Source organism: Aquarana catesbeiana, linkage group LG02 (genome assembly GCF_042186555.1).
Source record: "Aquarana catesbeiana isolate 2022-GZ linkage group LG02, ASM4218655v1, whole genome shotgun sequence".
Lineage (NCBI taxonomy): Eukaryota > Metazoa > Chordata > Amphibia > Anura > Ranidae > Aquarana > Aquarana catesbeiana.
Genome location: NC_133325.1, coordinates 579,562,602 through 579,634,690, shown reverse-complemented (window position 1 = coordinate 579,634,690; position 72,089 = coordinate 579,562,602). Strand labels below are relative to the sequence as shown.

The window sequence follows — 72,089 nt, the reverse complement described above, 5'->3', positions numbered from 1 at the left end:
CAGATGTCAGATTTGGAAACTGAACTCCGCGCACCTGAAGAAACCAGACTGCTGTCGACTATTTATAATAAACTTGCACGCCTGGACACGTCTAGAGTCTCACAATTAATGTCTACCTGGCAGCGTGACATTCCTGACCTGACTGATGAGGACTGGGAAGAGGGGGTGCAGCGATACCTAACTCTGACCATCTCCTCCAGGGATAGGTTTACCCAATTAAAATTTCTGCATCGGGCTTATTACACCCCATCGCGCCTTGCTAAAATTTACACAAATAGAACAGCCACCTGTCCTAGGTGTGGTGCGGATGATGCTGATTTCTTCCATACGGTGTGGACATGTCCAAGGATAGTGGGTTTTTGGAAGACAGTTGTGGATGATATTAACTCGGTGGGCAAAATCAGGGTCCCCTACAGTCCTATCCCCCTCTTGTTGGGCATATGTGACTCTCTTGAGGCCCCCAAAAGGAAAAAAATATTAGTTTTTTACACAGCAATGTTTGCCAGAAAGACTATTCCCCTTAACTGGAATCAGCCTCAACCACCCACTAAACAACTATGGCTTTCTCTCATCAATGCAGCCCTGCCCCTATATAAGCTAACATATATGGGGAGAAATTGTCCGAAGAAATTCGATAGGATCTGGGCGGGTTGGGTGGAGGCCAAACACCTGACCATTCCATAGACAAATTAAGTACCCTACCTTATTCTATTGGCTACCCATTCATCCCTACTCTCTGTAATTTTGCTCCAGACATGACCTGCCCAGTATACAGCTAGTATATACCTAGGGTTGGGGGACCCCTGTCGGGCTCTAAATTCCCCCCGGGCCCCCCCCTCGCACCCCCCCCTCAAGGGTCTTATAAGGTGACTATGATTTGGAGATTTAATAGTCTACTTTCGCCACTAAGTGTCAGATTGAATTGTATTATTTTCACTGTACTTATTGACTTGACTTGGTATAGATGATCATTGTACACTATCTGTCTTGAGCTAATGTAACTTGTTTTTTATTTTTGTTTGTTCAGAACAAATAAATAAACTTTATGTTAAAAAAAAAGGAAAAAAAAAGCACCCAACGCGTTTCGTCTGCTAAGACTTCGGCTGGGGTATAGGCCCCAGCCGAAGTCTTAGCAGATGAAACGCGTTGGGTGCTTTATGCTACCCCAGCTACCTTTTCTGCACTATTTCTTGTTCAATTGAACCAAACTTTTACCACCCATTTTAACATTTGTTGGAAATATTTTTATAAATAAATTTTTCCTTATTCAAACGGATTTACACTATGTGGAAGCTCTCTTTTTTTACTTTTTCCTCACCACATTTGGAGGATTGTTGCTGATTGGGGAACCCGGTGGAATATCCCAGCCTGCATCCAGACAAGGGGGTGAGGTTCACCCTTACTCCTCCCTGGAACGTAAGAACCGTGAGGTCTTTCTCGTCTACCTGGCTTCTTCTAGGGATTGGAACCAGATCTAACCCTACCGGTTTGACGGTACAAGCCTATACGACTCACCGCCAAAGGCCTGTGAGTCCAACATCTCTGGTAAGGGCATTACATTTATCTCTGCTGAAGTGTACACTTTTGAAGATCTGGTGTTGTATGCTGATATGCCTTACTTCTTCTGAAAAGCTTCCACACAAGCTTTGAATATCCTGCATCCTCAGGAGTTACCAACCCATATAGACTTTTAGAACCACATATATGTTTATAAGTTTTTTCATTTTTAGTTCATACAATTTTTTATGTCCACATTGTTGGTACATTTTTTGTCATGATAGACATATGACACCGCTTTTGCACTTTCCATGTTTGTATCACCACGTCAGTAGAGTCTTTGAGGACCACTTATTATACTTGGGTTGACCCCTCTCATGTTTTCTTTATTTGATGTCACAATCAATGAGACACATTTATATGGTTTTATGATATCAACATAGTTAGTGATTCTACATTTAGCAATATAGAGTTTATATATTTTTTATAGCGCTACACTTTTTTGTCTTTTCTATTCACTTCACAATTATTCTTAATGTAGTGTCCATTGCTTTTTTATTCAGAGTTGGCGCGGCGGTTTCCTCTAATTGTTAATATTTTAATAAAAGGTGTTTTAAATTTATTATTGAAATTTTATATATTGAAATCTACTTTTACATTTATTATAACATGTTAATGCTATATACTTTGAACACAAAAGAAAGAGTTTCCCCAGGATGGGTTTTTTTGGCAGCACAATGACAAAGTGGAGTCAATGATGTATGAAATGTATAACAAATTTATTAAATAGTGTACCATGAAAGCTAAAACAATGAGCTCCAGTGGGGGGTACTTGAAATACAATTAAATTAAATAAGCTGAACATACATTGGCAGACACATATTCATAACAACGCTTGGTAACATGAATATTGAACCTGACGCGTTTCGACCCCTATACTTTGGGTCTTCTTCAGAGGGTCAGTCTGCTGGAAAAATATACATAGATAGAATTGATATACATATATAGGTTCCATTGGTATAACAATAATTACATCCACCATGTGGTGCATAAATCCAGTATAGTTACCCAATAATGTGTGTCCAGCAGAAAAAGAAAAAAAGGCCTCCCACATGGAGATCCCCTAAAAGAATTGTCCTCCCCTCTTCCTCAGAGGGAGAGTCCCAGGCGCTCCCGTCGCCAACACGACTTAGACCAGGGCAGTGAAAACAGCGACGTGACTTACGAGAGGTCACACTCTTAGGGCACCGCCCGCCAGGCCAAACGACCAACCAGGGAACACAGAAACACACCTGTGATGAGAATCAAAGAAAGCGTCCATAGTGTATTTAATTACTATGCTACATTTATTATGTGGCCAAAAAGGCCACTAGGGGACAAGAGTCTCCAATATGTGTCAAGGGCATAGATATAAGTAAATCTATATAATATAATTCATAAGCAGTATTGGGTTCTCAATACTGCTTATGAATTATATTATATAGATTTACTTATATCTATGCCCTTGACACATATTGGAGACTCTTGTCCCCTAGTGGCCTTTTTGGCCACATAATAAATGTAGCATAGTAATTAAATACACTATGGACGCTTTCTTTGATTCTCATCACAGGTGTGTTTCTGTGTTCCCTGGTTGGTCGTTTGGCCTGGCGGATGGTGCCCTAAGAGTGTGACCTCTCGTAAGTCACGTCGCTGTTTTCACTGCCCTGGTCTAAGTCGTGTTGGTGACGGGAGCGCCTGGGACTCTCCCTCTGAGGAAGAGGGGAGGACAATTCTTTTAGGGGATCTCCATGTGGGAGGCCTTTTTTTCTTTTTCTGCTGGACACACATTATTGGGTAACTATACTGGATTTATGCACCACATGGTGGATGTAATTATTGTTATATCAATGGAACCTATATATGTATATTAATTCTATCTATGTATATTTTTCCAACAGACTGACCCTCTGAAGAAGACCCAAAGTATAGGGGTCGAAACGCGTCAGGTTCAATATTCATGTTACCAAGCGTTGTTATGAATATGTGTCTGCCAATGTATGTTCAGCTTATTTAATTTAATTGTATTTCAAGTACCCCCCACTGGAGCTCATTGTTTTAGCTTTCATGGTACACTATTTAATAAATTTGTTATACATTTCATACATCATTGACTCCACTTTGTCATTGTGCTGCCAAAAAACCCCACCCTGGGGAAACTCTTTCTTTTGTTTTCAGTCTTTAAGGGGTGAGCAGCAATCCTCTTCTCTCTCTCCAGTGTCCCCTCCTTTTTGTAATGCTATATACTTTAACTAGTTACCGACCACACTATAGTCAAATGACGGCTACAGTGCGGCTCGATAACTCTGGGAGGGCGTCAATGTACCGCGCGCCACCTGGGGCACGCACACAGGGGTATCCGTGACCGCTGGGTCCGGAGGATCACGGTAAATGGCCAGCGTCATGTCCGGTTCCTCTCTCCCCTCTCTGTACTGATCGGTAAAGTGTGAGCAGAGAGGGGAGAGATCAGGATGCAGCAGCGCTGTGGGCTGGATCTGTAGTGCCCACAGCGCTGATCTGTGCCCATTGCAGCCTCATCCAGCCATCCATGCTCAGCCATCCCTCTGTCATATCAAGCCAGCCATCCATGCTCAGCAAAGCTCATCCATCCATCCATGCTCAGCAATACTCATCCATTCATCCATGCTCAGCCATCCATACTCAGCAATACTCATCCATCCATGCTCAGCCATCCATACTCAGCAATACTCATCCATCCATCCATGCTCAGCCATCCATACTCAGCAATACTCATCCATCCATGCTCAGCCACCCATACTCAGCAATACTCACCCATCCATCCACCCCCAGCCATACCCATCCGTACTCAGCCATCCCATCCGTACTCAGCCATCCCATTCGTACTCAGCCATCTCATCTGTACTCAGCCATACTCAACAATACCCAGCCATACTCATTAATGCTCAATCATCCCATCCATACTCAGCCATCCACATTTATGGCTCAACCATCCCAATCCACAGCTCATCCATCCCCATTCATGCTCATCTATGCCACATCAGTTCTTATCCATGCCACATCCATGTCACTAGAGTGCCTCACAAAAGTGTAATAGGTAGTCAAATTAGGTTTGAAACTTATGCTCCTAGAACACCTGATGGTGCTCACTGCTTGTTGGTCCTCTCTATGTGGCCAGGCTGTGGAAAAGTATCCCACATGTGGGATTGTCGTACTCAGGAGGAGTAGGAGAATCTATTTTGGGGTGTAATTTTTGGTATGTACATTCTATGTGTTAGAAATATTTTATAAATGGACAAAAAAAAAAAGCGTTAATTTTCTTTACACATTTTCCAAAAACTTGTAGAAAAAAATGACATGTTCAAAAGACTCAATATGCCTCATAGATTATACATTGGGTTGTTTTCTTTCCAAAATGGGGTAATTTTTGGGGCGTTTCCATTGTTCTGGTGCTCCACGGCCTTCAAAAGTGTGATAGGTGGTTGAGAAATGAGATGTGTCATTTATGCTTGTAGAACACTGAATTTGCAAAGAATTGTGGGAAAAAATTACAACTTCAAAAAACTCACCATGCCTCTTACTAAATACCTTGTAATGTCTACTTTCCAAAAAGGGGTCATTTGGGGGGTATTTCTACTTTCCTGGTTTGTTAGGGTCTCAAGAAATGAGATAGGCCGTCAGTACATCAGGTGTGATCAATTTTCAGAGATTGGCACCATAGCTTGTGGACGCTATAACTTTCACAAAGACCAAATAATATACACCGATTTGGGTTATTTTTACCAAAGATATGTAAATTTTGGCCAGAATTTATGAAGAAAAATTACAAATTTGCAAAATTGTATAACAGAAACTAAGAATGCAATTTTATACAGAATTTTCGGTCTTTTTTCTTTTATAGCGCAAAAAACAAAAAACCCAGCGGTTATTAAATACCACCAAAAGAAAGCTCTATTTGTGTGAATAAAAGGGACAAAAATTTCATATGGGTACAGTGTTGCATGAGTGAGTAATTGACATTCAAAATGTGAGAGCATCGAAAACTGAAAATTGGTCTGGTTAGGAAGGGGGTTTAAGTGCCCAGTGGGTAAGTGGTTAAAGTGTATCTATGGTTAAAATGTAGAGCCTGTCACTGTGGAAAGTAAAAAGCCTCTTTTGCATTGGGGGTTTCCCCACACTGCAAGGGTTAAATGCTCATTTAAGTCTAGGGGACCAGGAAAAACAGTTTTACTTGTCCCCTGCAGCTGGCGCTCTCCACCAGTCTCCCGATCTCTGGCAGTGACTGTTCCTTGGCATCCTCAAATGCAGTGCAGAGCTACAGGCTCTATAAGTACAATATAATAGCCTGTAGCTCTGCATTGGATTTGATGATGCCAAGGAACAGTCACTGCCAGAGATCAGGAAGTCAGAGAACCTGGCTTTGGGGACCTGTACTACAGTCTGAAGGGAATTTGTGAAAGCAGAGGATCAAGTAAGCAAGACTGCAGCCCTAGGATTTCAAAATCATATATTAATTTCCACATTTGTATTTCAATTATTTCTTGACTACTCGTTTTATTCTAACTGATCTTGAAGTCTGTAAATGTACTTAATGGAGAATTCCCACACATTTGCTTCCTTGAATCTTGTGACATATATTTACTATGCCCTGCGAGTAGGCACTGCTGTGTCACACATTTCACAGAACCTGCCTTCTGATCTACAGAGGTGCTGAGAGGAGGGGTTTCAGGAGGAAGTCACAAAGGAATAAGTGCTAGCAGGCAGCAAGGTACCATGGGATATGTAGTCCTTAGAAGTTGAAATGAAAAAAACAAAGGAGAAGCCGTAAAGCATGGAGGGAATCCAGGAAGTTGTGGAAAGTGATGGCCAACAGACAGGCAGAACTTACAACATGAAAGGATATTTTTCAAGTAAGTTTATATTGGGGTAGATAATGGGGTAGAGACACTGGAAATAGAGGAAGCACTCAGCCAATTAAAGTGTTTACAAGTTTAAAAGAAAATAAAAAGAATAACTATAGCTATTTGCGGCCCCAGAAGGAAGACGTGCGAAGATGGATGCGGCCTGCAGCAAGGATGACGCAGGCCTCCTTTCACGGTGGAGAAATAATTCCCATCTAATCCATTTTCACCAAAACTTTGGATACACTGTCTGCCAAAACATAAATGTCGTACATGACTCCCAAATGTCTATCATTTGGAGGGACATTTCCTGTTTTGAGACCAAATCCCTCTGTCCCTTGTTCATCCTCAGAAGGCCCTCTTTTTGATCTCATGTATACATCTCTATACAAAATTTACTATTCTACTAAAATAAACCTTTTATCCATCTTCTACTAAACCTTTTATTCATCTTCTACTAAACCTTTTATCCATCTTCTTTATTACTACAGTTTTTATTTTGAAAAAGCTAGCACAATGCATCTTTCATGAGCGGCAGTTTCTACTGCCCTCTGAACAGCAATTTGTTGTGATTGCTTTTCAGAGGGAGACAGAGCAGCGGTTATCAGGCATTCAGGAGGAGATTCTGCTACCACCAAAATGCATGTATTTTTTTGGCAGTTTTTTCCAATTTATATATATTCATATATATATATATATATATATATATATATTCTATATTTACATACATCCTAACTGTCCCTCAATTGGAGGGATGTCCCTGTTTTTGAACCTAATCCCCCTGTCCTCTTTCTTCCTGAATTACCCTTTTTTTTTGGTCTGACATATAGACCTCTTTCAAAAATGGCTGGACTTTTAGCCTTGCCCACAAGTGTCGGGAAGTTTCCTCAGTATGGGAGGAGTGGCAGTCATTTTGCTGGAGATCATAGAAGAGCAGGACTGGGATTGGCTGCCTGAGGTCATATTTCATCCCACCCACCTATGTCCAAAAAAACAAATAGGGGGAGAACCCATGCTGGAACGGAGAGTCGACCGGTCCTGGATGCAATCTGTCTGCATCCAATGATGATCATCTTTTCCTAACATCTTGATATGTGGATGCACATTTACAGCCACAGCTCCTTTCAGTCTGTCATTGACTTCCTGGTCACAGTTTTCTGAAACCCCTGGGCTCCTGGTTGCAGATATCTGCAGAATTCTTGTTGTATCATTACCAATTTGGTCATGTGAATTAGGTGCGTTAGTGTGATATGACCCCTTGCAGGGGCGTAACTAGAAATAGCAGGGCCCCATAGCAAAATGTTGTATGGGGCCCCCCTGCAAACAGCCCCCCCCCCCCCACAGCTGCTCTAGTGTCAATGCAGCGTGACCTGTGCCACATATAGCGTGACCTGTGCACAATGCAGCGTGACCTGTGCCCAATGCAGCGTGACCTGTGCACAGTGCAGCGTGACCTGTGCCCAATGCAGCGTGACCTGTGCCCAATGCAGCGTGACCTGTGCCCCATACAGCGTGACCTGTGCCCCATACAGCGTGACCTGTGCCCCATACAGCGTGACCTGTGCCCAATGCAGCGTGACCTGTGCCCAATGCAGCGTGACCTGTGCCCCATACAGCGTGACCTGTGGCCCATACAGCGTGACCTGTGCCCAATGCAGCGTGACCTGTGCCCAATGCAGCGTGACCTGTGCCCCATACAGCGTGACCTGTGCCCAATGCAGCGTGACCTGTGCCCCATACAGCGTGACCTGTGCCCCATACAACGTGACCTGTGCCCAATGCAGCGTGACCTGTGCCCCATACAATGTGACCTGTGCCCCATACAGCGTGACCTGTGCCCCATACAGCATGACCTGTGCCCAATGCAGCATGACCTGTGCCCAATGCAGCATAACCTGTGCCCAATGCAGCGTGACCTGTGCCCCATACAGCGTGACCTGTGCCCCATACAGCGTGACCTGTGCCCCATACAGCGTGACCTGTGCCCAATGCAGCGTGACCTGTGGCTCATACAACGTGACCTGTGCCCAATGCAGCGTGACCTGTGCCCAATACAGCGTGACCTGTGGCCCATACAGCGTGACCTGTGCCCAAATGCATCGTGACCTGTGCCCAATGCAGCGTGACCTGTGCCCCATACAGCGTGACCTGTGCCCAATGCAGCGTGACCTGTGCCCAATGCAGCGTGACCTGTGCCCCATACAGCGTGACCTGTGCCCCATACAACGTGACCTGTGCCCAATGCAGCGTGACCTGTGCCCAATGCAGCGTGACCTGTGCCCCATACAATGTGACCTGTGCCCCATACAGCGTGACCTGTGCCCCATACAGCATGACCTGTGCCCAATGCAGCATGACCTGTGCCCAATGCAGCGTGACCTGTGCCCCATACAGCATGACCTGTGCCCAATGCAGCGTGACCTGTGCCCAATGCAGCATGACCTGTGCCCAATGCAGCATGACCTGTGCCCAATGCAGCGTGACCTGTGCCCCATACAGCATGACCTGTGCCCAATGCAGCATGACCTGTGCCCAATGCAGCGTGACCTGTGCCCCATACAGCGTGACCTGTGCCCAATGCAGCATGACCTGTGCCCCATGCAGCGTGACCTGTGCCCCATACAGCGTGACCTGTGCCCCATACAGCGTGACCTGTGCCCAATGCAGCGTGACCTGTGCCCAATGCAGCGTGACCTGTGCCCCATACAATGTGACCTGAGCCCCATACAGCGTGACCTGTGCCCCATACAGCATGACCTGTGCCCAATGCAGCATGACCTGTGCCCAATGCAGCATAACCTGTGCCCAATGCCTCGTGACCTGTGCCCCATACAGCGTGACCTGTGCCCCATACAGCGTGACCTGTACCCCATACAGCGTGACCTGTGCCCAATGCAGCGTGACCTGTGGCCCATACAACGTGACCTGTGCCCAATGCAGCGTGACCTGTGCCCAATACAGCATTGCCTGTGCCCAATACAGCCTGGTCTGCCTGTGCCCCATACAGCCTCACCTGTGCAGAGGAAGAGGCAAGCCACCCGGATCAGCAGAGAGCAGGATTGCCCGCTGTAATAGCTTTCATTTGAATTTCCCATCTTCCCAGGGCTTATCGTCACCTAGCCCCACCTCTTGGCCTGAAGCCTTTGATGACGTCACACGTACTGCATTGGATTGGCGTTCTGTCTATCAAAGGCGCCGGGCCAAGAGGTGGAGCTATGTGACGTGAGCCCCGGGAACACTGGAAGTTCTAATGAAAGCTATTACATCGGGCAATTCAGCTCTCTGCTGATCCGGGTGGCTTGCCTCTTCCTCTGCACAGGTGAGGCTGTATGGGGCACAGGCAGACCAGGCTGTATTGGGCACAGGCAACGCTGTATTGGGCACAGGTCACGCTGCATTGGGCACAGGTCACAGCTTGCCTCTTCCTCTCTTCTCTATTCCCCTGGCTGGGAGACTGTGCCGGCGGTGCTCTCATCCTCACTGGGCCCCACTTGGCTGCGGGCCCCATAGCGCCCACATGGGTCACTATGGTGGTAGTTACGCCCCTGACCCCTTGCCTGGTTGCTGGAGAGGACATGTGGACTGACTGCTGACCTAAGTGCACTTATAGAACTCCGGTAGTGAGAGGCCTCTGGCCACACTTACACAGTTTCACCTGTTGTTTTTGTGGGGATTTGACTACTACCTACACCGTTTAGCTTATAGAAATGGCTACACCCATTCCATTATGGTAGATTACAAATACTCTCACCCTGGGAGTGAGTGCTCTTGCAGGAGTTAAAGTGGTTGTAAACCCTTACATATACCCAGTAAAGTGAATAGCCTCAGATGATACACAGAGATGAAACAAATCATCCTACATAAGTTTGACATGTATATCCGCTGTCTTCTCCTTTCTACACTCTTTGGAAAGTGCAGATCATGTTAAAACCCTCTCTTCCTCTTCCACATAGGGGTGGGTGGGTGGGGAGGCTGGACTTACACTGTATGAGAGCTGATTGCAGGAAAGGGACCCCCCCCACACATAGGCAGAGGAATTTGCAGAGCTGTAGTCTGAATAGACAAGCTCCCTGCTTATTATCCTCTAAGCTCCCTCCCAACACAAATTTTCAGCTACTGTTATTTTATGTGTCGGAAAACTTGTCAGAAGTGACTCTGCTGATAACAGAGGAACGGCGTACCAGAGAAAAATGACACTTAGAGCTTTGGAGAGAGATAAGTAAACTCTACAGGTATATACAGATTTTTTTGGGGGGACGCCCCTCAGCACATCGGCTCCTTGCGCTGTGCATGTGACGTCAGTCACGACGCCACCGCACTGACGTATCGAGTAGTCATCTACATGCTCCTTGTCAGGGAGGTCTGGCGCCAATCGCTGAGCAATAATGAGCTCAGGTGCGGACGCCGTCCCCCCCGATGTGCACGCACGTGGCGCTGGTGATGTGTACTTTATATTCCCCACTCAGAGCAGGCTGTCTACACGGCTGGTCTCTTTTTGGGGTTTTTCCGCAGAGCATTTTGGTCCGCTGGTATGACATGGATGCAGCAATAGGGAAGGGCCTCTTGCTTTATTGGTATCACTTTTTTATTTCATCATATCTCTTCATTTTTTTTTTTGTTTTGTCTCCTTCCACTTCCCACATCTTTATTTAATCACTCACAGCTTTTTTCACCAACACTATTAATATCCCCCTTTTTTTAGTAACATGCACTTTTGTTATTTAGTCAACCTTTCCCCACACCATCACTTCATACATCCATACTGGGCTTATTGTCTATTAATTATTTTAATGTTCGTATGACATACTATATTTAATATTCATTCCCAGATACTCCTGTCTGATGAGCCACCTGCCATCATTGTGTATACATGGATATCATCCTTACACTCATGTATTCTCCCACATCATCCTATGGTGCAATCCTATATACACGCCACCTCAGCCCCCGTGGAGAGGTCTGTATTTTCTGGCTCACCGTGTGCCGTTTATCGCATGCTTTATCAGCTGCTCGACTTGGAAATTGGCCAATTATTTTGAGTCTAAGCCTACTTATTTTACTCTCCTCTACACTGAGTGTGGTTTACAATATCTATATATATACTCTACAGGCAATTGTCGCATCTGCTGCTGACGAGTGAAGGTATTTACGAAACGCGTTGAGCTATGAGTCACACCTGATGCCACATTCATATCAATTATCTTCTTATATACCTGCACATCATGTGTTTACAGACACAGCTATCGGGCATGCCACCTTTGGCACTTGTAGGCTATGCTACTGTTGTATATGTAACTACCCTACTATCATTTACCCATCTTGATATGTGTTTCTTGATTGTACTCTGTATCCGCCATGCCTATTTTTTGTGCTATCCATATATGTGCATATTATATGAAACCTTTTTTTAATTACTACTATGTTACAAATTAAATACTCTTTTACCCTTACCTCCACATTCCCACTGCTTCATTTAAAGTCCCAAACTCCCTTTGCTTTGCTACAGATATATGTGCTTAGTTCAAATTTCATGAATGGGGTTTACAACCACTTTTTAAAGTAGTAGCAAATCCACAGCATTTTTTAGCTTAATACATAGAGCAGAATAAAATAAACATTCCCCAGTAAACTACTTGTTAAAATTCTTACCTGAGCACTTGCAGTTTCCAACTTTTAATGCTACTGGCTTCTGCTTCCCTGAACTTCCAGTTTTCATAGGAAAGCGTTTACAGTGGACTGTGCAGTCTCCAGTCAGTTACTTTGGAGAAGTGGGAGGAGCAGCAGAGTGCTTTGCCATCCTAGGCTTCAGGACTGTGTGTTTTTATTGATGCACACCATGTAGGGAGACACAGCTCTAGTCCCTGCATGCAAGAGTGCCTCCATAGGACACTGCAAGAGAAAGGAGCTACCCAGAAGCACGAAACCTGGAGCAGTGATCATGGCACCAGCTTAAACTACAACATAGGCAAGGACTAAATGCTAAGTTCACCTTTAAAAAATAAATAAAATAAATGCACTTAATTCTGCATAAAAAAGTGCATTTTTTGTTTTGTTTTACAAGAGCATGCAAAGCATTGCACCTACTATCAGTGGTTTGCAGGTGCAATGTCAGACTTCTGCATACTTTTCTTCCAGCTCTCTGCCTGTACCTCTGTACAGGTTTTAAGTTAGTGTTGGAGGAAGTGTCAGTGGACTATGACTGCACTGATAACAGGCACTCATGTTCCATTGAAAAGTCCATCTGCTTCTGTGGAAGACTGAACATGTAGTTTATTCATTCAAATATCTCTATGAATGAATGATGTGGCTAAGCAGGTGGAGCCCTGCACAGCCGCGCCAATTTTTAAAGTTACAGTGGCTGTCGGTGAGAATAAACCCGCAGATGGGGGAGGACTTAATAAAGTTTTTGGTGTTGCTAAAGGTGGAGTTAGCCTTTCAAGGATAAAGACGCTGTATAGAAAGTGATTAAATCAGCCATTTAAAGTGCTTAAAAACATGAGTTTAATATCACTATCGGTTGTAAAGGTTGATATGTTTTAAAATTAAAATAATAAACATGTTATATGTATCTTCTTATCGGAGTGCCATCATAGCAAGCCATGTGCTATGGGGGCATTTGTACTAGCACGCTCCAGAGCCAGGCTGCGTGTGTCCATAGACACACACAGAGTAGCTTGGCCCCACCCCCACTTCCTCCTCACAGGTTTTGATTGACACCAGCAGGAGCCAATGGTTCCCGCTGCTGCCTCTGTGTCCTGTGAATGCAGTAAGAGAGAACAACATTGTTGCAGACGAGCACAGCACTGGATTGACACAGGAACCAGATAGGTATTTAACCAGTTCCCCCAGGCCAATTCTGACATTTCTCCCCTACAAGTTAAAATCAGTATTTCTTTTTCTAGAAATTTACTTAAAACCACCAACATTATATTTTTTTTGCAGAGACCCTAGAGAATAAAATAGTGGCTGTTGCAATCTTTTATGTCACAAGGTATTTTGCAGCCGTTTTTCAAACGCAATTTTTTTTTGGGGGAAAAATAGACTTTAAGTCACGGAAGGTTTTACCCCCCTTCCTGACCAGAGCACTTTTTACAATTTGGCACTGCGTCGCTTTAACTGGTAATTGCGCAGTTATGCAATGTTTTACCCAAACAAAATTTGTGTCCTTTTTTTCCCCACAAATAGAGCTTTCTTTTGATGGTATTTGATTGCCTCTGCCATTTTTATTTTTTGCGATATAAACGGAAAAAGACCGAAAATTTTGAAAAAAATGAAATTTTCTACTTTTTGTTATAAGAAAAATCCAATAAACTCAATTTTAGTCATAGATTTAGGCCAAAATGTATTCCGCCACATGTCTTTGGTAAAAAAAAGTCAATAGGCGTATATTTATTGGTTTGCGCAAAAGTTATAGTGTCTACAATCTAGGGTACATTTTCTGGAATTTACACAACTTTTAGTTTATGACTGCCTATCTAATTTCTTGAGGTGCCAAAATGGCAAGGCAGTACAACCCTCCCCCCCCAAATGACCCCATTTTGGAAAGTAGACACCCCAAGGAAATTGCTGAGAGCCATGTTGAGCCCATTGAATATTTAATTTTTTTGTCCCAAGTGATTGAATAATGACAAAAAAAAAAATTTTTTTACAAAAAGTTGTCACTAAATGATACATTGCTCACACATGCCATGGTTATATGTGGAATTGCACCCCAAAATACATTTTGCTGCTTCTCCTGAGTACACACCATGTGTGGGACTTTTTGGGAGCCTAGCCCTGTACGGGGCCCCAAAAACCAAGCACTGCCTTCAGGATTTCTAAGGGCGTAAATTATTGATTTCACAGTCCTCACTACCTATCACAGTTTTGAAGGCCATAAAATGCCAAGATGGCACAAACCCCCCCGAATTACCCAATTTTGGAACGTAGACACCCCAAGCTATTTGCTGAGAGGCATGTTGAGTCCATGGAATATTTTATATTTTGACACAAGTTCCGGGTAAATGACAAACTTTTTTTTTTTTTTTGCACAAAGTTGTCACTAAATGATAAATTGCTCAAACATGCAATGGTTATATGTGGAATTACACCCCAAAAACATTCTGCTGCTTCTCCTGAGTACGGGGATACCACATGTGTGGGACTTTTTGGGAGCCTAGCTGCAAACGGGGCCCCGAAATCCAATCACCGCCTTCAGGTTTTCTAAGGGCGCAAATGTTTGATTTCACTGCTCACTACCTATCACAGTTTCAAAGACCATAAAATGCCAAGATGGCACAACCCCCCCCCCCCCCCAAATGACCCCATTTTGGAAAGTAGACACTCCAAGATATTCTTTTTTCAATTTTCAAAACTTTGTGACAAAAAGCGAGGTCTGTAAAATATTCACCATACCTCTCAGCAAATAGCTTGGGATGTCTACTTTCCAAAATGGGGTCATTTGGGGGGGTTTTGTGCCATTTGGGCATTCCATGGCCTCTGAAACTGTGATAGGCAGTGAGGAGTGAAATCAAAAATTTACGCCCTTAGAAAGCCTGAAGGCGGTGCTTGGTTTTCGGGGTCCCTTACGCTGCTAGGCTTCCAAAAAGTCTCACAAATGTGGTATCTCCGTACTCAGGAGAAGCAACAGAATGTATGTGGCAACAAACTACATACATTTTTAAAAGCCTTTAAAAGCCTTTACAGGTTACCACTTTAGATTTACGGAGGAGGTCTACTGCTAAAATTATTGCCCTCAATCTGACTTTCGCTGTGATTCCTCACATGCATGGTGCAATTGCTGTTTACATTTGATGCCAGACCGACGCTTGCGTTTGCCTTTGCGTGAGAGCAGGGAGGGACAGGGGTGCTTTTTTTTTTTTTTTAAATCATTTTTTGCTTTTTTATCTTATTTTAAACTGTTCCTTTCATTTTTTAAAATCATTTTTATTGTTATCTCAGGGAATGTAAATATCCCCTATGATTGCAATAGGTAATGACAGGTACTCTTTTTTGAAAAAATTGGGGTCTAATAGACCCTAGATCTCTCCTCTGCCCTCAAAGCATCTGACCACACCAAGATCGGTGTGATAAAATACTTTCCCAATTTCTCAATGGCGCTTTACATCCGGCGAAATCTAAGTCATGAAATGCTTGTAGTTTCCGGTTTCTTAGGCCATAGAGATGATTGGAGCCGTTTTCGTCTCTTATCAGCTCTATGGTCAGCTGGCGGAACCACCGGCTGCATTCTCAGGTTCCCTGTTGGGACAGAAGAGCCAGAGAAAACCATGGAAACCATGGAAGACGGTGGGGGGGGACATTCCCTCCCACTGCTTGTAAAAGCAGTCTAGAGGCTAACTAGCCACTAGGATTGCTTTTACATGAAGTCTGACCGCTGGCTGAAAAGAATGATACCAAGATGATACCTAAACCCGCAGGCATCATTCTGGTATAACCACTCAAAGTCCAGCAACATACCAGTACATTGCTGGTCCTTGTTGGGCATATATTGTAATCTTTTTTTTCATGCAGCCTGTGGGCTGAACGAAAAATAGAGATTGATTGGTGGGTATGCCCACCATTAGAATACCTCCCTTCATCCACCCACTTCTAATGATGGGCATACATGCACCATTTTGTTTTTAACTGTGGTGGTGAAATCACCTCCTACAGCACTGGAGTCATGACTTTATGTATCGTGGGAGCAAACGCTGTTGCTGTCAAGATGAATAAATCCGCGCTGCAACTGAACGGCGTACTTGCTAAGCAAATGATGGTTAACAATAAAACAAAGTAACTTTACAGTATAACAGTAAGACATACCATACCTGTAAAGCAAATACAAAAAAAAAACGAAGAAAAAAATAAAACATTTTTTAATGCAATCTGTTTCTAAAATATATATATGCCGGGGGCATCTGCCCACAAAAGTTAGGAGCAAATCTCTCCTCTGCCCCTACTGCCCCCATGCTTCGACATATATGCTCTTTTTTTTTAACTGTGGTAGTGAAATCACCTCCAACAGCGCTGGAGTCACAGTTTTATGTATCGTGGGAGCAAACGCTGTTGCTGTCAACATAAATAAATCCGCGCTGCAGCTGAATGCCGTACCTGAAAACCAAAAACAGTAAAGTATAAAAAAATTACGTACCTGAAAGGCAAACATGATAAAACATAATAACAATAAAACATTGCAGAAAAGAGTAGAGTAAAAAAGAGCAGAACAATAGAGAGAGAATATATAGAGAGAGAGAACAATAAAACTACTATTTTTTTTTTTACACTTTTTTTTTTTGTAACTGTAACTGTTGTAACTGTAACGGTTCCAGGTTCGGGTCTCTCAAAATGCGATGGCAACTTGGGAGACCCTGTGAAAGTGTGCCTTGTCTGTGCAGTGCTGTACCCTAAGCTAATACTCAACTAGTGTATGGTAGCGTTCAAAACATTCAGCAATGCAAAGACCAGGATTGTCAGGACAGGAGGGACAATAATAGCAGGTGTCACGTCTATATCCGCACTTGCTGCAGATACAACATCTTTTTTGGGGGGCTCGTTGGGTAGCGGTACTCGGGAGGACATAAGGAAAATGCCTCTCATGCAGCTGGCTTACTGCATTTGGATTGGGAAGGTGAGGTGGAGCACTGTCTGGAAACAGAAGGGCTCTGATGATCTCTTCCTGGAATTTAAGGAAGGATCCAGTCTGTCCTGAAGCTCTGTATAGCACATGAGCGTTCAGCAAAAGCCAATTGAAATAAGTATACAGACACTTTCTTGTACCAGCGTCTGGCAACTAGGTACGGCGCCAACAACTGGTCGTTGAGGTCCACCCCTCCCATGTTTTGGTTATATTCGTGGACACAGAGGGGTTTCTCCACAACACCAGTTGCCGTCGGAATTTGGACCGTTGTGTCTGCATGAAGGGAGGTAAGAACGAAAACATTCTTATTTTCCCTCCACTTCACAGTGAGCAAATTATTATACTTGAAGCAGGCTCTCTCCCCCAGCCTAAGACGGGAATCTACAAGCCGCTGGGGAAAGCCCCGGCGATTAGGTTGCACGGTGCCACATGCTCCAATCTGATGATCAAACAAGTGACTAAAAACTGGCACGCTCGTGTAATAATTGTCCACGTACAAGTGGTACCCCTTTCCAAATAACGGTGACACCAAGTCACACACAATCTTACCAGCGCTCCCTATGTAATCTGGGCAGTTTGACGGCTCTACTTGACTATCTCTTCCCTCGTAAACCATAAAACTACATGTATAGCCTGTGGCCCTGTCACAGAGCTTATACATCTTGACCCCGTATCTGGCACGCTTGCTGGGAAGATACTGTTTGAAAGACAAGTGGCCAGAAAACTTAATCAGGGACTCATCAACGCAGACAACTTGATGGGGAGTAAACATGTCTGCAAAACGTTGGTTGAAGTGGTTTACGAGGGGCCGAATTTTGTAGAGCCGATCGTAACCAGGGTCTCCACAAGGACGACAGAGTTCATTGTTGTTGAAGTGCATGAACCGCAAGATCTGCTCGTATCGTGCCCTGGTCATGGAGGGAGAGAACACGGGTATATGGTGAATTGGGTCAGTGGACCAATATGACCACAACTCACTCTTTTCAGTTATGCCCATGAGGAGGGATAGGCCCAGAAATATTTTAAATTCGGAAACCGTAATTGGTTTCCAATCTCTGGCAAGGGCGGACTGGGGAATAGTGGCGATGTATTGACCAGCATACAAATTGCTTTGGTCCACAATAGATCTATAGAGATCTTCAGTGAAAAACACTGAATAAAAATCAAGTGACGTAAAATCAACTGCTTCCACCTGAATGCCGGGTTGGCCAGTGAATGGGGGAAGTACGGGTGCTGCAGAAGTGGTGGGTTCCCAATTAGAATTGGCGAATGCAGCAGGAAGGGCACTATGGGCTCGACGGGCCTGTGTTTGTCTTCTTGGTGGCAGCGGGACACTACTTGTGCTTGCCACCTCACCAGCTTGAACTGCACTTATGGGACTTGCCACGTCATCACGTGTTACTGCAGTGCTGGTTTGACTACGACCAGAGTGTTCTAGGCCGCTGGTGCTTGCCAGTTCACCAGAAGGAATAGCGGCACTAGTACTTCTCTGCTCCATATGAGAGCCCTGCGGTTCTTGCACCTCAACAGCAGAAGAAGATCAGGGTCTGGTATGCCTGACCTTGGCAGGGACCACAACTCCGTCGTCAGAGCTATCTGTCATGGAGCCGCTGTCATCTACAGGATCGTATTCTGAACCTGAATCTGACAGATGAGTGACTTCCTCTTCACTATCTGTCATGCTCAGAAACGTGTAGGCCTCTTCACTACTGTACCTTCGATTTGTTATTTTGGGCATTAAATTTACTGGTACAGTAGTGAGACTCACAGGTAAAAAAGCTCCTAGACTGTCAGAAAATGTAACAAACGCTACCAAAAAAACTGTTAGCAATCACAGGCATCAGGCCTGACTCTGCGAACGCTGCAGTTATGTGTTTAGTGTTTTGTAAGTGACAGTGATCGATCGATCGATACTGCACTTGGGTGGGCTGGGCTGGGCTGGGCGGAGGGGCAAAACGCAGCTGCTAGCAGGTATTTGTGCTGATCCCACTAACACTGCATTTTTGGGAACCCTAAACTGCTGGGAATGCTAGTATAGATCTGATCAGATATTGATCCGTTCAGATACTATACCACTAAGGGAGGTGTATGCTGCGTGTGTGGGTGTACTGGCACTAACCTGATGCTGCCTGGGGCGACGCAGACCCTATCTGACCCTAAAACCTAACTGATATCACCCGCCGGGCGATCAGGGGGTTAAACCTTTATTAGGTAATAAACGGTGGGTGCCCTGACACTATAAAAAACAAACTAACTAACCAGCGTCACCCGTAACAGTTATACGGTGATCACTGGTGAAAGGGTTAACTAGGGGGCAATCAGGGGGTTAAAACCTTTATAAGTTAGTATTTGGGGGTACCTGACGCTATAAAAAGCTGACGGTGAACTTAAATACTTACCTGGCTACCTAGCGTCACCTGTGACACTAATACGGCAATCAGAAAAGATTGCTTAGTGACACTGGTGATAGGGATTAACTGGGGGGTGATCAAGGGGTTAAACCTTTATTAGGGGGGGTACCCTAGACCTAAAGGGGCCTACCACTAACAGACCTACCACTTATAACAGTCACAAATGACACCAATTCAGTAAAAAAAATAAAAACTGCTATTGGTGTCACTGTGACAGTGGGTGCAGGGGGGGTGATCGGGGGGTGATTAGTGTGCCTGTGTGTTCTACTGTTCGTGTAGTGTTGGTGCAAACTTACTTGATGTCCTCTCTCCTCAGAAGCCGGAACGAAAAGGCTTCACGAGGAGTGATGACATCACTTCCTCTGCTTCTGTTTACATTACAGAAGCAGAGGAAGCATTCAATTTGCCAGGAGCAATTGCGAGGGGTGGTCATGAAACAGTGGCCTCCCCCTCAGCATGGATCGCTCCTGAAGCAATGCCGACCACCTCGGGCACCGGGGGGGGGGCTCGATGCGGGCGTTACTCTGCCTGCCCGTGCCATTCTGCCGCAGTATATCTGTGTGAGGCGGTCGGCAAGTGGTTAATGAATTTTATTGCAAACAGACACTATTTAAGACCTATTTTTTGTTAAAATATATAAGATGATGTTACGCTGAGTAAATAGATACCTAACATGGCACTTTTTAAAATTGCGTACGTCCATGGAACGGCGCCAAACTACATTACCTAAAAATCTCCATTCGCCCACGTTCACTTCGGTGCGATTTGACATGTCAAATCGCAGCCCATTGCCGGCAACGGCACTGTCCCAATCGGTGCAAAGCCGACTTTGTGGCGCCGCACCGATTTCTAAAAGTAGATCCTGCACTATTTTTGGTGACTTCTTGGTGACTTCAATAGACATTTGTGCATAAACTCACACAGATGACTTTCAAATCACCCCCGAACTGGCACTGAAATGTGGGTTTGAAATCATGCAAGTTCAGCTGAACTCGCACAATTACAAACCTGTGATCAGTGTGAACGAGGGCTTCATGATGCTTTAAAAGCCTTTACATGTTACCAGTTTAGCATTAAACAGGAGGTCTGGAATTAAAATTATGCTCTCACTCTAACGTTCACAACCTCACATGTGTGGTGGGATCACCATTTACATATGCGCGCGGGACTTACGTATGCGTTCGCATTTAAGCTTTACATCTTTTTTATTATTTGCTTTATTTAAAACTTTTTTTTTTTTTTTTTTTTTACACTGTCTCTTTAATATATATTTTTTCTTCAACTTTATAGCTTTCACAAGGATTGAACAACATCCCTTGTGAAAGCATGGACCGTGACAGGTCCTCTTTATGGAGAGATCTGGAGTCTATAAGGCAACTTTCATACTGGGGCCACAGAGCATTAGGACTAAAGCCCCAAAGATGCTGCTTGCAGGACTTTTCTTAACGTCCCGCAGTATGAAGCCAGCCTTAGAGAGTTTCTGCACCCGCGGTGTGGGTGAGAGCACCCTAATGAATCTGTGTGTTGGCGAGTGTTGGGTTCAGTTTGGGGCAGGTCACCAATGGGAGTTGCCAGAGTACCCAAAATCTCAGGAGCTTCCTAGGCTGTCAGTGCTACATCAGAAAGTTGGGAGGTATACATTTATGTAGCGCCCTGGGGTTTAGTCAGGGAGCTCCTTACCAAATTCCATACCAAATTTCTTGTCAGGGGTAGCTACCATAGTTAAATTGCTAGAGGTCCATTGATTTCTCCCTAAGTTTTGCCTTGTTGTACTTTTCTCTTCTACCACTAGGTGGCCAGGGCACTTGGTGGTACAGATATGAGAAGGACAATTCAGGGTCAGGTTATGGGTATATGGGTTATCTCAGTCAATGGGCAGGGGTTTTCTTTAATCCCTTGGCCTGCTGGGAGAGCCTATATATTTGGGTAGAGTCAGGTAATCTATGTTCTGTGCCACCTGGACTGGCGTCTAGGTGGACGTATGACGTCTGCTCCAGGCTGCTAGGCCGGAGATTGAGCCTATCCCGGGGGCATCTGGCTGCCAGGCTGTGTGCGGGCCTATCCAGAAGTAAGAGAACAGCGCAGGGTTGGGACTGCGGCTTGCAGTCCAACCAAAATTGATGGTTCTGCCGGCCGGAGAACCCGTCGTGGTCGAAGGTAGAAGGGAAGCTGTCGCCACTAAGGGTCCAACCACTTTTACCAGGGACCACAGTGAGTAACTGAAGCAAGTACCGGAGCAGTATTCTCACCGAATGGGCACGGTAGAGAATCAGGAAACTTCAGGCGGTGATCACTCAGGGACCCAACCAGCAGAGGTGATGCTTGCAGAGCAGCCTTGTGTGTCAAGCTAGGGACCGAGCCGGTCGGCAGGGGTGAAGCTTGAAGGTATCTGAAGTGCCAAGCTAGGGACCCAGCAGGGAAGCGTGGGTGACGCTTGAGGGAGATACCACCGCAAAAGTTTACGGGATTCATAGTTATTGAATCAGAGGGTCCGGTTAGAGACCAAGAGCTCAAGCGGCTGAAGAACTAGTAGTAAAGCTGAAGGAACTGTTACGTTTGAATTAGGAACTGTTAAGTACTGTAGCCATAGGGGACAGCAAACCTGCACGTGCAGAAGTGGCACCTTGCTGGGGCCTTTCCCTGTACGGCTGTCCTCCTATTGAAGCCTCTGATTCTGCCTATTGAAATTGCAACTACCTAAGGGTGTCCTGGCCCTAACCCTCTTTCCCTTGCAAAATATAAAAGGACTGTTAAAAGAAATAAAACCTTTTGTATCCAAGAAGTGTCTGGCGCCCAATGACTTTTATCACCTTTGCACCCACTATGCCTCACAACCCACTACATATTGAAGGATGTCAGCAGTCTGTGGCCTCAAAGGTTCCCATTAGACTGGAAGAGGTTAGAGATTCTGCTACATTTAGGAAGCTGCACAGTCCTACCCACTTATCTGTGAAGACTGCTTTTTTTTATTGGCTGCCCCATCACAGCATAAGCATTGGGCAAATGTAGGAACTGGCATTGCTACTTCCTGTAAGTCCCCACATGCACCCCGTTACTGTTTCCTCTATAATAGATGTATAATTTCTAAATGGCTTGCTGAATAGGTGAATTGGACTTACATTCAATGCATATAGTATAACATAGTATACAATTTCTATTGCTAGTTGAAGAAAAAATCATTTTAACTCAATGTGTTCAATAGTCTACTTAGTGGCATGTCTAGAAAAATTTTCAGATATGCCTAGTTTATAACATGAGGTGAAGGACACCTAAGGCTATGTATGTATAATTAGTAACTGTATGTAGACCATGGTATAATCTACCATGGATGAAATCCTACCTTCCACAATCTCCTAATGAGTACGACTTTGTTTACACCAATGCGTTTGTAGCAAGGTCCCAGGGCCTCCTTTGATCTAACGAGAACCTCCAGGGCCAGGGATAGCTGACATCCTTCTGTATGTAGTGGGTTGTGAGGCATGATAGGTGTATAGTTGTTAAAGTTATTGGGCTCCAGAAACTTCTTTGATGCAAAAAAAATGTTTATTTCTTTTAACAAACCTTTTTGGGGGAGAGAGAGTTAGGGCCAGGACACCCTTAGGTAGTTGCAAGATTAATTGACAAACTCAGAGACTTCAATAGGAGGACAGCCATGCAGGGAAAGGCATCCAGCAAGACGTCACATCTGCATGTGTAGGAATGCTGTCTCCTATGGCAACAGTCTTTATTGGTTCCAAACACAAGGCTTAACAGTTCCTTCACTTTCTCTACAATCACTCCTTGTAGTTCTTCAGTATACTGAGCTCCTGTTCTCTCACTAGACCCACTGATTCACTGCCACTGAATCCCTTGAGCTTTTCCAATCTTCACTGTGGTATCTTCCTCAAGCGCCATCCCCGCTTCTCTGCTGGGTCCCTAGCTTGCCACTCTAGATACCTCTCAAGCTTCACCCCTGCTGGCCTGCTCGGTCCCTGGCTTGACACACAAGGCTGCTCTGCAAGCGTCACCTCCGCTGGCTGGGTCCTTGGCTTGATTCCCACTGAAGTTTCCCGATTCTTCACCGTCCCCGGTTGGTGAAATTACTGCTTGCTTCAGTTACTCCCTGTGGTTCCTGGTAATAAGGTGGTTAGTCCCTTACTGGAGACAGCTTCCAGTCTACCTCCAACCAAGACAGATTCTCCGTCCGACAGAACCGTCACTTTTGGTTGGACTGCAAGCTGCAGTCCTAACCCTGTGCTGCTCTCTTGCTTCTGGATAGGCCCTCAGATAGCCTAGCAGCCAGATGTGCCCAGGATAGGCCCCATCTCCGGCCCAGCAACCCGGGCAATACAACACACATCCACCCAGACAGCCGTCCAGGTGGCACAGAACAACAATCACCTTACCTCACCCGAATATATAGGCTCTCGCAGCAGGCCAAGGGTCTCAAGAAAACCCCTGCCCATTGGCTGAGATACCCTATATACCCATAACCTAACCTTGCGTTGCCCTTCTCGTATCTAGTACCACCAAGTACCCGGCCACCTAGTGGTAGAAAAAAGTGCAACCAGGCCAAACTTAAAGGGGTTGTAAAGGTAATTTTATTTTTTTTTTAAAAATAACTAACATGTCATACTTACCTTCACTATGCAGCTCGTTCTGCACAGAGTGGCCCCGAACCTGCTCTTCTGGGGTCCCTCGGCGGCTGTTTCAGCTCCTCCCCGCAAGAAATAACCACCTTAATGCGAGCTCCCTCGCATGGTGGTTAGTTGTTGCGGGCGCGCTCCCGTGATACAGCCGGCGGCTATAGCCGCTCGCTGTATCACTCGGCCCCACCCCCCGGCGCGCCGCGTCATCGGATGTGATTGACAGCAGCACAAGCCAATGGCTGCGCTGCTTTCAATCCATCCACTGCAGCCAATCAGCGACCAGGCTGAGCTGCAATAGAGATGACGAGAACGAGCAGCGGAGATTCGAGGTGTCAGGTAAGTAAAACGGGGGGGCTGGGGGCGGCGGTATTGTCAAAAGTTTTTTCACCTTAATGCATATAATGCATTAAGGTGAAAAAGTTTTTACTTTTACAACCCCTTTAAGGAGAAATCAATAGATCTCTGGCAAGCAACCAGGATAATTACTCCTGAGAAGTAAATTTGTGAGGAGCGATCCTGCCTAAACTTCATGGTGCTACACGTTTTTTCATGCTTTTTGCAGAAACGCAGAACGTTTTTACACGGGTTCCTATGGAACAATTTCACATCAATGCATTTTTGTGCTTCTGTGTTTTTGGAAAGGGTCAGGGTCTTTTTTAAACACAAAACGCTGCTTTTTGGTTCAATAGACTTCAATTGAGAAGCTGCAGAAAAGCATGTAGTGTGTTTTTACTGCGTTTTTGCCGCAATTTGCAATTTTTTAATCTGCCCAACAACAAAAAGAAAAACCCGTAAATAACGCACATCACGGTAAAATTGCTGTAAAAAACCTGCAAAAAACGGTCAAAAGCAAACTGCATAGGTGTGAATGGAGCCTAATGCCCCATGCACACGATGAGATTATCGGACGAATGATCGTCCGTTTTTTATTGTATGCTAATCTCAGATCGAATCTGATTTTACTAAGGTCACGAATATTCCCGCACGACAGAAATAAAATTCGTTAGTGATGTCATGTGTTGTAATGCATTTGTATTGCATTTTCGAACGATAGCTGTACCGATTTAACGAAAATCGTACGAAAAAATTTTCGTGCATGTCCGATAGAATAATATCAGATGAACTGTCCTGATCGGCTCCCGAAAGCTCTGTTCGAACGATCCAATTATCGTACGATCGATTAGAAAGCGGTATTTTCCGTACAATTTTCTGATCATGTGTACGTGCCTTATGGGATAGATTTACTAAAACTGGTGCACTCATAATCTGATGCAACTGTGTATGGCAGCCAATCAGCTTCTGATTTCAGTTTATTTAATTAAGCTTTGGCAATAAAACCTGGATGCTTATTGGTTTCTATGCAGAGTTGCACAAGATTTTCCACGCTCTAGTTTTAGTGAATAACCCCCTTAGAGTCACACTTTTTTCTGGAAATTGTTTGATTGAATATGCTTAAAGCATTATTAAACCCAAAAGCAAAATGTAATATATTGCAGCTTGCCGTCCCTTTAAAGCGGGGTTCCACCCAAAAGTGGAACTTCCGCTCATCGGATTCCTCCCCCCCTCCGGTTCCACAGTTGGCACCTTTCAGGGGGGAGGGGGGTGCAGATACCTGTATAATACAGGTATCTGCACCCACTTCCGGGAATAGACTCCCGCGGGAGTCACGCCCCCTCCCGCACTCCCCCGCTGTCTCCTGGGAAACACACAGGTCCCAGGAGATAGCGGAGACCATTGAGAACGCACAGCGCGACTCGCGCATGCGCAGTAGGGGAACGGGAAGTGAAGCCGCAATGCTTCACTTCCTGATTCCCTCAATGAGAATGGCGGCGGCAGCACCCGAGGACCGAGGGACGGTTCCGTCTCGGGTGCCGACATCGCTGGACCCCGGGACAGGTGTGTGTCCTTATTTTAAAAGTCAACAGCTGCAGTATTTGCAGCTGCTGACTTTAAAAAAAAAAATTTTGCGGGACTCCCGCTTTAATGTGGTGGCTGCATTCGTTTCACCCCCCCCCCTTTATTTTTACTGTTTTTCTAACTAGTAACTTCCTATCTTAGGGAGGTCTCCACTCCCCTGGAAGAGCAATGGAGCCACCTTTAGACAGCCACATTTTCACCCTGTGTGAGGGTAGTGTTACATGCACTAGCAAACTTAGATCGATCTAAAAAACTAATTAAATCCAAACTCAGCTACAGAAACAGCTACAGAAACAGAAACAGTTTTTTTCCCTTTAAATGAATAAAAGTTGATCATTGTAAGCACCCACCCGTCACTGTTAAATGGTTTGTCAACACTACATTTACAATAGCAGGCTTACTGGCACGATCAGCAGGTAAAGAAAGGCCTCATTCACATGGGAGGTCCCATTCTGTACATCCAGGTGAAGGGCAGTATCCTGCTGCACAGGTGTGTTGTGTAGTCTGTCTGCATCCTGATCCATACATCGGACCTGCATAAACGTACACTCCCTGATGTGCGTGGAGGTCTGCGCAGACGGCCGCCTGTCAATGATTTCAACATGCTGCTTGCACACCGCTGCAAGGAACACCTGTGCATCCTATGCAGCTAAAGACAGCCCTTCACATGGGCATACGGCACAGCAGACCTGTATGAATGAGGCCTAAAAGAACAAATGTCTAAAAATGAAAACTAATGCAGACACCACATCTAAGGATGGTTAAGCTGCAATATATTACATCTTTGCTTTTATGTTTAATACCTCTTTAATTTGTAGAAAGTATGTACTGTATATCTTTTTCTACGTCTAAATTTTGGATTAGAAGGTGCATATGTTGAAATATCTGTTTGATATTCTTCAATACAGAGGGACAGCCTATATTGCTGTCTATTCCATTATTTTATTGGATAACTCATGGCATTTTTGGTGCATTAATTTATATTTAAAATTTGAAATATGCCTTTGCAAGTCAATAGTAGGAATGAGCAAGTGACTTGAAATCTACTCTATGGACTGTTTAACCCCATGATCCAGCTATCTGTGTGATTATTCCCCTATATGCAAATTTTGTTACTATGAGCCTTGAAAGAGGTCATTGTTTTTATGTAAATGTGTTCCCTATTGAGTTACCTCTTTTGTGTCTCAAACACTCATCTGGAAAGGTTTCCAGATGAAGACAAGTGTGTTTTCCTTTTAGGCATACTCTTTTGTCTCTAACAACCCTTTTGAAGAAGTTACACTGGGTATGCTAAGCATGTAAAGATCTTCTGTTTTCAATAGTTTTTATTGGTAAATTTCAAGTGATTGTAAAGGCTCTTTTTTATTTATTTTTTAAAGTAACAAGCATGTTATACTTACCTCCTTTGTGCAGTTGGTTTTGCACAGAGCAGCCTATATCCTCCTCTTCTCAGGTCCCTCTTTGCTGCTCCTAGCCCCTCCCTCCTTTGGGTGCCCCTCAGCCAGCAACTTGCTACAGCGGACACCCAAGCCAGAGCCCCGTGTATCCATTCAGACACGGAGCCCCAACCTGGCCTCGCCCCCTCTCAGCCCCTGATTTTGATTGACAGCTAGGAGAGACATTGATGCCGCTGCTCTGTTTTAGCCAATCAGGAGGAGTGTCCTGGATGGCTGAGGGGATCGTGGACATCGCTGGAGAGAGAAGGGGCTCATGTAGGTTATTAGGTAGGTGCTGCTACACACAGAAGGTTTTTTATCTCAATGCATAGAATGCATTGAGATAAAAAACCTCCTGCCTTTCAGGTAATGCATATCAGGCTGGATTCATACTAGTCCGGTGCTAATTGCAGCTCCGGTTTCTCTGCGAAGATAAAAATGAATCATTTAGCCGTTCCTCTCTGTTGTAGCTGCAGATCAGCTGACCTGGGCGAGTTGGGAGGTGTAGGAGAGCATTCCTGTTCAGAACGGAACACATCTGCAAATCAGATGCATTCCCATTGAAGATTATGTGCCTGCAATTCGCACTGGACTGTCTAGAAAACGCAAACGATTTTTGTGTAATGCGGAGTGCGGATGCAACGCACATTTGTGAACCATACCCATTGAAACATGTTTTCAAATGTTCTGCGAATTGGATGCAGTGTAAGCCGCATCCAATTCCCAATAGTGTGAATCCAGCCTCAAACAAATACAAATGTTTAATAGAGAGAATAATTATCCATCTAGATCAAACAATGATAACATACAAAGCATGTAGAGATAAGTTAACAGTGCCTTAAGAAAGTATTCATACCCCCTTGAAATTTTCCACATTTTGTCATGTTACAACTAAAAACGTAAAATGTATTTTACATGATAGACCAACACAAAGTGGCACATAATTGTGAAGTGGAAGGAAAACGATAAATGGTTTTCAAAATCTTTTACAAATCAATATGTGAAAAGTGTGACGTGCATTTATATTCAGTCCCCTTTAGGCTGGATTCACACCTATGCATTTTTAGCGCTTTTTGCATTTTGCAGATTTGCACTACAGAACATGTTCCATAGGAAACCATGTTAGATGGACTGTAGTGCAAATCTGCAAAATGCAAAATGCACTAAAACTGCATAGGTGTGAATCCAGCCCAACTCTTATACCCCTAAATAAAATCTAGTAGAACCAATTGCCTTCAGAAGTCACCTAATTAGTAAATAGTGTCCACCTGTGTGTAATTTAATCTCTGTATAAATACAGCTGTTCCATGAAGCGCTTAGAGGTTTGTTGGAGAACCTTAGTGAACAAACAGCATCATGAAGGCCAAGGAACACACCAGACAGGTCAGGGATAAAAGTTGTGAAGAAGTTTAAAGCATGGTTAGGTTATGAAAAAATATATCCCAAGCTTTAAACAGCTCACGGAGCACCATTCAATTCATCATCCGAAAATGAAGAGTATGGCACAAATGCAAACTTACTAAGACATGGTGTCCACCTAAACTGACAGGCAGGGCAAGGAGAGCATTAATCAGAGAAGCAGCCAAGAGGCCAATGGTCACTCTGGAGGAGCTGCAGAGATCAACAGCTCAGGTGGGAGAATCTGTCCACAGGACAACTATTAGTCGTGTACTCCACAAATCAGGCCTTTATGGAAGAGTGGCAAGAAGAAAGCCATAGGAAGTCCTGTTTGCAGTTTGCGAGAAGCCATGTGGGGGACACAGCAAACATGTGGAAGAAGGTGCTCTGGTCAGGGGAGACCAAAATAGCATTTTGCTTTTAGGCCAAAAAGTTCAATGTGTGTCAGAAAACTAACACTGCACATGCCCCTAAACACACTATCCCCACTGTAAAACATGGTGGTGGCATCATCATGTTGTGGGGATGCTTTTCTTCAGCAGGGACAGGGAAGCTGGTCAGAGTTGATGGGAAGATGGATGGAGCCAAATACAGGGAAATCTTATGCCGCGACTTTACGGCAGACTTTGACGGACTTTATGATGGACTTTCCGAAATAAATGGACTTGCCTACACACAATCCACCAAAGTCCGTCGAATTCGTACATGATGACATACGACCGGACTAAAACAAGGAAGTTCATAGCCAGTAGCCAATAGCTGCCCTAGTGTGGTTTTTTGTCCGTCGAACTAGCATACAGACGAGCAGACTTTTCGACCGGACTCGAGTTCGACGGATAGATTTAAAACAGGTTTCAAGTATAAGTCCGTCCAACTTTTGAGAAAACAAAGTCCACTGGAGCCCACACACGATCGAATTGTCAGACGAAATCCCGTCCGCCGGGCAAAGTCTGCCGTAAAGTCTGCTCGTGTGTACGCGGCATTAGAGGAAAACCTGTTCGAGTCTGCAAAAGACTTTAGACTGGTGTCTTCCAAAAAAAGACTTGAGACTGTTCACCTTTCAGCAGGACAACAACCCTAAACAGCCAGAGCTACAATGGAGTGGTTTAGATCAAAGCATATTCATGTGTTAGAATGACCCAGTCAAATTCCAGACCTAAATCCAATTGACAATCTGTGACAAGACTTGAAAATTGCTGTTCACAGACAGACACTCTCCATCCAATCTGACAGAGCTTGAGCTATTTTGCAAGGAATAGGCAAAAATTTAACTGTAGATGTCCAAAGCTGATAGAGACATATCCAAAAAGAGTTGCAGCTGTAATTGCAGCGAAAGGTGGTTCTACAAAGTATTGACTTAAGGGGGGCTGAATACAAATGCATGCCATGCTTTTCACATATTTGTAAAAAAAAAAAATAGAAAACCATTTATCTTCCACTTCACAATTATGTGCCACTTTGTGTTGGTCCATCACATAAAATACATTTACATTTTTGGTTGGAACATGACAAAATGTGGAAAATTTTCAAGGGTTATGAATACATATTCAAGGCACTGTATCTTTATATGAAAGATTACACATGAGCAGCCATAACTAGCTGCCAGAGATGGCAGCCTCTCATTAAAAAAGCGCTGCATATTCTTGAGTTTAAAAAAAAAATACTATTTAAATAATCTGTATTCCTGGTCAATATTTTGCACTGGAATGCGCATATGGCTGATGCCTAGGAATGTATTGTACATGCAAATGTGCAAATACATGCATGAATACGCACAACACAAACACTTGAAATTGCATCCAGAAATGCTGATGCTCAAACATCAGTACCTTGTGCAAGAGGTTTTAAAATAAGGAATGAATAAAAATAATAAAATAAATAAAATCAACATTTTTAAAAAGTTCAGTAAAATTTTATTGGCAGTAATAAAAAAAAAAAAATAAAACATACATAAATTCACAGAGAACAATTTTCCTGAGCTCAGCATCAGCTGGATATTTGTGCACAGCTTGATGTATATACACTTGGGTACATACACAGCCTGACATCCCTGAGGTAGATTTCTCACATTTGTATAATCATCGAAATATCCCCACCCATCCAATCCAGACTAACACGGTTACCTGAGAAAATCCGGAGTAATATATATTTGTATAAATACACATGCGTGGGGTAAATTATAAGGTAACCTTCTGCTTCATACTGCTACATGCTGTTTCTTGATGCTCAAACGTTTTGAAGGCCAATAAAAACAAAGCAGGGGCCTAAGAACTGTCCGATAGGATGCCATGGGCAATACAAACCCTTCCAGTTCCTGCTTTTGTTCTATAGTTTTTACACTTTGGGCCTATTTTGCCTTTGTTTAAAATCTTCAATATACCAACAGAAAGGATCAGTTCCAGCAAGACAAGCACAGACAGCAGGCAGTTTTCACAGAGACTGCAATTCATTCTGACCATGTCCTTTGGATTCACCACTGGACATGGGAAGATATGTACAATTTACCCCTGTATCGTCATTCCGAATATCAGTGCCCTCCATCACTGATACTAAAAATATATATATAAATATGTACTCATAAAATAACCATATAGTTCTGAGTAAAACTATATATTTGTACAACATAATATACATATATATAAAAAAACAAATAAATATGTTTTCTGATATAATGACACATACCCAGCAATTTCTAACCATGCTGTAGTAGCGGTTGTGAATACCAGGTATGGAGGGCAACTTAGGTTAAAACAGGCTGATAAATAGATTTAAAAAAACAAGTTATGTACAGATTTATTGTGTATATAATACACTGTATCTACATATATTTATATAATGCTTTACGTTTCTGATATGCACTATATAAATATATATATCTGCTTGTGATAGGAGCTGGAGACCCAGGATGCAAAGCACTGGCATGCATTGTACCCCTTCCTCCTCTTTGAGCATCTGAATAAAGTTGGCCATACACCAGTAGAATTTCAATCAAATGTCCATATGGAAATTCAGAAAAATTGTCAGAGCATTCCATATTCCATATTATATTACTGAGCCAACTAATTTTGTTGGAAAGCCTTTAAAATTTAGTTTAGACCTGCTTCTTGATTGGAATCTCAAACGTATTAAAAATGTTTCTTTTGTGTGTGCCAACACAGTGCATATGTTGGCACAAAAGAAACCTTCCCCCCCCCCCCCCCCCCAAACAAAAACCACAATCAAAAGTTAGAATTTCAATCTTTCAAGAAAAATTTCCATCCTGCCCCTTCAAATTTTCTTATCACTACGGTGGAGAACAATTGTAGATTTGACCCCACTAACCTTTAGAATTTTTCTGCAAAGAAACAAAAAATTCTACTGATGTATGGCTAGCTTTAGATTGTTCTTATTGGTTGAACTGTAGCCCACCAATAACAGCCTCTTAGCTGTCATACTAACAGTGTCACCTCAAAGTGAGGAAGGCTTAAAGGGGGAAGTGTAACATTGTAGACATCAGACGCATATTACCCAGCAACCCATGGTTGGTTAATCTGTGCCACAATTTGAATTTGCATAAGAAATGGCTACATAAAAAGGAGAGACTCTTAAGGCCCGTACACACGATGTGTAAAATCGGAAGTAAAATTTTGTCCAAACGAACGATCTGCTGATTTTCGGATCGTTAGTCTGGTGCTTTCAACAGCTGATTCAGATTTTTTGTACAACAAAAGCTGGATGTACAGACAATAAAATTTTAAATTGTACATGAACAATTTTGTCCAATTTTTGTTTTAGTAGTACAGTTTTCATCCGAAAAAAAATTGTAAGAGCAAGACTATGCGTGCTCAGAAATGAAAGAATACATACAAAACAATTCAATACATCACTTCTGATGTTGAATTCTGTCGTATGAGAATTTTCGTATGGCGAGTAACCTCTTCACTTTCGACATGAGACTAGCAACATACAAAAAAAACCCAACAAAAAACGGATGAACGTTCATCCGAAAATCTGATCGTGCGTACGAGACTTTAGCCTTGGTTCACATCTGTGCGGTGCATTTTAGATGCCTTTTACATGCATTTTAGGTGTGTATTCATTGAACTTTATATAATGTGTGTTTTAATGAAAGCATATGAAAAATGGAGACGACTTTAACGTACTGCACCTAAAATGCACAGGTGTGAACAGGGCCTAATACAGAGTCTTATTCTCTATTACTGTCTGTAATTAATGTGCAAGCAATACTTGGGTGTCATTCTTACCCACAATAAGCAGTGGGGTCATCAGAAAAATAGTTTGAGCCTTATATACCAAGTCATACTGGCCCATTTCCACAAATCAAATAAACACACTAAAGCGATGTTAACCTAAATACAAAATATTTTTTGCAAAGCCCCTTTCACAAGAGAGGTCTGATCAGGTCCATCTGACTCAATCAGACCCCCTAGCCTCCTCTATGGAGTTCCAGATGTATGTAAATGGATGAAGTAGGTTAACACCCGGCTACCTTGACCAGGTGTCCGACCTGGCAAAAAAAAAAAAAAAAAAAATTTAAAAATGAAAGGTTGATCTATTCTCCTAGTCTAGCCAAAAAGGAGGGCAGTCAAGTGTAAACAGACAGTCGGTTTGTTTACATCCAGCTGCCATAGAGCAGAGCGGGCTGTGCGCCTGTTCTGCATAATCAGTGGATGGAACCCCTGCTGAGGAAAACCGGAACTGGCCTATGTGAAAGGGGCCTTAGGTAGAGATTTCAGTGAGAGTAGGGTTATAATTGTATTTGTCAGTGTTGTGCCCAACCCAGTACAGTGAGGGGCTAGAACAGAATTCATACTTGGTATTAGCTTAAAAAATGGTCAACAGTTGTCCTAAAGCCATCGTGTATTGGCAACATACTGTTAATGTAGACATATATAACAGCTTATTGTTTTATCAAGAATGACCAAACCTTAAACTTGCCTACACCAGGGCAGTTCCTGCTGGCACAGGATTATGGGCTTCCATACTTGTCTTAATAGCAAGTATGTGGATTGCTCTCCAGCACCGTGAGATTTGGGATCCTCAGCTTTCTCATGGACCTATAGAAGGACTGAATGAGATCACCAGGCGAGCCAGAGTCTAAGGTAAGTAATTTTAGGTTTTCTCTCGTAATTTTTTTTTTCTATCTAGGTTTCTTCATTTTGCTTGGTTGGGGGTTTGTTGTGAATAGTAAGATTGCTTTAAATTTTTCTTAAAGTTCTCTACCTTGGAGAAATGTCATAATACCTATATTTGCCCACTAATATTTAAAATGAAAAATCTACTTTTAGCTGATTGTACTTTTGATTTTGTTCTGCAGTTTTATAATTTGGGTTTTATAGGATACAATTGTCTTAAAAGTTGTGCACAACAAATGAAAATGTACCTGTTGGTAAAAAAAACAAAAAAAAAAAACAAAAACAAAAAAAAAAAACCCCACACACACACATACAACAACAGCCTAAATTTAAATGCATGCAATTTTAGAAATCTCATGGCCAGTTAGGTACACATAAGGCTTTCAAAAATGAAATGTTCATATTGCCATTTTACACATCAATTAAAGAATAATAAGACTAAAATTCAAAGCAGCCATAAGTAAAAAAAGAGAAATAAAATAAAATAAATTTAGAATAAAATATAAAAAACATAGAAGGGATCGAAATATAAAAAATACTTGGTACAAATAAGGTCAGACAATAAAGGGATCAAAGTATAAAATGTATAAAGAGATAGCGAGAAAAGGGCAAACACATTACATAAAGACCAATTGTAGTTGGAACTGAGATGATTGCTGTTAGCTTCACATGTAAAAATACCCATTACGAGGTTAACCTAAAGGATTCAACATTGTTGCTATTGAATTGCCACAGGACTTGTATTATTAACATATAATTCTTCATTGGCTTTTGCCATGCTCCTTCAAACACATCAGTTTATCTTTGGTGTAGAGTCAAGCTGGCCATACACAATTGGGTTTACTCCTGAAAACATTTGGAGGCTTCTCAATGTAAAATAATGATTGTATAATAGCAAATACAGTAACATAGAGCAGCAAAAATCCAGAGCAATTGGATTTTTTTCCTTACCATTGTGATCAGTGCATGCATATTTGTCTTATGGCTTTCTGAGCAAGTGTGCTGGTTCAAACTTGCAGCTACTATGAAGGATCAACTTGTATATGGATTTAAAAGATGTGGACGTAGCAACATTTCCTGTATGTGTATAGTCTTAAAGTAGAACTAAAAGGCAAACTTTCCCCATTTAGGATAGAGTAAGGAGGGTTATAACCCCCGTCAGGTTCTTTATGTCATCTGTCCCCCATTTGGAAGATTTCCTATAACTTCCTGTCCCATAGCCAAAACAGGCAGGACAGGATTTGCCTTCAAAGCTTTTGCTGTCATCAGGACTAGTTTCCCAATTGGAATATTTCCTCTCTATTACCGTTGTGCAGAAAACCCAATTTTTAGGATTTTCCTTCCATTTCAGTGATGATGGTAAACATGACAAATAAAAATGGTGAATCACCCTAATGGGTACACAGACAACAGTAAAAGCCTGACCGCTGTTCTAATCCCTCTCTATCCAAAACTAAAAAAGTGTTGCCCTTAGTTATACTTTTACAAAAATGGGTCTGTGTAAATCTGCCTGTCCGTGTTCAGCACAAGTCAGTCTACGTTACATTCATTGTTTTCAGGCTTGTGACATACTGCAACATTTGCCTTGGTACCAGCTTTGTATTCACACTGAGATTAAACTGGTCTATTTTGGTAGCTTATCACAGTGAACAAAATAAGTCACATTGGGGGAGATTTACTAAAACTAGTGCAGCTGTGCCTAGTAACTAATCAGCTTCTAGGTTTTATTATCAAAGCTTAATTTGAACAAGCTGAATTTAGAAGCGGATTGGTTACTATGCACAGCTGTACCTAATACTGTGTGCCCCAGGTTTAGTAAATCTTCCCCATTGTGGTAATTCAAAAATGTGACGTTGTTTCAAGTATCTAAAGAGAACCTAGTAAACGGTTTGCTTGATAGCCTGTCTCCTCTACCATTAATATTTGCCCTGCGCGCCCATGCTGCCCCTTTTACCTACTGGAGCCCTGAAAGAAAGCCCATTACAACTTCTGAGCTGGTTTGATTTGGAGTTTATACTCCAACACATAAAATTATTATATATATATATATATATATATATATATATATATATATATATATATATATATATATATATATATATATATATATATATATATATATATATATATATAAATAAAAATGTTTATATAAGCAGTGCAATGCTCTGCGACATGCAGTGTGAACATAGCCTCACTGTACAGCAAGAGAATACAGGTTTACTTGTAGAGCTGTTTTAGTTGGATCCCTAGTAGGTTCCCTGCATCTCTTGCCTATTGCCATTAATACAGACCTGCATTTCTGTCACAATCCCAGAGACAATGTTTTTTTTTATAAGATGGTCCAAGGAGGGGGAAACTGGAGAGACAGAAAATCCAGGTTGTCCTTCCTGATTTTTCTGTCTCTCCAGTTTCCCCCTCCTTGGGCCATCGTCCATTGATTTATCTGTGGTTTGTGGCATAGCAGGCCATTATGTATAGTTTTTTTAGTTCAGAAAGCAGGCCCCTTGACTTTTAACTGCAACCTCCAAATCAGACAGGCCCTGCAACACCTCCCCCCCCCAGACTCCATGTTACAGCACTTGGTTCCGGTGACTGGCTGATCTGCCTACCCGGTATGCATCAGGGGAGGGAGGTGAAAGTCACATGCTCCCCTGTACCTAGTTTCTGGGCATTTCAGAGGGCTCCAGTAGGCAAAGGGGTTGGTGATGGGGAACAGGGATTGTAAAGTACCACCTGTGGAGGACACACACACACACACTATCAAGCAGCACTATTATTTTGCCCCTGATTTAAGTACTGTTAACTTCAAATCTGCTTTCACAGAGTTGAAATGATCAGCTCTAATACTGGATAGCCATGGTGATGCCCATGCAAAGCTTTTCATGAGTGGGAAATTCATCAATAATTTGTTGAAGAATGGGCACCACCATATTTAAGTGGTAGGTGTTCATCTTTAAATTCTTTAATAAAACCAGAAAAAAATATAAAAAAAATAAAAATCAATCGCAGTGTGAATCTAGAGCCATGTGTCAGCTACTCTGCAGCTGTAGGGTTCAACTCCTCAGTGTCAGGTTTTCCTGGTGAAATGGCTGACACTGCAGCCTTCTCTGGGCACTGTGCCACCATGTGGCTAGTACTTTGGCAGAAATGGCATTTCTTGGGCTGTGGTGGCAAGCTACATTCCTTGGCATGGTGATCAAGTCCTCCACAGTTATAACATCTGCAAGAACAAAATAAAACAATGTTTGAAAAAAAGTGTACAAACTGAATTTAACTAAAATAGTTAATACAGTAGTGTATACACCAATAGAATAATACTTTTAATAGGAACACAAACCTTACAAGACAGGGTTCTGTGCTGGGACCAATCCTATTTAATTTGTTCATAAACGACCTGGAGGATGGGATTAACAGTTCAATCTCTGTATTTGCAGACGATACTAAGCTAAGCAGGGCAATAACTTGGGTTCCGCAAGCAACACGCAAAACCGCTTTTGCCGGAACTCGACTCCCTCCCCATCAGCAGAGCAGCGCAGGGAAGTGTCAGTGAGACACTAATGCATTCCAATTTCAGAATTCCCCATGCCGCACCTGCACTGAGGGGGAGGCACTGTGCCCCCACACATTGTAAAAGACTGGAAACATTGTTTGGTTCTCTAACTTTGCTGTAGCTGCGATCGTCAGCTTTTGTGATGGGGAAGAAATTGGGTGCAGTTCTACTAGGAGGGGGTGGTTCCTGTTTCCAGGAGGAGGAGGACTGTCATTGGCCACTGCTAAAGCCAATCACAGTCCTGTTAGCCCCATCCACCATCTGGAGGAAGATGACTCGCTTGGTTGCCACTACCAATCTCAGAAAGAAGGGATTTCACTGTGATTGAGAAAACCACAATCAGGTGACAGTTTGTGGAATTACTTGTTTGTTATAGAACAGTGCACAGTGAGAAAGACCGATTGAAAAAAAAATTGAAAAATTGTCTTATTGTTTGCGAATGAACGATATTTTATTCACTGGTGTGAAGGTCGTCCGTAAAACATCTCTTGAACATTATCACGCATGAGCGAAACTAGTAGACAACCCTTGTACGTGAGATGTCAACTACGAATTTTAAAGATTTTTTTTGATTGGTTAATATTGGCGACGATTTCAGCCAACGAATGCTGTTTCGTTGGTCGAGCAGTCGGTCGATTTTCTAACCATGTATTCCTGCTATAAGGGTAGTCATACATTGGCAGATATTTGAAAGCAATATAATGGATAATTGCTTGTGATAATCAGGCAGTGTAGGCAGGACTTGATTTAGAAGTAGGCACAGTGCCTGTGCCTAGGCAACAGAGGCAAAAAGGTGACTTTTCAAGTGCAGTTATATACACATTATCACCACCATATTGTAAACCACATTAGGGTGAGGAAACATTTAAAATGTTCAGAAAAAAAATAAAAAAAAGAAGGAAGAAGGAGATCCTAGCAGAGGGGTGTTACTTTAGGTATCAAACTTTGTGTACCAATAGGCCCAATAATTGAAATCCAGCTCTCACTTTATCACCATCTGCTTCTATATCGGATACTTTATACTTTGCTTAAAAAGTATGCTGCAGAAAATTTCCATTATGCTGAAAACCACTGTGATTAAGGAGTAAATTCTCTTATCCACAGAAAAGGAAGCAAACCTTTCAGCACACATAATGCAGCAGCATCTTGGCCAAGTTGGAGAGAAAAGTGAGTGCGAACTGTTGGTATGGCCAGTCAAACTTTGACATCAGTCGCCATGCATGGCCAGCATAAGCCACCTTGTCCCAGCTGATGAAAGATGGAGATTGACAACTAAATCAAACCTAAATTATCTTGTATGCCAAAATGTATATTTCCAGGTTCAATTTTGATTTTGTTTGTTTATGGTTATCTGTATCCTTACCTATCTCCTTTAGGCTTCCTTTTCTGTTGCCCCTTTACTTTAGGTCGCCTCTCACTTCCAATGCATGGGGCACCCCCTGGCCCTGTTACTCGGGTGGCCTCCAAGCCCTTTGATGATTTCTTGAAAATAAATTCCACAGACTCCCCTTCCTTAAGGCTTCGGAAACCTTCCATGTACAGTTTGCTCTGTGAATGGGGAAAAAAAATGGGTTAATTATCAGAATGGGAGAAAGGGGAGAGAATTGGGCCACTTTATGAAAGCATCAATCTAAAATAGTTTCCACTACCTAAATTTATTTATTTTTTTTTTACAACAATCACTGGCAAAAGCAAAAACTGTAAATTTATAGCCTCAAACTATATATATTATATATTACACATTAGGTTGGCCATATTCTGTCATATCTTGTGATTATGATAATGATATGTCTGTAGGGCAGTTGCAGCTCACTCCTTTCCATGATTGGACTCCCATCAGGGATGATCATGCAATGTGCGAACTAAGTAATGAGGTCAGTAATATGCTGTCTCTGTCCACATTGATATTTCAAAATAGTCTCTGAAAACAAGTTATATTAACAGTATTACATTTTAAAAGACATGGCAAAAACAAATATGCATTTCTGTGCCACAGGTATACCCTCTTAAAAAGGTGCAGTTACTCCTTTTAAAAAAATTATCATAAGATGCTTACACATACTATGATGTTTAACAGCGCTATCAACAAACTATATCATATGCAAAAAATTCAAGTGTGATCAAATTGGTAAAGAATCAATATCAAGCCAATTACATAAAAATTATTCTATACAAACATCATAATCTAAAATGTCTAGCATGTTACAATATATCCACCGTGACACACTCACAAACAGAGTGGTCCTTCCCAAGACTCAAGAATTAACCCCATATGTGCAGTTTTGCACAGAGCATCCCTGGCCCTCCTCTTCTGGGGTCCCCCTGCCAGCCCTCTTGGCTACTCCCCCCGCCAAGTGCCCCCATGGAAAGCCGCTGTCCATGAGGGCACTCATGTGGGCTGCTCTCGACACAGACAGTAGGACTCGGCCCCACCCCCCTGCTTCCTCGTTATACAACTTGGTTGACAGGAGTGGGAACCGATGGTTTCCGCTACTATCAATCTTCCCAGTGAGGAGGGACAAAGCCAGGACCGGACTGGCCTACCAGGAAATTTCCATTCTGAAGCTACCCGGGCTCGGGAAAGCCTGTACAGTGCAGTAACGTAATGGTGCCAACCGGCACCATTTTTAAATGTGAGGCACTCATCTTGGTGGTGGCACACGCCTCTCCACATCTTGGCCAGGTAAGACCGGGTCCCTCCGCAGCCACTGACCACCTCCTGTTACTCTCCTGTACCATGTCTGCACAGCCTATGACCATGTCCTGTACCATGCCCGCAGCATTTCTGACATCTCCTGCATCATGCCTGCAGCCTCTGACATCTGTACCATGTATCCAAGAAAACTACATGGGGTGTGAACCCTTATCTATGGTGGGATTTTAAAGGCAGTGCTACAATTATGATTAAAAATTCTTTTAACGAATGTAATTTTGTAAAAAAAAATACATTTTTTTAATCATAATTGTAGTACTGCCTTTAAAATGCTGCTGTTGATCGGGGTTCACACCCCATGTAGTTTTCTTGGATACATTATAACTGGGATGTGGTAGCCTTAAGGCCTATTAACCTATTTATCTCCTGTACCATGTCCGCAGCCTCTAACCACCTCTTGTATCATGTCCGCAGCCTCTAACCACCTCTTGTATCATGTCCGCAGCCTCTGACTATCTTTTGTCTTTTACCATGTCTGCAGTCTGAGGGGGGGGAAGACTGGAGAGGAGTCAAGAGTGTGAGTGCCTACGGGATGGGGGCCATGAGAGAAGTCAAGACGTGTGTGGACTGTGGAGAGGAGACTCTAGGATAAAAGCAGGACCACCAAGCTGGAGCCGACTGACTGAGCCCTGCTTGGTGCACCTGAGAGGGCTGGTTTTTATTCCCAGTCCGACCCTGGACAGAGCCAGGGAGAGCCGCAGCTCTTGTGCACAGCGCTGGACTGAGATCAGGCTCAGGTAAGTATAAGGGGAATCCTCTCCAACAGAAGGTTTTTTACCCTAATGCATAAAATGCATTAAAGTGTTTAAGTCTAAATTCAAAATCACTGCCAGCCCCTCTATTAGAGCCTGGCATACCACACTATGCAAGTCATTTCTAAAAATGAGCGTTGTAAATACCCATTTACAACTGTCTTCAGGCCGGTCACGTGACTCGCAGCCACTTTACAGCTCCAATAGATGGCTTCTGCAGGAGGGGCCAAGATCTCCCTCTGGCATCAGCTGGGTAAATCACATGGCCTCCCGCAGAAGCCCTGTCTCGGAGCTGTAAAGCGGCCGCGAGTCATGTGACCGGCCTGAAGACAGCTCTAAATAGGCATTTACAATGCTCATTTTTACTAAATGACTTACATAGTGTGGTATGCCTGGCTCTAATAGAGGGGCTGGCAGTGACCATTGTAGGTTTTTTATTTTTAATTATTTTTAATAATAGCGGCGGGGGGGGGGGGGGGAATGACAGAGACCACAGAGAGGGAGCTGACAGGCAAGGAGGAGGGGGTAAGGGGGAGAGAGGACAGCTATGACAGGGGGAACGCACTCTGATTACGGTGGTCTAGGACTCAGCAGCCCCAAGGGGGGGGGGGGGGGCAGATTACACAGCAAAAGCACTGTGCTGTTTAATCTGCTTTAAGGGATCAGGATTTGATTTTTTTTTTTTTGTTGGGTTACAAACACTTTAAAAAGGTAAAAAAAAAATAAAATATCTTAAGGCTTTTGAACCACTTTTAACGATTCCAATTCCAGCTGCACTCTGTGCGGGATAACGTCACGTCCAAATAGGCCCTGTGTAGCATTTTTCATGTGTGATTTTTTTTTGGGCGCATTCTCTTTTTATAAAAAAAAAAAAAGTACAAAAAAAGCAGAGTGTGCGACTAGAGTCAGCACCGCTTAAACTTACGTATGTGTGATTAATTATTGTGTGTCGGGAAGGGCATTTTGTTCATCGTTTTTGTATTGCTACTAAAAGAAAAACTTTTTTTTACACTATGGGGTTTTTTTCCTTTCTTTTCGATTGTCCGCTGAATTGAATTGGAATCCAGGGTATGCTCTTGCATAAGAAGCTGGTCCTTTGGAGTGTTTGTAATTGAGTGAGATAAGACTTATAGGGTCAATGTCTTTGGCTAGAGTCATTAACGTAGATAGTGGAGGATTCATGGGGGTATTTGAACTTTAGAGCAAATTTTTTATGAATGAATATTTGCACTTATGATTTTGATGCACTGGTCACTTTTCAAGCACTGGACACTTTGGATATATTGTAACACTAGACATTTTAGATTATATGATGATATTTGTATAATACAATTTTGTTTGTTTTCTTTTTATGTGTGATTGGTTTGATATTGGCTCTTACACCAATTTGATCACACATGAATTTTGTGCACATGATATAGCTGGTGATAGCGCTGTTACACACCTACTAGTATTTTAAAAGACATGCACAACAAATCAAAGGTTGATTACACAATACCCAAAAAGCAATTCATGATCAAAGAAGCTTTGAATGGTCAACTAATTTGTAAATGGCTGACCAAGCTGCTCACATATAGCCAAGTCTCATATGGGGACATGATTACCCCCATTGTAGGACAGAGTGATCGCCCCCCCCCCCCCCTTTACTCATGGGGATTCCCCGTTATGCCTACATGTTAATGGAAAAACCATCTCCCTCTCTCCAGGTGGGGGTTGCAGGATTTCCCAGCTTATGACAGAGAGCGGATATTCTGCCTAACTGAATGGAAGAACAAGGGATCTCAGACATGCTATACATTCCGTGCATTCCTAATAGAGGGGGGGGGGAGGGTAGGATGTGTAGGCAGAGGGGAAGGGCTTGTTATGCAGGTAGCCATGTGCTCTATGCATTGTTCAGCTGCTGTGATTAAAGCCACTTCAAGTACGGGTAAATGTCATTACTGAGCTATATTAAACGTTAGGTGACAAATATCTATGCTCCTTTGACAGTTCAAATATTTTTAGCTGGCCATACATTTTTTTCCCCCCATTAACCATTAGGTTTAAAACGGAAAAAAAAAAAAAAATATATAATATATATATATATATATATATATATAATATATATATATATATATATATATATATATATATATATATATAATATATATATAATATATATATATATATATATATATATATATATATATATATCCCAATTTCCCCATCCACACATTCGAGGTGGAAAGGGGAAATAGTTTCCGCTGTACTATGGTGTTCTGACAAAGTATAAGTAAAGTGTATGGGGTTACAAACAAAATAGTTTACGTTCACCCCATTTACATTTGTCAATTTTGCTGCATGGAAATGCACGTCAAGCCGGACTTCCAATTCTTTCCTATGTGGCTAGTTTATCTATGCGACTGGATCTGGCATTATACCCAAATCGATATGGCTGGCTTAAAGCCTGGATGTTTCCAGTTTGAATTGAACTTTGATCTTTGTATATTTGCTAAAATAAGGGTTATAGTGACAAAATGAGGTCGATTTCCAAAAAGCAGATAGGCTATTCACTTTGCCCACTTTCATGGTCCAATTACAAGCTTGCAAAATTGCTTTGGATACTCTTTGCAGAGTCAATTTTCACCACATTGTCTAAGCTAAGGAAAAATTTCCTTGCGAAGTGAACAGGCCTTCCTGCATTGTACAGGCTTGAATAGACAGAATACATTGAGCAGGGCTTTTTTTCAGCGGGAACGTGGGTAACGCAGTTCCGGCACCCCCAGCACTGTATGTATGTAATAGCATGGGGTGTGGGTGTGCTGGAGGGTCTATTGATGTTGGCTGCTGGGGGATCTATGTTCGCTGGTGGGGAACTGATTTTGTGTGAGGGTCCATTGTTGCCGATGGGGAATCTATTGTTGCTGGGGGGGGGGGGTCTTATGTTGCTGGAAGGGATCTACTGTAGAGGGAGAGGTCTATTTTTACTGGCTGCTGGAGGATCTATTGATGCTGGCTGCTGGGAGATTCTGTTGTTGCTGCTGGGGGGGGGGGGGGTCTAATGTTGCTTGGGTGGATATTTTGTTACTGGGTGTGATATTTTGTTGTGGGTGGTTCACTGCTGCCAGGGAATCTATTGTTGTTGGGGTGGAGTGCATTGTTGCTGGGGGAGTCTATTGTTGTGTGGAGATCTATTGCTGGGATTCTATTCCTGGCTGCAGGGATCTATTTTACTGCTTTTCTTTTCATCATTAACATATTCCATACAAATGATTTAGCACCACAAAATGATACTTGGTTCTGTATTCTCTAAAATGGGGCAGTACTGGTAGGTGGGTAGGGGGTGGAATCAAGGGACGGTGGTCAGAGGTGGGTAGGGGGCAGAGACAAGGGGTGACTCCTCGGACGGGGGGGGGGGGGGGGGGGGGGAGTTCCTGCACCCATTCTCCGAGAAAAAAAGCCCTGCATTGAGCTATCCATAGACTTGTGGTTAAGCTGTACAATGGGCATAAAACAGTCAAAGTGAGTGCATAAAAATACACGTGCATTATCACCCAAATGTGAATGTTTGTGTAGTGCGCAGACATCCCAGTGCCAACCTAACGTCAGGGAATAATAGACATTTCACTGCTCACATGTGAAGACACCCATAGAAAATGGAATCATTTACCTTTTCTGCTAGTTCAGACCACCAAGAATACCTTACTTTTTAATCTGTGTAGCAAAGGAATATCAAATTGCAGCAAATACATCATATTTATGGAAACCTAGATTACCATCATTGTCATTTATATCCCTTTCGCTTTGATAAATAGGCAGAAGAAACATGAATACTAATCTCTGAACAAATAAATGCCATAAACCCCAAGTTGATTACACCCCAACCCCCCAGGAAATGTATGCCCAGTAGAGCTTACTATAAATATCAGTTATGGAAATCAAGATGTAATAATAGTATGGGGTAAAAGATAGTGGGTGTACACATTCAGCTTCATTGATATTCAATGACTGTGCATTTGCTATGCATTATACAACATTTTACTGTTAAAGGCACCACCTCCTCATATCTAACACTATAGTGAGGCCTTTAGAAATACCTTCTTTACTACTTTGCATCTTCTACTTTTGGAGAATGCGTTTACTTTGACACCTCTGAAACCCTATTTTCTAAATGGAAATGTATTCAGTTGAAAATCAGCACCACATCCTGGAGTAGAAGTATGCACAAAAAGAAAAGAAGTTGGCACTTTAAAAGTGCTGAAAACCTCCCTTTGGAATAACTAGTCGTATACCATATAAAAAAATATAACATTCTTTTATTAAATTGGTTAAAATGTGTCTCAAAGAAACATAAGACACTACATTAAAACATAAAGTACCAGCATCATACTACTAAACCCCATTCCCCCTTGTCGCTAAACAATGTATACCCTCTAGTAACTGATCAGATAGAACAGATAAAGAAATATATCAGATATTTCTTGATATATAACTGATATTTCTTGATATCTGTTATATCAGTCGGGGGAAATTGGTTTAAATTTCCCGACTGATAGATTTCTTGATGTCCATGTTGTATCTGATCAGTTACTAGAGGGTATAGACCTTTTGGCGACAAGGGGGAGTGAATGGGGTTTAGTAGTATGATGCTGGTACTTTATGTTTTAATGTAGAGTCTTACGTTTCTTTGAGACACATTTTAATCAATTCAATAAAAGAAGGTTATATTTTTTATATGGTATACAACTAGTTATTCCAAAGGAAGGTTTTCAGCACTTTTAAAGTCCCAACTTTTTTCCTTTTTGTGCATACTTCTGAAGCCCTAGTCACACCTTCCAAGTACAAGCAGGAGAATGGTGATTTATATCACAGACCACAAGTGTTATTTTCAGTGGTCCCTAGGCGCCATGTCAAAGGGAATAGAGCTCAGATTTAATTCTGGCTCTCTTGAATGGGAGTATGATAGCCATCTGTGTGATCATAGCAGAAAGGACATGAGCAGTCGAGAGTTAAGAAAACAAGAAGGAACTATGGTGCTAATATATAGTTCTCAATGAGTGTATTCCGCAAAGATCCAGTGTAAATTGTGAACAGTGCCAGGATCACAAGTGGTACATGTAGGATGTAAAGGCCATGTTGGTGGTACATGACAGGCAAACATTTGAAACATTAAAAATCTGAATTTAAAAATTGTTCTTGTTCCCTACAGTAAACCGATTCCCTGATTGTATTCTCCCATTGCAGCATGTGGGATTAAAGAAACAATGACGCAATAGGTATAGGCATAATATGTCTCTATACCAGGGATAGGCAACCTTTTGAGCACAGTGTGCCGAAAAATGTTTTCAAGAAATTGAGCGTGAGGATTTTATAACAAAAAATTGTTAACTTCACACTCTCAATCATGAAAAGGATTTTTTATAAAGTAAATGCTGTACACTACTAAATAATAGTAACTAATTAACATCCTGCAATCTTATGCCTTAGATCAGCCCCAATTCCTGTATCTCAAGTCCTCAGATCATCCCCAATTCCTGCACCTTCACACCTCAGATCACTGTACCCCCTGCAAATCGGTCCCCCCACTGTACTACCCTGCACATCTGCCCCACCTCTGTACCTGCTCATCTGTCCCACAACATCTGCCCCACCACTGTACCACCCTTCTCTTCTGACCCACCACTGTACCACCCATGCACAACTGCCCCCACCTCTGTACCCCCTGCACAACTACCCCACCAGTGTAACCCCTTTCTCATCTGGCCCATTACTGAACCCTCCCCCACTCCTCTGTCCTACCACTGTAACTCCTTGCTCATTTGCCTCCATCAATGTAACCCCCTGGCTCTTCTGTCCCACTGCTGAACCCCCTTACACCCTCCTGCTCTGTCTCACAGCTAAACCCCCAATCGGGTGACAGTTTGGGGAATTACTGTTAAGCTTCTGGGAAAATTATATATAATCATACACACATACATTGTATATATATATAAAGTTCCCAGAAGCTTAACAGTATTTCCACAAAATGTCACCTGATTGTGGTTTTCTCAATCACAGTGAAATCCCTTCTTTCTGAGATTGGTAGTGGCAACCAAGCGAGTCATCTTCCTTCAGATGGTGGGCGGGGCTAGCAGGACTGCGATTGGCTTTGGCAGTGGCCAATCACAGTCCTCCTCCTGGAAACATGGACCGCCCTCCTAGCAGAACTGCACCCAATCTCTTCCCCATCACAAGAGCTGACGATCGCAGCTACAGCAAAGTTAGAGAACCAATCAATGTTTCTCCTCCGTTTTCGATGTGTGGGGGCACAGTGCCTTCCACCCAGTGCAGGTGCGACATGGGGAATTGTGAGATTGGAATGCATTAGCCTCTCACTGACACTTCACTGCTGATGGGGAGGGAGTCGAGTGCCGTCAAAAGAGGCTTTGCGTGTCGCTTGCGGTACCAGTGGCGGGGATTGCCTACCCCTGCTCTACATAGTACTATATGACATGTAGGATCATAACTGAAGTGTTGCTGGTGTGAATTCGTTATTTATATACCATTTCCATGACAATACCTGTTGTAGGTGCTATGGAAACATTTGGGGGTGGGGGTGGAGTTACCAAAACTGGAGAGTGCAAAATCTGGTGCAGTCCTAGTCCTGCATATAAACCCAATCAGCTTCCAGGTATTATTGTCAAAGCTTAATAATTGAACAAGCTGAAATTAGAATCTGATTGGCTATAATGCACAGCTACACCAGATTCTGAGAGCTCTAGTTTTAGTAAATCCTGCCTATTGGGTACATGTACTCAATAGTGTAGATAAGGCTATGTTTTTAGGATAAAAAAAACACCACCTATCACCACTATACACATTGTATCCTATTTGAGGATCTGTTGAAGAAAATGTAATTTGCTCTTATCTTCCTGTCTCTGCAGGATGTGTTATCTCACTTTGTGTCCTGTGTACACAGGAGATATTGGGATAGGAAATATGCTGCCCTATGGAGGGAGGTGATGGTGGCTCTGGTCTGTAGAAGACTCTGAGACCTTTTGATGCTGAGACTGTTGGGAGGCTGCAATAAGGAAATTAGACATTTGAGACAATAAAGTGAGATAGTACTCTTATCCCACCCACACACTTCCAAAATCTCCTGAGAATGCACAGGTCAAGCAAAGGTTACTGGGAATCCATTGCATGCGATTCTTCCCTGAATATTCATTCCAGTGCTTGCAGGTGGTCTCATCTCAAGAGAGATATATAAATACACAGAATTGATAAATGTAGATAAGAAAGACAGTTGTTTTAAATCAGTTTTGTTTTATACTGATTGCATGGATAAACATTTGGAATGCCGTTAGGTATATCAGAAATACACAGGAACTTTTTCCCCAGCGTGGATGAATTTCTGTGTGGAATTTTATACACTTACAGCTTTTTTTAATTAAAGGAGTGTTCATTCTTCGGTGCAATCAGAAGTCACTCTGCTGAAAGCAGTGCAAAATATATTGTGGATGAGGATTGGTTGTTATAGGCTATTGCTCACAAGAAGTTGCACTCTTAATAAATTAAGGCCAGTACTTACTGTTTTGGGGCACACAGTCACACAGTCTACAGTCTCTTAAATACAGATAAGATTGGATTTCTGGAATGCTTGGAATTTCTCTTTTCAGTAAAAGGAGTTGAGATCTTGAATCGATCCCCTGTCAAACACTTCCTTTTGGCATCGCTCTATTTGTGATTTAAAGCAGTACTCTTTCCCATTTACAAAACGGTAATGAATATGAAGCATGATTAAAAGTTATCTTTAAAAAAAGCCACACACACACACACACACACCTTTTTTGATCTGATAAATTTTACAAATCTTATGTACTTTCTAAAGCCCGGTGCTCAGCAAGTGGCCCTTCGCCCATCAGACAGTACTTCCCGGGTACTTGCCAAGGCCAGTAAAGTAAAAGTCTTTATACTGGGTTCTAGTTATTAAATGGCATTCCTTCTCCTTTACTTTTTTCTATGATACCCATCCCTTTTCACTTTTTATGTTTTTTTTTCCCCCTCAGGTATTTTAGGGCATGGGCTCAAAGGTCCACAGCGTGCAAGAACTATATTCTTTTTTTTATGTGCCCAGAGCACCATAGAAGTGCATGCAGGCGGCCAATGTTAGGCAATAAAGATGCTACCGCTCTACAGACTCACCCACAAATCTGAGTTTGACAGGCATGCAGGGGCAGGTGCTCAAGACTGAACATAGACAGAGTGTGTCCAGGGCCACACACCCACCTCTGCATGCCTGTCAATCTTAGATCTGCGGTTGACAGCTGCTGCATCTTCATTGTTTAATATAGGATTGTCTGCATGCAGCTCTACACTGCTAAAAATGCATACCCCCCCCCCCCCCCCCAAAAAAAATAAAAATCCACACAACACAAACAAAGCTGCTCTTGCATGCTGCTGGCCTTGGCACCCCAAACAAGGGCTCTTGTAATGGACCTTGCTGAGAGAAATATCAAATGCGGCACTTTTTTTTTAAAGTGGGCTGTAGGGAGCACTTATGTGGAAGGATTGATCTGTACAAGGGTTGTAATAGAACTGATCTCTAGCAGTCTCATATTATTTGAGTTTATGTACTAATAGCCAATAGGCTGTTCAATTTGCAAAGGAAGTTGCACTTTGTAAAAGAAATTTGACCCAGAGCTTAGTGAAAGAGGTGAAGCTCTGCTGACTTCCATCATCTAATCATTTGCAGGCAAAAATGCAGTCTATTTTCTTTGCACGTGATTGGTATTCTTTGCAAAGTAGATCTTCACTGCATTCACTAAGCACAGGAGCAAATTCCCTTACAAAGTGCAACTTCCCTTGTAACGTGAATAGTCCATTTGCCTTCTGTAAATCAACCCCACAGTGTCTCCAGTCTAGGACTCCTCAGTCTCCAACAACTCCTATAGTATATTTGGAGTCTTTTAACTTCACTTGCAGCATGCCCATAGTTTTTGGCCATCTTCTATTGCATATATGCAATGTCCGACAGCCATCTGTTGCATTACATTCACTTCTTGTTATATGTGGCCCGTTAGTGATGTCATGTCAGGGGTCACACTTGAGGCCCTGTGTCAAGAAGGTTGACCACCACTGTTCTAAAGCATCTTACAAATATTATTCATTTTCAAAATCATATACACAAGACACTATTAATTTGCAATCCATAGTTGATTAGCAGTTAAATATTTAAATCAATGTTAACGTGTCAAAAAAACAGTATAGATCCAGAGCTTTATTGGAATTTTTTTTAGGAATCAGATAGTTTTCTTACCTGATGCACAAAGACATCCACAGGTGTCTCCAGCTCAACTCCTACTTTTTTGGTCATTGTGAGGAAACCAAAGCCCATTCTAACATTGAACCATTTGCAGGTCCCGGAACCCTGAAAGTTTTCGGACTCCCCACCTTTAGAAGACTCTGAGGAGTCTTCTACAGGCTTCAAGAATCCTCCTGTAAACATAAATAATACAGTTAACTTTTGGAAAGAATAAAAAAAAAAAAAAAAAATTATAAATATATATATATTTTTATTTTATTTTATTTTTTTTTTCCACAAGACCAATTATACAGTTTTGTAACAGTAAAAAAATCAAAATGCAAATACTAATTAGGAGTATAAGAATAACCACTTTATGATAGCCATTGATGGATTTGTTCATGTAATCCAAAGAAGCAAATTCAAATTCCGTGTAGAGTTTACGAGAAAACCTATGTTGACCAGAAACAGCATGGAGCTCCTTTATAGGTAGGTTCATGGGAAATAGGTGTAATGTTATTAGATCAACAATTAATATTATAGTGGCTTGTATTTTTTTTTTAAGTAAATAATTAGTGAAATTGAGAGTTTCCATTTCCCTGAAATTATGTTAAAAATTTTAAGTTTTAGGGAAATGATCACCATTTAGGTAAAATGCATAGTAGGGAATGTGAAAAGAAGGCGTTTTGTATGGCTGCAATGGACAAAAAAAAAAAAAAAGGAATTGAGACGCCTACATGCTTGTTAGTGCTTGATTTTTCATTCCAATAGCCAGAATAAATTTATATTCTGGCCAATGGAATGAATGGGTGCCCAGACGCTTGACGAGTGTGTGCAAAACGTGGCTTTAGGTATGTTTTTTCAACTGCGTTTTCCTGCCGGGAGCAAAGGCATTCAGAATGGCTGGGCAAACACAAAGTGTGCATGAGGCCTCAAAATTAAGTATCCTATTACTTCCCTAAGCATGGGTTGAAAAGCATCTAGTATACAATACAGGCACTCTTATACCATAACCCATCATCTTCAAGGCTCTGGAAGTTCCAAGCCTGGTGTGTTTTGATATGCTAATCTAAATTTTTGCCTAGATCCGCAAGGGCTGGCCTGCTATCCCCTGCCTCATTCAGTTTAATATTGGATATTGAAGCAATGTCCACTGATGGGCTAGAACACCAGAATGTAAATATTCCAATTGAGACATTTGTTCTGACGACAACTGTGTAAGAGAGGAGCTCCTTTACTTTTTGGGAGACTTCTTCTCACTTCCTTTTTTGTACAGGACAAAATATGTTCCCAATAAAACAAAGAGAAAAAAAACTGACAGAAGTTTTAACCATTCCTACTTTTTAGGGACTCCGATTCCCCGGGACAGCAGCTGGCCAATGTGGTTAGGGTCTGTCCACATACATGAGATAATTACCTGATCCATTCACCATCTCATGTCTATGGGCACTTTATGGGTACATATTGAAATAAAATAAAAAATTTCCAATGATTATAAAAACAAGGAGGCAGCAGTTTACTAAAAGGTTTAAAAGTCTGTTCCTGTGCTGTGGGAGCCCATTGGCTGGCCATACATTGTACAATTTTCTTTTTCAATTTCCTTTAGATGTACCTTGAACTATGTAGTGAAAGGGCCTACCTGACCGCATACAAATTGAAAGTGTTTAAGTTTGATCTCACATTATATGATTTTGGTAAATCTAAAGAAAAATGGTACAAGGAGGTTGTATAATGTATGGGCAGTCAAAGTCTGAATCCAGCCTAAAGGGACAATTTTAGTTCAGATTTTGCAGAGTTGTAAAAACTGGAAAATTTCTAAGACAAAAAAAAAAAAAAAAAAAAGTTTACCTCTAAATTAAAATGTCTTAATGTTAAACTGCGCTAAAAGCTGGCCATACGTGGATAGAAAATAGTTTAAAAAAAAGTTTTAGTTTTCAATAAAGATCTGTTTTCCACACTTGTCAACATATTAATCGAATTACCGACATAAATGGTACATTTTTTAATGACTAATGCAAATGCCTTGTACTTTTTTTCCCAAACTATTACAATCAATTTCCCCACTAATGTTTATAAAATCGTTGGATTATGCAAAAAATTCCGACACAACGGACCTTTCTTTTGGCAGAAAACTTTGTATTTCGAGAATTGAAACGTGCCCATGAACGTTTCTAAGTCGAATGATTGGGCTTATCCAACGCTTTTTCAAAATGATTTTCTATCCATGTATGGCCAGCTTTACAGTGATCTTTAATTTAGACTGCTCTAAAGCAGTATAATTTTTAGGAAACAATTGCATTTTGGAAAGCTAGACACTTAGGCTGGGTTCACACTCTCTTCACATGCGGCCCACAGCAGGGGGTCCGGTGCATCCCCATTCACCGTTTCAGCACGAATTTTGGCTCAATTCGGACCTCAAACGGACCAAAAAAGACGCACAGGGTGCCTGTGCAAATTCGCACCGGACCTGCTGCGGAGATATGTGAACCAGCTTCATAGAGAGCAGGTCAAAATCTCCTGCTATTGCGAACCCAGCCTCAAGCCTAGTACACATGGGCCGAATCGGATGGCATTGACCAGTTCAATAGAAACCTCCCGATATTCAGCCCGTATGGCTGATTTCTTTCGAAGGGGCATGCCTGAAAAAGAGCTACTGATCGGCATCTGATCAGCGCTTTCAGCCAATTGCTGAGAGTGCTGACAGGATTGTTCTGGAGGGGGCGTTGCGCCCCCCCCCCCCCCCATCAGAACACAATAGAACAGCAGGGGAGATTGATGTACTAACATTACATGGTTAGTACAGTGGCTTCAACCTATGCAGTTTTTTTTTTTTTTTCAGCCCACTGGGTTGAACAAAAAAAAAAAAAAAAAAAAAAAAAAAGAAACACCTCAGTAATGTGTACATGCATGTCTCTCAAATGTTCATGATGGATCTATTTAAAACAAGTTGCATTGATTATCCAGGCATTTGGCACCTTGAAAAATTTTGTATCATTCGTAGCGGTGTCTTGCCAAGAAAGTTCCCCCAGCAGATAAGGACCCCCCTGTACTGCGCTTGCAAAGAAACGAACGACTACGGAGCAGCCGAAAGTCTCCGAAATTGAACAGCTGATCGTCAGCTCTACGCATCCAGGTTCAAGCCCCACTATCCAAGTGGACATAGAGTTAGAATAAAACTATGCCGAGCGAAGTGAGGCCGTGCCCGAAGTGTAGCGAGCCCATGAGGGGCCCTGTTACAGGCACCGTGTACAGCTGACTCACAGGTGTTCAGCTTCGGCTATTTTCATCAGTTCGTACTGCGCAAGCGATGCGCCTGCGCAGTACAGGGGAGTCCTTATCCTCTGGGGGGAACTTTCTCTGCAGAACAGCGGCAATGAAATTCAAAACCCAACAAAGCAGATAACTGTATTTATGTACATACTGTCATGATATTAGTTGCATTCTATATTTAAGCACACACCGTTTCCACATGTCTGTCCTCCACACCATTTACACAAGCGGATGACCTGTATATTAAAAGCTGAACTCCAGGGATGATATCTTTTGCACACATACATTGGGCCAGCTTGGAATATTGCAAGTATACATATGTGATACCCAATTAGCCTCTGTGGAAGCTATAAAATCACTCTAGCCACTACAGTGATAGCAGAAGTCTTCTGGGAGCCATGCTTAGCAGCTGCCCTTCTGCATAGTAACCATAGGGGCGCTCTTGTCCAGCACGACCGCCATTTAGAGAATGCCTTGCATTTTTCTCAATGAACACGAACACACACACACACACACACACACACACACATAATAATAAATAAAAATATCCACAGGATATTTAGTGCATGGACCACTGCAACATCAATGTCTGCCAAACGCATGTGCATTTTTTTCTTTTTTTTGAGAATGAGCAAACTTTTTTTTTTTAGCCCTTGTGTATTGAGCTATTCAGGTCAGCTGAGTCTTTTAGACTAGATTTAGCAAAGGAGCCTATAGCTAGCCATGTACTAGCAGATTTTAAAAAAAACAAACGTTCGGACAAAAATTCTTACAGTACATTTGATGACTTGACAAATGTTGTTCAAAAGCACTTGAAATTTGTATTTGATTTTTGAATTAATGCAATTTCCCAAACAAAAACCACATTCATGGCTAGAAATTCGTAAAAAAAAAAAAAAAAAATTCCATCTTGCTCCTTTGAATTTTTTCTTCGCTGTGGTCGATAACAAACTTTAAGTTTTACCCCACTAACAATTAGAAAAGCAAGCAAACTGAAATGAAAGTTTTCAAACAAAATTCTACTAGTGTATAGATAGCTTATGGATCTTAAAGGAAACCTGTACTAAAAGGAATATGGAGACTGCCCTTGAAATGCTAATTGGCAGACACTCATACTGATGCAGTGGATTCAATACTTTCTGATGCGTTGACCTGGAACAAGCATGCAGATCAGGAGTTCTGGCTTTGCCCAGATTTCTATTGCTGCATACATATTTTGAGACATTCAGCAATGACAACATGAATAAAACTGACCATACATTAGTAGAACTTTTGTCAAAATGTTCATTTTAAGAACGTTTGTTTGAATTTTTAATCGTTAGTGGGGTCAAATCGACATTCATTTTAGACTGCAGTAACAAGAAAAATTTGAGGAAACAGGATGGAAAATTTCTCATAAATAAATGAATTTCTAAAAGTGTAATGTGCGTCTCGTTCTGGAATGTCCATTTGTTCTAAAATGGATAAAAAAGCAAATTAAGTTTTGAAGTACTTTTGAACATTATTCGTCAAAGCTAGTAGTGTATGCTAAGACCAGCTTTATTCTCTCAGCAAGCTGACTATTTGATTGTATAAGCCTTTATGTTTAGATGGAAATGTACAGAAATCTAAATGTATGAAGGCTTACATAAGATCCAGTGCCCAGTTTGTATGAATGGGTAAGATGAAGATTAGGTTGTAAATGCTGGCCAAATGCAACACTTTATTTTTCAATTTTTCATACCAGTTTTATTATAAGATGTTTAGTTTAGCAACATTCAAACCAAAGTTAGTAGAGTTGGTTTAAAACAAAAACAGAAAAAAAAAATATAATAATAATAATAATAATAATAAAAGACAATCTCTGGAAAAAGCCAAAAACAGTTTAGCCAATCTACATCTTCCTGCAACATGGGATTTCAATATTGTGTTTAATTAACAATTCTTTACTCATTAGGTTATCAATCATCAGTGTTAACCACTGAGTAAAACGTCAGTCCAATGCTTCCAAACTCAGTATTTAGACATTAAACAATTTGAAAAATACAAAAATGATTACTTTCAATAATGTAGTCATAGTATCATAACTGGAACAACTAGGCAGATTCTGAAAACTGCAGCAATGTATCTACTACCTTTAGTATTCAAAGCACAATAAAATGATCCAAAACACTAATGAACACAGCAAACTTGTTTTACAACAAAAAAAAAAACCAAAAAAATTTTACAAGCATTGCAAACGTTAAAATTCTCTAGCTCACTTTTTTCCCAAAAAGCTAAAAACAAAAACGCACACCACACATTTCAACCCTAAAACTCTCCACTTTCGCTCAATAGCCACTGTTACAAGATCAGAGCAATTCACCAGCTTGAAGCAGAAACAAGGACAGGTCTTACACTCTCTCAAAATCTGGATACAATAATGTCCCCAAAGAAAGTCAAAGCTTAGTGGCACCCAGCCAACTCCATCCCAGGCTAGACACCCATTTCTTCCTGTATGTCGGCACATCCAAGACCTTTCCCACAGCCACTAGTCATCACCTGGAATCTCAGCATTGGTAACAGAACCCATTTAGGAGTTCCTCTTGAGTTAATGAAGTATCACAGAAACTCCCTTGAAGTCTTGTATCAGCCAAAAGCCTGTGGTCTCCAGTCGAACTAGATCCTTCACCTTCTCAAATCACCCACCCTCCCCCTAGTTAGAAAAAAAGAAATTAAATGCACAAAAGAGACAACAAGGTTTGCTACATCTTCTTGGGACAATAGAGATGGGAGGGCAATTGCCTTTGAAAAGATCCAAAATTTTGCAAGACAATGGTAGGTCAACTGGCAAAGCTGCCCTCCCCCTCTCCTCCCAAAGAAAATTTCAAAAATGTTGGCAAAATCACCTTTTTAGATTAAATTCCATGGCCCGCCCCTACCCCCTCAATTCAATCACCTTGTGCCATGCTGAGTTTAAGGTTAAGTGGTGGTCCTGTATCAGAGGTCAAGCAGAGCTCCCACGTAGGTCCTCATGATGAAATGTTGTCATGTTGTCACACTCACATGCTCCTCGTCTAAAATGATTCAAAAATGTTTCTCTCTCTCAAAATAAGAGCACCCTGTGGTTTTGGGTACCCAAACTATCCAATCAGCATTAGAGACCACCTGCCAGGACAGAAATGAATGACTACCACACTTGGGCACACTATTAAGACCTCCCATATGAAGCCCACCTCCCTGGACAAATGTAGCTTAAAGATGACCAGTCGGGGGTTGAGCTGACCTGGAATGATTTCCCAATTCCATCTCCTCTTAAATCAGTCCCCTCCCCCAGGGCACAGGAGAGCAGAAGGGAGGGGGTGTTAAGGAACACTTGAGGTTGAATGGGCAGTGTTTCAGAGATATGATGCAGATGCTTATGATATATGTTTTGAATGATCTGAGTAAATAGAAGTGCACCTTTTAAGTGAGTTGGGGAAACATGTCTAGGACTAATGATTGAGGTATCTTACCTCTTTTAAATATCAAAGTGCAGTTATAAGTACTGTTTTATACAGTGATCTTGCATCCTGCACAATTGTATGGGTGTACATTGTTAATGTGTATATCAAACCAATTACATTGATGTCTGCTTCCACATATTAGCTGAAGCTGCTAAAGTGTTTGGCTGTCTTTTGTTACTAGGTGTTGCCACCACTAGGAATGCACTGATCAGGAGACATCAGGGTCAGACTCCCTGTGTGCTGCTGGCTCCAAGAGTCTTGTGTGAAGCTTCTGTTTAAAAGGTGATAACACCCTTCAACCCCCATTGAGAGGTTTAAAAAGGCCATCATGCTTATGCGTCACACCCATGCATGGGACAAAAGCCCTGCAACCAGTCTGCAGTTTCCGGTGGTCAGTTTAAACTGGTCCTGGCCATTGGCTTTATTTGAAACCTTTAACTCTTCAATGCCTGCATTGACACCATGGTGGGGAGGTGGGCTGCCTGGAATGTCTAATACCCAAATATCATATCATTAAATAGGATGCACAGGTTTGCATCCTTAACCAACACAAAAAAGCTGCAATAGGGCTCAGTACAACCTAAAACAGAATGCTTGAGGGAATTCTGTACACCACAGAACAGTAAATTATATTATTATAATTTATATATATATTCAATATATACGTAAATCGCTGCATAAAAATTGACAACACTATATAAGTACCTGTAATAATAAATATGTGATCAGAGGAAGTTCACACTGACCATATATGTTCCTTGTGTGTAGGATGTGTGTAATTGTCTGCTTCTATATGGGGGCTATAAATCCATTGGCCATAGAGTAATTTTTTTATACACTTTATTTAAACATTATATCTGCGAATTTGCACAGAAGCCCTGTGCGTCTTTTGATCTGTTTCAGGTCCGAATTCAGCCAAAAATTTGGGCTGAAATCAGACCTGAAAATGGTGAACCAGGACGCAGACCCCTGCTGGGAGCTGCAGGTGGCGATGGTGTGAGTAGGTAAGAGCAACGGTTTAAAATTGTCAGAAACCCCCTGACCTCCACCCCCCCAAAAAAACAGCAGGCAGTGAAGGATAACAATGTAAGTATACAAACCACATTGAGAAAAAAAAAAAAAAATATAGGATATAGTTGGTGTTTGTTGTGTATACTGCTGCGGAACTATGTGATACTATGGATGCACACTTAGAAGTAAATGATACAAACTATCCATACAGCAGACACATCAGATATAGAGTGGAGACGTTACTAAGGTCCCATTCACACTAGCGTATCGTGACAACACATGCAAAATTTGCACAATTTTTGGCGCATATGTGAAATACGCTTTTCATGCTTTCAGTGCCATTCCTTGTTAGTGGCACCTAAAATGCACCAAGATGTGAGTTCTTGTGCGTACGAAAAATGTGCAAGAACGTGTGGTACTAATTTGTCATGTATTGGGCAGCTCATTGAAACGATGGGCTGCCCTACTCAGGAGGAGCAGCAGCGCACACAAAAAAAAAAAAAAAAAGCATACATATGCGCAAAGTCTAATGTAATGCTACACTAGTGTGAATGGGACCTAAATGCTGCACAGGCGACCTGAATGTAAATCAGTTGCTGAAAGGTAATGACACTGAGATTGAGACACAGTATACAGTTGATGACTACAAGATGGCTCATAGCAGTGATGTCTCTTTAATGGCATGTAGGGTCATCCCTGGGTTTATAGGGTCCAGCATGGCCAACAGTGGGTGGGAAGCTGGTCACAATCACCTCTTCTGGCTGCAACATGAGGGTGGGGGAGGGATGGAGAGAGCTTCCGATTGCTTTCACCTTTTTAGGCAACGGAAACAAGAGTAGTGGGGGCAGAAAGGAAGATAAATATACCCAACATAGCTGGGATTCCTGGCAATTTACAGGGAGGGGAAGCAAGCAGCCTGCCAAAATTTCCCATGGTTCATTCATTAAGCAACAAGAGTAACTGATGGGTGGTCCGTAACCAGGCATTTAAGAGGAGATTATAGCAATTGGTTTTCTTCAGCCTAATAGGCAATGTAATGCCCCTTTCCAGTGGGGGAAGATGAGGTTTAATGTCCCTGCTTACAATTCAACTTTGCTCTACTGGTAGATAACCCAACTAGGAAGACACTCAATTGTATCTGCTAATTATAAACCAGATCACTGAAGTATTGGGAATACGCAGCTTCACCTGAAGGTCCAATCAATCCTAATGTAGGGTTTATGGCTGCCAAGGGGGGCATCAATGTGCTTTGTAACTAAAAAGTGCAGCCCTAGATTTAATTATAGCATCTCAACAACCTTTTACCAGTCATTATATAAATTCTTTTGATGTAAAGTCAAAAAAAGAGCATATCAACATAAAATAGTTTATTATGTGTGTAGTAATGTAGGCTTTTTTTTCTAGAATTTAAATCTTTGTAATATTAATATGTGGCACCATCTTGTTATGTTTATTCGAAAAGTGGTTCTAAACTCAAAAGTTTTCATTTTACTTTTTGGATAGAGTAAGGAGGGTGTAGAACCTCTGTCAGGTGTTTACCTTTGGTTCCTGACCCATAGATTCATCCTCTTTGTCTGGCCAATTGATGGAAATGATGGAAAATCCAACACTTTTCCAGTTGTCATCAGATCAGTAATAGAGGGCAATCTTTTGATGGGGGTTCCTGCTCTGGTGAGAACTATCTAAAACTAGCCATACACCATCAGATTTCTTCCGTTCAGTCCTGTAGGCTGAATAAAAGTCACTTGATTCCCACATCCATACTACAATAAGGATAGGCGAATCTGCAGTGCTGGCTATTTTATTTAGACAGCCAGCACCAGCAGCCGTCAGAGTACCTGAACAGTGACTGCATCTGGTTGGATGCAAGTGCTGCTTGACTGAGAATTTTTCACCCTACTTCAAACAAAAGTTTTCCACAGAACAAATTGCAGCTGCTTTGGTAGGAATCGCACAAAATTCAATCCATGTATGGCCAGCTTAATAGGGAAAATTAACATCTTCCTTTTAATTCCCATTCTGTCTTCGGGATAGGGAGTGGAGGAAAATCTTCCCTACAATGTGATACTTGATTTGATTCAGTCCGCGTCCCTTGCTGATGCCAGCATCCTCTGCTGGTCTTTATCCGTCTTCATTGGCTGGCTTGGAATGAAGTCAGTCAAGCACATGTGCAGGAGTGCAGCCATTGGAGCACAGAGGCACTGTGCCTGCCTTTGCATGTCTCTTCTGCAAAAAAGAGCCTGCCTGCTCGCAGTTTTTGACAAAGAGACTTTAGACCTGGTTCACACCTACGCAGTTAGCTTTTGTTCCAATTTTGCAGTAAGTTTTGCGTTTTTTTGCACACATGTTTTATCCCCATATTTTATGCGTTTTGCATTTTTTTTATGCTTTTGTTGGTAAATTTGTTGTTAGGCAGATTAAAAATTGTGGTAAAAAAACGCACTACATGCTTTGCTGCATATTGCACATGTGTTTCGGTGTGTCAAGCATTTGAGCATTAATGGATTCTATTGATATTCATTTATGCTGGTCATTGAAATGTATTAATGCTCAAGCACTAAATGGATCTAGCGTTTAAGTCCATTTAGGCACGCTCAGTATTTTTCTGCTGTAGAGCGCCTTTCCTGAACGTGCTTTTGATGGGTTCTTTTTTCAGCCTGTAAACACTCCTCCTAATACACCTGTAAACATCTATTTGTACATGGACACGTAGGCTATCATAGAGGTGTTTTACTGGCTGAAAAAAAAGGGCAAACACTTGTTAAAGGGACATTTTAGGCCCAGTGTGCATGAAGCCTAATGCCCCGTACACATGGTCGGATTTTCAGACGGAAAATGTGTGATAGGACCTTGTTGTCAGAAATTCCGACCGTGTGTAGTCTCCATCACACATTTTCCATCGGATTTTCCGACACACAAAGTTTGAGAGCAGGATATAAAATTTTCCGACAACAAAATCCGTTGTCGGAAATTCCGATCGTGTGTACACAAATCCGACGGACAAAGTGCCACGCATGCTCAGAATAAATAAAGAGATGAAAGCTATTGGCCACTGCCCCGTTTATAGTCCCGACGTACATGTTTTACGTCACCGCGTTCAGAACGATCGGATTTTCCGACAACTTTGTGTGACCGTGTGTATGCAAGACAAGTTTGAGTCAACATCCGTCGGAAAAAATCCTAGGATTTTGTTGTCTGAATGTCCGAACAAAGTCCGACTGTGTGTATGGGGCATAAGGGTTAAATCTTTTGGATTACGTGGAGAAGGATTAGAACCCTTGTCTAGTTTTTATTGCTATCTTGGGTTCTGCTGGAGAGATTTTCCATCAGTTTCTGTCTCAGTCACAACAGTTTTCATCAGACAGGAAATTGGAGAAAATCTGGAACAGAGACACAGGAAAATCTTATAGGGGTTCTAGTCTTTTCGTACTCTACTAAAAATGTTTTTATTCCTGCCATTGGAGAGTTTTCCTCATTTTTTGTCTGTGAAATTTACAAAGGACAGGAAAGAAGGAGAAAATCTCTCAAAGGCTGGCCATACACAGTTCGATTCCTGCTGAACTGGCCGAGATTCGAACTGTTAATGGGCAGGCTGAATGTACCAAGATAAATCAACTTGGGTACAACCAGCCTTCCGGATTCTCTTACGATTATCGCTAGTGACTGTTATAGCCACTAGCGACAATCACTGTCTTCTCCCGGCAGGAGGTCGGCTTCCCCCGCCCTCCTGCTGGGGGATGACAATGGCCTGGCAGGAGGGATTCCGGCATCAACACTGTGTTGGAGAAAATCAAGCAAATTTCTTTCCTGCAACTACATGTATGGCCGGCCTAAGGCTTCTTTCACATGGGATGGGCTCCGTCAGTAGTCCGCTTGCTCAGAGTGTGTGGAATCTGTCTGCTGATTCCTGCTGAGCAGGCAGATGACTGGTCTGTGTCCTCTCTGCATATTTAAAGTGGACACAGCCCATTCCCAACTATGGGCGGTCATATGTAAATGTACCGCCTGTCCTTTTATGCCCGACTGCGATCCAATCCGATCCACTGCTTGGAAGGGGAATAAATCCCCATGCGTCTGTTTTTAGTGGCTTGGATGTAAGGGGGTGTAAAACGGACACATATCCATATATACTTGCCTCTCCATGGAGGAGAATAGAGGGTCGCCTGAAAAAAAAATGGTCAGGTGGACCTGATTGGACCGCTATTGAAAAGGGCCAAAACGCCTTTCCAGATAGTGGTGCCTCAATCTAAATCTAAAGCTGGCAATACATTGATCAAAATTCGTCCAGTTCAGCAGGGACAGGCCATTCCTGCTCGTTCAGAAAGCTGTGTCGATCAGTGGCTGCAGATGCCGATTAGTGTGTTCTGACTTCACCCGGAGCAACTGTGAAAATACAGTGTCTTGGCGTGGGGGGATTACTGCATCTCAAGTTTTTTTCACACGGTCTTACTACAGCATAAACCTGTGCGAGGGACGCGTTTGCCCGCATGGGGATGCACAAGTGTTCAGTGCTAAACTAGCTTCATTTAGACCCCTTTCACACAGGTGGTTTTCAGGCGTTTTAGCTCTAGAAATAGCCTCTAAATAGCACCTGAAAACCGCCTCCCGTTCATTGCAATGGACGCTTTCACACTGGGCGGTGTGCTTGCGGGACATAAGGAAAAGTCCTGCAAGCAGCAGCTTTGGGGCAGTTTTGGGAGCATTGTATACAGCGCTCCCAAATGCCATGCCCATTGAAACGAATAACGTTTCAGAATCGCCGCAACATGGGCGTTTTTAACCCCTTCTTTGGGGTTAAAAGCACCCCGCTAGTGGCTGAAAAGCACCGCTAAAACTAGCAGTGGTTTAGCAATGATGCAGCCCCAGTGTGAAAGGGGTCTTAAAGTGTATTTAAACCTAAAACCAAGAGACATGTAATCTATTGTGGTTTACTAAATGTGGAGGCTGCATTTGTTTTTGTTTTTTAAGCGGTTTTCACTTTCACCTGGTGATCCAGCCAGTAATACACCTCCTGTTTTATGGTGGCTGCATTCACTTCTCCACTGTGCTTTAACCATTTAAGCGCTATGGGCGGAAGGGACGTTTTAACGTCCCTTCCGCCCTGCAATGGTATGGAGACGGGTGGGGGCCATCTTCCCCTTACTCGTCTCCATACCCAGGAAGGACAAGGATTCCGCTGGCCTCCACTGCTACCGATGGCTCCGGTAAGCCGCGGAGGGCACCCCCTCTCCCACCGCTTATAAAAGTGATCTCACGGCAAATCCGCTGCAAAGACCAGACCGCCCGCCGAAGAAGGATACCAGGGTTGCTAGCTGCTGCCATAACAAAGATATCCCTCTTCAAAGTTAGGACTTATATTGGCGTGCGGCGGTCCAGAAGTGGTTAAGTAGGGCTAGGAGATTTTCTTTTGCAATTTTCCTTAAAAAAAAAAAAAACTCGATTTACAATTTGAAGCGAGTTTTTTTTTTTTTTGTGGACACCACGCCGGTCCCTAGGAGCCGCGGGCAGGAGTTTTTAGACGAGGCCGCGGCTTCCAGCCTCGCGGACTAGGCCGAAGCCTAAAAAACGCCTAAAAACTCCTGCCCGCAGCTCCTCTGGACCGGCGCAGTGAAAAAAATAAATAAATAAATAAAAAATTCTAAAAAAAAAAAAAATCGATTTGCTTAAATTTTGAATCGATTTGACCTCTCAACTCGATTCAAGATTTAAATCGATTTTTTCCCCAGCCCTATGGTTAAGATGGCCATACACTATACAATCTGATGGTACAACCTCTGTGCATTCACAATTCGATTTACCAAAAAATAAATAAATAAAAAATTCCAGGAGATTGGAAACACTCCCAGAATGACCCATTTTTGGAAATTGTACACCCTGATCTTTTTTGCCACAGTTTGTGGAAATGAAGAAACATGCTGGTTTTAAGGTGGTTTTAGTGCACTTAGCCTTGGTCGGTGGTTTTAGTGCACTTAGCCTTGGTCGGTGGTTTTAGTGCACTTAGCCTTGGTCGACTAATGAAGCCAAGTGCAAGTTTTTCATTAGTGAAAACGGAAAATTGAATATCAAATAAATACTTACCGCAATTTTCCTTTCCTGACGAGCTCCATGTCAGCCTACTACTGGGTATGCTCCGCCCATACCCCCACCTGCAGGACCTAACTCATAAATTTGACTCCCGCCCTCAGGCCGGTGTTCCATAACGCGATTTCTGCACCTGGGTGGGAGTCTGTACTTACATGGAGCTTGTCAGGAAAGGAAAATTGTGGTAAGTATTTGATATTCAATTTTCCGTTTTTCATCAAACAGGTCTTTTTGGCCATCTGCTAGATGAAAAGTAGGCACACGATTTCTTGACATGGATGGAATGTTGAGGCCAATTTGTAAAAAAATCCAGCATCGGGAGCAGACAAACGCTGTCCGCCAGGAAGGACTTAGTGTATAGGGTTCTTTATACCCTAGAGCCGCCAACTCCTAGCTGAGGCTTTGGCTACCAGAAAAGCGGTCTTTAACCACTTCCAGCCCCAGTGGGGGTATATCTGCAGCTACAGGCATCATTCAGATATCATCTTTTAGAGCCGGTGATTCTGTGCACTGTAAGACCGATCATATCGGCAGTTCCGCCCTCCCCTCGCCGCCCTCCAGTGCTTCTCTGGGCTCTCCCGTGCCATTGGGGACCCAGAGAAAGAATCCGCCGCTGCTGGATGAAGAGCATAAAGATTTCCGGTGACCAGATGGTCACCAGTCATTTCTATGACCAGCGCCCCGGGCACGATGTTATGACGTCACGTCCGGGCCGCGGTTCTAACATAGCCGCGATCTTGGCTGGAAAGCATGGGATCATTCTTTTTATTTTTTTTGATCTGATGCTTTCCAGCCTGGAGGTGGGATCTTATAGACCTCATATCTCTCCATGAAGAGGACCTGTCACGCACCATTCCTATTACAAGGGATGTATAGATTCTTTGTAATAGGAATAAAAGTGATCAAAAAAAAAATATTAATTTGAAGAGAAAGTGTATAAATAAAATAAGAGTAAAACAATAATAAAAAAAAAAATATAATCTTTTTAAAGCACCCCCGTGTGCTCATGCACAGAAGCGAATGTAAGCACAAGTCTCGCCCACATATATAAACGCTGTCCAAACCACACATGTAAGGTATTGTCGCAGGCGCTAGAGCAACAATTCTAGCACTAGACCTCCTCTAACTCTAAACTGGTAACCTGTAAAAAAAATTTAAAGCGTTGCCTATGGAGACTGTTAAGTACCAAAGTTTGCCACCATTCCACGAATATGCGCAATTTCAAAGCGCAACATGTTGGGTATCTATTTACTCGGCATACCATCTTTCACATTATCCAAAAAATTGGGCCAACTTTAGGGTTTTGTTTTTTCCCAAAAAAAAAGCGTTTGAAAAATTGTTGCACAAATACCGTTCTACATTTTATTCCCTAGGATGTCTGCTAAAAAAATATATATATATGTTTGGGGGTTCTGAGTAATTTTCTAGCAAAAAAGAAAAGGATGATTTTTACATGTAGGAGATGAGTGTCAAAATAGGCCTGGTATGGAAATGGTTAAATGACAATTCCCATAGTGACAACTCCATCATGGATTTTGGAGCAGACAGGTAGTTGAGTACTAATGTGAGGTCCCATGTATTAATGTGAGGGCCCTGAGAGGCCTTATCTTTACTACGGCCTTAAGAATTGAAGGTTCACCGAGTCCCGCTAAGCAATGGCGTCCCTAGGGGGCAATGTCTAAGAGGGAGAGCGTCCCCAGTCAGCTCCTGCGGGTGATTCCTCCCCCCTCCCTCTGCTCGCTGGCACTCACATAATGCGAGCACTCACACAACCACAGCTGCCCAATCTGCTCCTTCCCCTGCATCCTCATTGGCAGAGAGAAGAGCGAGTTGCAGGAAGGACTCCAACAGGACTCTCAGTTACTGAAAAAACAGACCGATTTCTCCCGTCCTTAGGACAGGAGAACCAGCCTGTAAATTCCAAGAGATGTCAGACCAGCGCTGTCAATAGCAGGGGCAGGACAGCAAGAGGAGGCTGGGGAACCCCACAGTGGCAGAACACCAGGGCCCGGTGGCAAGACAACCTTTGCAACCCTGATAGTTCTCCCACTGCTTTGGACCCTTATATTTTCTTAGTATGCTGGTGACATATATCTCTTGTTTTCTGCCACCCTGGGGGGCCCCAATACAGTAGGAAGGGAGTTCACTGCAGAACATGTGAAAGGGTCCGTTGTGGGATCGTAGCAAAGGGCCCCAGGAGATTATAATATATAGTTGCCCCCCTACTTTTGACCCTGTCCCGCCATGTGCCCCCCCTAAATATGAAAGCTGGAGACGCCATTGTCACTAAGGGCCAACGTGGAAGAGATGTGACCTTTGAGTGCTTGCACTCAGGCCCATGTCGAGATTTCTTTGAAGAAAACCGAGGACCTGACAAACTCTTGCCTTCCTAGAGAAAAAAAAAAAACAAAAAAACAAAAAAAAAAAAAAACTTTGGACGTAGCATATTCTTGGAATTTTGCCAGACTTTGTTAAAGACTTTGTTCATGCTGCTCTTCCATGCTCTCATGAGGGCATCTATCATTCTCAATGAGCAACCTAAATCCGCGACCTTCGCCTGAGAAAAGGGGGCTCATCGGGCCCAGCCTGCACTTATCCAGAACCACTGTTAGGTTCTTTTTGAGTTTTTACGTTGCCTATGTTTATGCTGACGTTAACGATTGTCTTTCTCTCGTCTTTCCACTTTTCTACCCTATCCTTTTTTTCCCTTCTTGGTCTTTTTTCCCCCCCTTCCTTTATTAACAGGACCCGCCAAATTGAAACTGCCCGCTCCGGACCCTGCCGCGGGGATCAAAGCTAGCCTATATCATCATGCTTCAATGACAGCTATTAAAGGTAATTTCTTATAATGTCCGCGGTCTTTGCTCCCCCTGTAAGCATAGTAAATTGTGGTGGGAACTAAAAAAATTGAAAGCGCAGATAGTTTTTCTGCAGGAAACGCACTTTACTCATCAGTCCATTCCCAAGTTACCGACCCACATATATAGCCAATGGTACCTCAGCACCTCCCCGGTCAATAAGTCCAGAGGTACTGCAATAGCTGTCCACAAAAACTGCCCCTTCCAACATACAGGTGACCTGGTTGATCCCCTGGGGAGATACATCTTCCTGAAGGGGACCATTGCGGGTACTACATACACCCTCCCCAATATATACTCCCCAAACTCGAATCAATTGACCTTCCTTGACACAATCATAGAGCACCTAGAGAGGTTCAGAGAGGGGTCCCTAATATTAGGAGGCGACTTCAATGTAAGCCCAGACCGATCCCTGGACATCTCACACAGCCGTCCTTCACACTCCCATGCCTTCCTTAGACACTTCCGGAGGTCCCTCCAGACGGTAGGCCTGGTCAACAGCTGGAGGGTCCTGCACCCCACAGAAAGGGACTACAGCTACTATTCAGCAGTATACAACGTCTATACGCGCATAGATTTGATCTATGTTGACCGCCCGACCCTAGAGCTTTTCCTTAGGAAACATTACCATTTCGGACCATGCTCCGGTCGCTGTTACCTTTACCATCCCAGCGGGCTCCCATAGAGCGTGGAACTGGCATCTCAATGAAAACTTATTAGATGACCCTGTAGTGGAAACTCAGATTTAAGACATGTTAAAGAACTACTTTCGAGAGAATACATCAGAGGACTTAAGCGAGGGTACAACTTGGGAATGCCACAAGGCAGTGATAAGGGGTAAGCTTATTGCCCAGGGCACTAGACTGAAAAGAGAACGGCAAGCAGACTACCATAGAGTTTTTACCGCACTCCAGCAAGCGGAACTTAAGCACAAAACTGGGAGTGCCCCAGAAGCCCTATGGGAATTAATAGAGCTCAGGGACCTATTCTTATGGTTACTAGAACGACAGGCACGTAAACAATTGCGGTATTTATCCCATAAGTACTATGAACATAGTAATAAGTGCGGACGCATTTTGGCAAGAGCCCTGCGCACAAAGCGAGCCCAAATGCAAGTGCACAAATTCCGCTCCTCCACAGGAGACATGACATTCCACTCCTCCAAGATAGCAGCAGGGTTTAGAGACTATTATGCTGACCTTTACAATCTAGACGCGAACATAACCCCAGATGCCAAGGCGACCAGACTGACAAAAATCCGTGACTACCTATCCGTTAATGGACTGCCCCTCCTAACAGAGGACCAGCTAACTGACATAGATTCCCCTATAACTACCGCAGAGATCGAGTCCACCATCAAATCACTACCCAATGGGAAAAGCCCAGGCCCTGATGGGTTCACCAAAGCGTACTATGCTAAATTCTCCCTGATACTCGCGAACCATGTGTAAGTACTTTAACTCCCTAGCAAAAGGACGCAATATCCCCCCTGAGGCTCTTTTAGCCCACATATCGGTTATACCGAAAGAGGGTAAAGACCCTAATGTCCCACAGAGCTACCGCCCCATATCCCTCCTGAATACGGACATAAAAATTCTGTCAAAAATCCTAGCAAACCATCTGAAACATCTTGTACCCCTTGTGATACACCCAGACCAAACTGGTTTTATTACAGGACGTGAAGCCCGAGACAATTCCATGCACTTAATACTTTCTACCGACGCCGAGAAGGCATTCGACCGCATTGACAGGTCCTACCTCAGGGAGGTTTTAACCTCACTGGGGCTGGGCCAGAATATGCTAACTTGGATACTGGCCCTCTACTCAGAACCTAGTGCACAGGTTAAGGTTAATGGAGTCTTCTCAACCAGGTTCCTGATCGGGAACGGCACGAGACAGGGGTGCCCACTCTCCCCCCTCCTCTTTGCTCTGGCTCTTGAGCCGTTATTACGAAGAGTGAGAGCAAATACTGATATCACAGGCCTGACAGTGGGAGCTGGGGAACATAAACTTTCGGCTTACGCAGACGATGTATTGTTTCACCTAACCAATCCCCTGATCTCGCTGCCGGTCCTGATGCGGGAACTCCAATAGTTCGGAGCACTCTCTAACTTTAAGATTAATTATAATAAATCAGAAATTCTGCCCATATGCCTATCTACTCCTATGACAAATAGCTTAAAGGCTGCATTCCCTTTCACATGGACTAACACTTCCCTACGCTACCTGGGAATACAACTGACAGACAGCTTCAACACCTTATACACAACAAACTACCCCAGATTATTGACTGAAATCCGACAAGACTTAGCACGATGGACGAAAATAGCTTTCACGTGGATGGGCAGGGCAAACATAATAAAAATGAATGTCCTCCCTAGAATTTTGTTCTATATGCAAATGCTCCCCATATCTCCAAAAACCTTCTATACACAAGTGTCTAACATGCTTACTACTTTCATATGGAACTCGCGGAAGCCACGAATAGCTATGAAGATATTGAGGTGCCCTAAGCACTATGGAGGTTTGGGTGTCCCAGACCTGCAGCGGTACTGCCAGGCCATTGCCTTGCAGAGGATTCTAAATTGGCACTTCCATGGTCAATCCAAACTATGGGTGACCATGGAAAAATATATGGCAGGCAGGAACCTGTCCTATGCCCCGTTAACGATATCTACGCTTAAAATATGGGACCGAGTTATTCGAACGCTGAACTTAGCCCCCCTGTGTCCCTGCTGATGCCTCTGGGTGGATTCCTCTGGTTCCCACCAGGGGAACACGTGGGCTTCTTTGGAGCCTGGGTGGAAAATAAGAATGCCAGCTGTGGTAAATTGCTGAGAAATGGGAAAATTTTGCCCTTTGAATCCCTAAGGAACAGACCTGGTAGACCGCAGCTCAATTTCTGGAAGTATAGACAGTTGCACCACTTCTTCAAGGTACACAGTAGCTCTATAAGAGATATCTCATTGCTCACTCCTTTTGAGAAAATGTTCATAGCGGAGGGTCCGATCCCCCGCATGATTTCAGAGATTTACCAACTGATAGGGTCCTCAGCCTCTAAACCCATTTATATACGTGCCTGGGAAAGAGACCTTGGGAAAGAGTTCTCTGGATCTCAGTTAACACATTTATACCAACTTACACATTCTAGCTCAGTGGACTCCAATATGCAGGAGACAAACTATAAATTGCTGATACGCTGGTACAGAGTTCCTTCTGACTTGGATATATCCGGCCAGCTCGGGTCTGTGCTGGCAAGGATGCGGAGACCGAGGTACCCTCTTACACCTGTGGTGGGAGTGCCCTCGAATAGAGGCATATTGACGGATTATTAGAGACCAAATTAAAGATATCCTTGGGATAGAAGTTCCCTTCTCCCCAGAGCATTTCCTCCTGCATATCCCTCCCATGCCAGTCAGTCGCTACAAGAAGTGCGCACTGCCCTACTTACTAAACACTGCTAAGCGGCTCCTTCAAGTCTTTTGGAAGAAGGCACAGATACCGAGCAAAGAGGAGTGGATATGTAGGGTAAATGAGATAAGGGAAGCAGAGAATGGGTAGCAAAAGGTAAAGGCACTACGGACAACCATACAGCCATATGGTCAACATGGATAGAACACTTCCACGACACTACCCATGTGTCCTCCAGTTTAGACGTATCCTTATTAAAACTGGCAGACCCAACATTGGGTCACTGTGACCTCCCTAAGTAATAGCCACCACGAAAATCTCCTAGACCGATGCATGGACCGTGTACATAACATATGTGTACTTACCAAGGCATGAGGGCTGCCTGGCGGCGGATTATCTGGAGCGGAACATAGGAGACCTACACAGATTTAAGGTATGATCCTTTCCCCCTTCCCACCCCACTAACCCCCTACCCACTCCCACTTCTCTTTTTCTCTCCTCTTCCTCTCTGCTCTTTCCTATCTTAAATAAGTACTGTAATTAATAGATTTATATGTTGAATGACCAGAATGTGGGTAATTATTGATAACAAAGTTGATGACCACTTTATTACAAGGTGGAGGTGGAGTGGAGCTATTCCCCTGGCCGGGAGGGCTGGGGGGGCCAGGGTGCACCTGTGGTCCGGGGGGGACTGTAGGAGGCCTTGATGGGCCCCCCCCCCTCTTCTGGTGTGGACCCTGGGCAGGAGTGGTCTCGTGCTCCCTCAGCTTTCTTTTCCCCGGCCGGGGAGACCAACATGCCTCAGGTGAAGAAACCCACGGAAAGATAGTGGGCTCAGCTGGCTGCCACTTCGTGGAAGCTGAGGCCTTATAACAACTTTTATATTTAACACTAAAAGCGCACATTCTCAATGTCTACATTGCCTTTTTAGTATTACACTATTCCATTTACTCTCTCTTTATTTTTCTTTTTTTCTTTCCATTTATTATTTATTTTACTTACATGTTTGCAATCCATTACTACTGTTGAAATGAGAAAATGTCTGTCACCATTGAACTTATATTGAACTATGTTTATCAGGCTGTGACCGAATACAATAAAGAAAGTTTAAACAAACAAAAAAAAATTGTCTGTATGCATCGGTCAGACGGTCACCTTCTCCACCGCTCCTTCTGTAACTGACCGAAGCCTCAGCAACACGTTGTCCAGAAGGATCAGGAAATTGCAACCTCCCAGGCTCTGGAAACACATCGCACCAACCTTTCTGCAAGGCTTCCCGAAGAGGTTTCATCCTCTGCTCCCTTTGTGAAGGCTGGATACGTTCCACAACCTTACCCTTGTAACGTGTATCAAGAAGGGTTGCCAGACAGTACTGATCCCTCTCCTTGATACCAGGAATCCGAGGGTCCTTTCGCAGGCTTTGCAGGATCAGGGAGACCATGCTGTGTAGGTTTGCTGATGCATTCGGTCCAGAGTCCTCTGGGTCACTAAGGACGACATGCTCCGCAGCCACCTCCTCCCAGCCACATACAAGTCCATGGGTTTCTGGGGACTGAAAAAGATCCCTTGAAGACTGCTGCTGATGCTGAGTGCCAGGCTCCACCTCCATGCTGACACAACTTCCTCCTCTTCGTGTGCGATAGGCGGGCCTACAGGAATACTGTCTGGATAAAGGGGGCCTTGAGAGGTAAGGAAGTCCTCCTCTTCCTCCTTCTGTTCTGCCTCAAGTGCCCTGTCCATTATTCCAAGCAGCGTTTGCTC

General features: G+C 42.8%; 1 protein-coding gene across 1 annotated transcript; it reads right to left on the bottom strand.

The window, feature by feature from the left end:
- Positions 1 to 36,826: 36,826 nt before the first annotated feature.
- LIN28A (lin-28 homolog A) lies at positions 36,827 to 56,054 on the bottom strand. Its single transcript, XM_073618015.1, has 4 exons — positions 56,024 to 56,054; positions 50,249 to 50,427; positions 38,870 to 39,054; positions 36,827 to 37,176 (listed from the first exon to the last, which is right to left on the bottom strand). The coding sequence occupies exons 1-4, from the start codon at positions 56,052 to 56,054 to the stop codon at positions 36,990 to 36,992; spliced, it is 582 nt and encodes a 193-aa protein (XP_073474116.1). The 3' UTR covers positions 36,827 to 36,989.
- Positions 56,055 to 72,089: the final 16,035 nt, after the last annotated feature.

Coding starts and splice junctions, on each gene's coding strand:
- LIN28A (XM_073618015.1), bottom strand. CDS start 56,054: ATGGGTTCTGTTACCAATGCTGAGATTCCAG. Junction 50,428..56,023: donor TACCAATGCTGAGATTCCAG/GTGATGACTAGT, acceptor TTATGTTTACAG/GAGGATTCTTGAAGCCTGTA. Junction 39,055..50,248: donor TGGATGTCTTTGTGCATCAG/GTAAGAAAACTA, acceptor CCCCATTCACAG/AGCAAACTGTACATGGAAGG.